Source organism: Tauraco erythrolophus, chromosome 6 (genome assembly GCF_009769465.1).
Source record: "Tauraco erythrolophus isolate bTauEry1 chromosome 6, bTauEry1.pri, whole genome shotgun sequence".
Taxonomy (NCBI): domain Eukaryota; kingdom Metazoa; phylum Chordata; class Aves; order Musophagiformes; family Musophagidae; genus Tauraco; species Tauraco erythrolophus.
In genome coordinates this window covers 4,135,465-4,205,726 of record NC_141470.1, presented here as the reverse complement: position 1 = coordinate 4,205,726, position 70,262 = coordinate 4,135,465, and the positions used below count along the sequence as shown (strand labels likewise).

At 51.2% G+C, this 70,262-nt stretch overlaps 1 protein-coding gene across 2 annotated transcripts; it reads left to right on the top strand.

The window, feature by feature from the left end:
- The first annotated feature begins 32,134 nt into the window (after positions 1-32,134).
- On the top strand, positions 32,135-70,039 carry ALX4 (ALX homeobox 4). 2 transcript variants are annotated; one of them, XM_086613864.1, is made up of 5 exons: positions 32,135-32,534; positions 34,165-34,167; positions 60,558-60,868; positions 67,732-67,860; positions 69,716-70,039. In XM_086613864.1, the coding sequence occupies exons 1-5, from the start codon at positions 32,135-32,137 to the stop codon at positions 70,037-70,039; spliced, it is 1,167 nt and encodes a 388-aa protein (XP_086469990.1). The 2 variants fall into 2 exon arrangements, with proteins under 2 accessions (XP_086469990.1, XP_086469991.1); XM_086613865.1 differs by lacking the exon at positions 34,165-34,167.
- Positions 70,040-70,262: the final 223 nt, after the last annotated feature.

Here is a 70,262-nt window from a genome sequence, read left to right as displayed (position 1 = left end):
TTTTGCTTTAAGAAAACAGCCTCTTTTGCCCGGGACCGTGGTTGGTGGGTGCTTCTCTGTTCCTGTCTCGACCCTCAGCTCTTTTATTACATTTTTCTCTCCTCTCCATTTTACTGGAGTGGGAGACCTGCGTGGGTTTAGTTGCCGGATCGGCCTAACCCACGACAACTACTTAGCTCAAATACTGGTGGTTGAGTAGCTGCAGAGGTCTGGGGCTTGTCTGGGGTGCAAAGGAAGCCTAGGAAGGAGGGTGAGCATCAGTGGGTAGCCCACGCTGAGCTCCACAATGCTGCAGCTTCTCCAGTTTCCAATGGTGTTCCTCTTGGCTGTAACAGAGGAGCTCAAGGCTTTGTGGTGGTATGGACCATAGTGCATGTTCCGGCCCCACTGATCTGGGGCTGAAGCTAAACCTGGCTTTTCTGCTGGTGGAAAGAGTGGAGCTGGGGTGGATATGCTTTGGAGGGCAGGGCTGCCTGCTTCTGCTGCCACGGGAAAGGAAGAAGGGGGGAGGTTGGCACAAACAGCTGGTGCTGGGATCAACATCACTCCTACGGTAAACACATGGTGCAGCTCCTTCGTTAAGTGAAAGTAGAAGTATCTTTGGCTCTCCAAACCTGTGGCACAGGCAAAGGATGTGGCAGCCAAAGCATGTTGCAGGCAGCTGCCGGCTTTGCCCAAGCTCAGAGTCCATCCTGTGCATAACTCTTCCCCACATAACTCTTCCCCACATGTCCTCTAGACGTGGATAGGACTCTGGCTGAGATGAAAGAAAGTCTGAGAAGATGACACTCCTGACCTGATGAAAGCAGGTGTCACAGCAATGGAAGTCTGTGGGGTTTACTGATACATGTTAGAAGTGCCCATTTCTCCTCTCTCATGTCTGCAGCCACACTGCCAGGGCACAGCTCACAAGACTTGTGCACACAGAGCAGAAAACACATCCATAGCTCCAGACGCCTCAGAACTATGCAGCAGTTTGCAGGACTGGGAACCACTGATGACACCAAGGCTCCTTCTCAGTTGGCATCTTGCAGCTGAGCTGATGCTCCTGCCAAGCTATTCCCACGGCCCCTGGCCGTGAAGAGGAAGATCTGAAGAACAATGGGGGTAAATAAATCCAGTGCTCTGGGCTCAAAACTGCAAGATGTAGAGTGCAGCATTCCCACTCTGCTGCATCTCTTCCTCCCTCCAAGGTCTTGGTCAAGTCGCTTCATTTTCCTTGGTTCTCCTGCCATAAGGCAAGGTGAGTAATGCTCACTCCATAAGGGGAGATAGGTGTCAGCAATGACCATCTCTACAGCCCTGCTGCATGTGCTCAGCTGAATCAGACCCAGCAGAAGCTGAGAGCCCAAAATCCAGTAAATAAGACTGTTGTCCTCCGAAAAGGCAACATTTGCCTGTTTTGCACAGCGTCTCCTCCCACTCCATCCCCTTTCTCCAGCCGACTTGTCTGACTGTTTCCCTCGCAGCAGGAGACTGCAGACCCCTTCCAGGGCGATCTGTACAGTAATCAAGTTTTTCTTCCTGACTGCCACTGTCGTTTTCAGGTAGCTGTTGTATCTGACTGTCTGGTGTGGTCATAATCCAGTTAAAGCCTGCCATTGGGTCTGTCTGGTCAGGACTGGCTTTTTCCATATGTATTACTTTTGTAACGTTCAATTTCCTAGTTTATAGCTAGTCATTTGTAGTCCTGTTGGCAACCCTTTCCATTTAGTTTTTGGTTTGACCACCCAGATCAGTACCGTACCATCTGTATTTTATCACCTCACTGTTCATGCCTTTTTCTGGAGGGTCATTTCTGAGGACCCTGAACCATGGTCCCAGAAGGATTCTTGAAGGACACTGCAGGTAACCTTCCTTTATTGTCAAAGGTGTCTATTTAAGCCTCTTCTTTTTCCCTCTTTCCTTTAACTTGTTATTAATCTTTGAGAGGAGCTTCCGTATTGCCCCAAGAGAGTTTGTTTTCATCAGTTAGCCTTTGTAAATGCTTTTTTGGAAATGCAAGTGGTTCAGGTCTGCTAGATTACCTTCCTCCATGTGCTTACTGACTCTTTAAAGATCTCTATTAGATTTTCAGGACTTGCTTTCCCTCTATGAAAGTCACGTGGCTTTTTTTATTATTCTTATTCTTATGGATATTAATTTCCACTGATTTTTGTGGAACTGTATGAAATCTGCCTGGAACATTTCCTAAAGGCTGATGCCACGTTTGCAACATTCAGGGACTTATCTGAGTGTTGGGGTGCCCCTCAGATCAGCAGCCCCATTTGAGTTCATCTCAGACTGCAGAGTAGATGCCAGCTCTGTATCGTCCTCCTCACTTCTGACCCGTCTTCTGATAATCCACTTGACCGAGTGTCTCCACTTCACCCAGTGCAAGAGCTGGATCTAGTGTGAGAACTGCCCACAACCAAACACATGGGTCCTGCTGCACTGAGAAACTGTCATTTTTGGGATCTAAGAATGTAATGTCCTCATGACACTCTCTTAAAGAGTTTGTCCCATCAACATGGAGATGCACAAAATTCCCTCTTATCATTGTGCTTTCATCCTTCGCAGCTTCTTTAATTCCCCTTAGCGTTTCTACGGACACCACCAAAATTTGACAGGCTGATCAATACTACATCATAGCCCCACTAGTATTAATTGTCCCTAATGAGCCTCCCACCTCTCTAGAGTTCTGGTAAACAGAGACTCTGTGGTAGGTGTTGATGTGATTAGCTTGTTTCCCTTATTTGACATCATCCTTTCTGCAATATAGGGGGCCGCCCCCCACAAGCACTATCAGATCTGTCTTCCAAACCCCTGGGTGGTAAATTAATGTTGTCATTCATATTTATCCATGAGTAAGTACTCTGAAATGCAGACAGCTGAGGGGCCCCGAATGTCAGTCTAGACCATAAGCTGCTCGGGGCGGAGATGGCATCTTTACCGTGCGACTTTCCAGGCTTCACCATTTCACCTGGTGAAGGGATTTGGCTGAACCACAACGTTCAAAGTTTAAGTTGTGTAAATTTGTCCAGTTCTCCAGCTTTCACTCAGCCAGCTTCAACAAAAATGCTCATGAACGTCTGGGAGCCGTTTGATGAACTTCTGCTGAATTTGCAGATGGTCACTAAAACATAACCCTAGATATATTTAACAGAGCTTCTGGGTTTGCAGCTAAAAGTTTAAACGTGAGTTCTTTCATCAGAGGCACTCTTAAATCAAACTGGGGTCTCTTAAGGCACCGTTTCTTAGTGATGATTCTGATCCACATGTGAATTTTGCCGTTCAGGTCAACACGCTGTCAAGAGCAGATATTAACATATGTGGTTCTGCATCCGCCTCCCGCGACGCAGTGCTACGCTTTGCTAACTTTCTCCAGACCTGGAAAGACTCTCCTTTGCTTGGAGACAGCCACGGCACAGCGTGGCCAGATCACTTTCAAGTGACTCCTTTATCTTTCCCAATTGTTTTTTCCTAACATCTCCTTTCCTCTAGATGAATATGCTTATACGACGTCAAAGCTTCGAACATGTTGTATTAGTTAACAGAAAAATTCAACAGAGTTAAACTATGCCATAAGCTTCTTTTCTGCCCCTCTTCTCCGCTGAGGAGGGAGAACAAAGGTTCTGCCCCAGGAAGGCAGGAGGTGGAGGAGGAGGAGGAGGGACTGGTGAGGCTGGCTGTGAGGCTGCAGTCCTGCTCTTCCAGCGGATGCACGAGGAGAGATGGAAGGAAGGGAGGGAGGAAGACAAGCAATATCACACCAGCCGTAACAGTGGGTTAGCAGGAAGGCTTCTGCCTGCGAAATTTCTTCATGAAAGCCCAAATTCACTGGAATAAAAAGACAAAACGCCAAAGTTACTTAGATACGAAGTGAGCACTGCTGTTAAACTGTTCCCTCTGGCGTGAAGTGCTATCATTCACAGGCATTTATCTCATTTTCAGAAGGTCCAGGGCCCTTAGAAGAAAAGGGAGAAGATAAGTCACACAGAGACTGTGTGTCTTCCTATGACATTCAGGAGAAAATGTTACCACTTTTGGATTCTGTAGATGGAGGCTAGTGGAGGGCAGGAAGAAGGAGATAGGTATCTTGTAAGAAGAGAAAATAATCCCCTGTGTTTATTTCTGCTGAACATAGGAGCATTGACCGTCGTCTGGTTTTCTAAGCCATGGGGTTAGGAGGGGCCGAAAGCAGTTTGGGGGGAGCGGCTGGTTAAGCAGCAGAACAAACGTGTCGATTCACAGTTCATGCCACGGTGTGTTAAACAGCTCCAAGTAGCTTGGGGACTGCCCGAAACACAGCCCACAGCTGCCTGTCTTGGAACAGTTGGTCTTTTATGGCTGATCACCTACTATGAAACAGAACATTATGGCACGGCCCAAATAAAAAGGCAAGCGATTCATCCACATCCAAGGTTTTAAAAGGATGGGGTTGAGGGGCTGGTTAGGTTTTAAATTATAAGGAACAAACATAAAGCATGAAAGGATCAGGTGGTAGGTTGTGATCAATACTGGGAGGCAGAAGATGTACTAACAATACCCCAGTACCTGTCTCGTCTTCCACTTCTTTCCTTCCTTTCCCTCTGCCATCTCAAGAGTCACAACTCATCTTAAAGGTGGGTCACAAAATTGTCCTGTTGATCTACGTTTGGATATACCACTTCCAGATGTTCCCCTTCATCTGCCTGCTGCCTCCCCATTGTGCACCTGCCTTTCCCCTTACCCTGTAAACAAATTATCTTCCACAAGCCAGGGCGTATTTTCCTCCTGTTTTAACCCATGACCTAAAAGCTCGTGATGGAGATGTAAAAGCTTTTTAATGAAACGATCAGAGGTAAAATGACACAGTAATAATATACCCATCCTACATAACGTGTCTTATCTGCAAAACAATCACCCACATCTTAAGGAAGCTCAAACAGTGGAAAACCCAGCAGATGATAGAAGGTCTGCCCAAAGATGCTGGGCTAAGGTCTGCAGAGACGTCAGCAGGGGAGTAAGGCCCAAAAATGTGGAAAAGAAGAATGACTGCCTCAAATACCAGCAGCTTCTGCCTTTTTCCCTAGCTGCTTCTCCAAAGACCTACAGAGGGGAAGGTCATCCTCCGTCAATGCTGCGTTGGTTGGGTGCTGATGCAAAGAGCTTCCATTCGCCAAATTGGGTGATTTCAGCACTGCTTTACTCGTCCTCAGCTCATCTTCAGAGCCAGACTGGTGACTGCTGGCAGTGCTGCAAGTACAGAACCCCCAGCTAAAACCAGAAGTTTTGCTGTAGGTCGGAGATGTCCATGGTCAGAGTGGAGAGGAATAGTCAAGGTTACTCATTTTCAAGTGCTGGCTTCTGTCCATGTGCTGGAACGCGTCATGGCCACCACTGCAGGGCAGAAAACATGACCGTGGAAATCAACGCAGTGTTTCGAGAACAAAATGTTCCAGTGTGTGTGGCTGGTGATCCCTTGTGCCATAATCTGACTTTGTGGCTTTCTTTAGTCAATCGAGGCTGTAAAAAGTACATCTGTGTTCTCTCATCAAAGGGTAAAGAGGTGGCTTCTTCAGCTCAAATGGAGGTGATTTATGAAATGCCAACATTAAGCAATGCCCCCATTTGGAACCCTACAAGGCTTCAACTTCAAGTGTCCTGTAGGTATATTAACCAGCTCTTATTTAAAATTATTATGGCTCCTATTTTCTCTCCTTATTAGGTCTTCTCTGCAGATAAGGATGATTCGGTGGACAATTTGGTGGGATCCTTCCCACCCATTCCAATTCCTGGTATTTTCCACTCCCTTCTAAAGGGGAGATTTAATATTCATAATAAGAATATCCAGATGGCACTAAGGTAATTAACAGTAAGGGGCAGCATGCTTCAAGACAGGCCAAATTCCAGTTGCCTGAGGTTTGAACAAAAAAAGAAATCTCTTTAGAAATTTAGCCCAAAAATTGTCCATAAATTACTTTTCCCCAATTTCTTGTGAAGCAGTAGGCATTGGCCACCACCCAGTTTCTTCATCACACTAGTTCATCAGATCTAGCACAAGGATTCTACAGTCAGAAACCAGGCAAACAAGTAGAAGCACCTCAGGACCCAGGGAAAAACCAAAGGCTGGCACCCCACTTCGCTCCGATGCTTATCGTTGCCCCTGGGAGGCACGGAGTGTCAGCTCAAGGACTTTCACTGCTGGAGGAATTCAAGATCAGATCTTTGGAGAGATGCAAGAAGGATAATTAACGTCCGCTGAATTTGTTAAGAAATGTTCATAAGGACAAAAGGCACAGAAATCAGAACTGCAGTTAAACCTTTCCCCTTTCTGCTCCGTACCTCATCTCCCAGCCTTCCTTCCTGCTCCCATTCACCTTCTTTATTACAATTATCAGCTTCGCTTTCCAGCCAACGTATCCCCTCCAGGGAAGGTCTTCTGGCCCCTCTTCCCACACCCTCAGTCCCGTGCTCTTCCTGGGTCACCTTCCTTCCCCACAGCTGGCTGCTTCCCATGACACCTTTAATTCCTTCTTCAGTGGAGGGTGTTTGAACAGAAAGTGATGGATTGCAAATCAAGATTCTTTTCTTGGTCGTCGCAAGAAAAAAATGTGTATTTTCATTAAAATATGTCACAATTTTACATTTTGAATGTTTCATAAGAATGTAGAAACTGTCATCTCAGAGCAGCCTGAAGTCCTGGCATCCTCTTGTCCTGGCTCCAAAAGTGACAGATATTTCAGAAGAAGGTGAGCTAAGTGACGTGTCAGATAGAGTCCTCAGGTCTTCAGGTAAAGAAATTGGCCCAGGTACCAAAGCATAGAATCTAACATCTCAATCACAAAAATATCAGTATTAATTATCACAGTAATGCGTTTCCTTGGTGTCCCTTTAATGTACGACAGGAAAAGGAACCACCTAAAACATCAGCGAGTCTGTTGGAACATCAGAAGTTAAAGCAAGACCCTGGTGTTACTCTTCCCTTAGCTTTGGGGTTTAATTGCAGTTGGCTGCTTCAGGTACTTGATCAGGTTACAATCACAGAATCACAGAATGGTTTGGGTTGGAAGGGACCTCAAAGATCATCCAGTTCCAACCCCCCTGCCATGGGCAGGGACACCCTCCACTACACCAGGTTGCTCAAAGCCTCATCCAACCTGGCCTTGAGCACTTCCAGGGATGGGACAGCCACAACTTCTCTGGGCAACCTGTGCCAGCGTTTCAACACCTTCATTGTAAAAAATTTCTTCCTTATATCTAATCGAAAACTATTCTTCTCAAAATTCTTCTTTTGAAATTGAAAAAAAAAAAAAAAGTAAGATTATTAAGTAGATTTTATATACTTGGCCATCTCGAACTGATCTAACTCTGCAGCAGAGATGTTCTGCCAGTGACAGTCCTCATTTTTCCCTGTGGAGCACAGCGTGGAGAGCAGATGCTCTCTGCATGGTAGCGGCAGTGCTTGTTCCAGCAAGGCAGCGCTTCTCCTTTCCAACCGCACCAGGCACAGCTTGGGATGGCCCACTTCAAGGATGGTCCACTTTGGGGATGTCTCGCTTTAGGGATCATAGAATCATAGAATCATGGAATGGTTTGGGTTGGAAGGGACCTCAAAGATCATCTAGTTCAAACCCCCCTGTCATGGGCAGGGATACCCTCCACTACATCAGGTTGCCCAACACCTCATCCAACCTGGCCTTGAACACTTCCAGGGATGGGGCAGCCACAACTTCTCTGGGCAACCTGTGCCAGTGCCTCACTACCCTCAATGTAAAAAATTTCTTCCTTAGATCTAATCTAAATCTCCCCTCTTCCAGTTTAAATCCATTGCCCCTTGTCCTATCACTACATGCCCTTGTAAAAAGTCCCTCTCCAGCTTTCCTGTAGGCCCCCTTTAGGTACTGGAAAGAAGGGATGTCCCACCTCAGTCCCTTCCCGCCGCCTCTGCGCGTGCTCCCTCTGATCACTCGCTCAGAGGAGAAGGACAGATGCTCTACAGCGAGCTGGAGGATTTCATGGCCTCTTTGGGCCATGGCTATCAGTTTCAGAGGCCTTCTCAAGAGGAAAATGCACCGATTTCATGCGGATTCTGGCGAGAAGATATATTTCACAACTCTTTTTCCCAAGAGGCATTAAACCCGTCAGTCATGAAAAACAGAGCCCTGTTGCTGCTACACTGGAGATGCCCTCTGGAGAGGCAGTTTGTTCAGGTTGGAAACAACACGTACACTAGCAGAACACAAACTGCAGCCTCTGCTGGACAATCCTTTCATACTCAAGACTTCCCTCTCCTCTTATTTGCTCACACATGTCTTTACGTTCCTTCCCTTCGGTCACATCAGCAGGGAGTCGCCTCACTTGACATAAGGGGTCAAAAGCTTGGGAGCCTCCTGCACTTTCCCTGTCCAGTCAATGGAGAGAAGCTGGCACCTCTGTAGGGGCAGTGGGCACCCCTTCCCCATGTCCTCCTGTCCCCATGGGGCACGTTCCTCAGGAGGTGATGGGTTGGGTGCTGCTGGCGGCGCTGGTCTCTGCACTGAAGGCAGACACCCAGAATCATAGAATCATAGAATCATAGAATGGGTTGGGTTGGAAGGGACCTTAAAGATCATCTAGTTCCAAGCCCCCTGCCATGGGCAGGGACACCTAGCTCTGGTCAGGATCCTGGCTCAGCAGCAAGTACAGGTAGATGGGATGGAGACAAGGATGCAGTTAAGCAAGGTCCTACGATTCTCAGACCTGAGGGCTTAGACTGGTAGTAGCCCCCACCATTTTTTTTATTCTGCTCTTCATGCCCAGAAAACAAACCTTATTTTGCCCTGGGCTGTTCCTAATTTTGCCAGATGGACTACAGCTAGAGCAAGGCAGTAAAAGACCATCACACTGCACTGAAGACTCTAGCCTATCTACCTGTCCTGGCTCCCTAGGAAGGCCATGTGGATGTGTACAAGACCAGGGAAATAATGTGACTTTCACAGATGAAAGTTTTTCCTCTCCGTTGGGAAGTATTAACCCTTTCCGTCATGCCAGGGCACTCCAGTTACACCCTCATGCCCTGTTTCCACCCGTGGAAGAAGGACCTTTAGCCTTGCCCCACTGTGGTCAATGTGCAGGAGAAGAGGTATTTTCTGCTTTGATGGATGTCAATAGCTGGACCAGGGGAGGGCTGTTACCAACATGAGGAATAAGTCCAATATGGTAAAACCTCAGGAGAAGTTTTGTTTAGAGGTTTGCATCCTAGGTCTGACTAGGTCTGGGCAGACCGTTTAGCTCAGTACTAGCACTGCATAAGTGAGCATTTTTTTTTTAGTTCAGAAGGCAAAGTGAAATTTGGGCCAAGTTAAAATTGATGACTTGGCACCAAGCTAAAAATATTTTAAGTTTTGAGGGAGCAACAGAAAAGCTGCCCGTCTTTTGTTTTATTCCAGCTCCAAATGCTTCCCCCAACTCAAAGCGATTGGGAGCTATTTAATTTATTTTTCTCCCACTTTCATTTTTTAACTGGTGTCTTTTTGTTAAAGCCGCATTACAGTTTTACACTTCTAAAATTATTCATGTAATTGAAAAAAAAAAAAAGGTTTTTTTAAAAAGTCCTATTTTGATATTTTCTGAGTTTTTCCATCCAGCTTTTTCAGCTGAAACAATTTTGATCCTCACAGAACTTCCTTTTCTCTACATTTGAAGAGACAATCCGGGTTCACTCCACTAAAAAACAACACGTGCCCTTTTGTCTGAGACAACAACAGACAATCTCTGTCTGTCCAACAGTTTCCATCTGACGACGGAGACTTTCAGAGGCTGGTTTAGAAGAGCAGGATGACCTCCTGGTGTAAGGTATGTCTGACCTGATACCTCCCGGAGATCCTTGTGCCAGGAGAGCATCAAAGCAACCAGCAACCCCACCAGGAGTAAGCCAACCTGTTGCATCAGTTTAATTCATTGCTGCCTCCAAGGATGGGCACAAGGCATCTGGGAAGAGAGGGGGCAAAGCAAAGATGATGTTTAAACAACTGCCTAGACATATTGGAAATAATCAGGTTTTTTTTTTGCTCCGGTGGATTATACCCACTATGTGTCTCTGTTTGCCCCAGCCTTTTCCTGAGCTGAAGCCGAGGGATTTTTCCATGTCCCCGAGGAGCGTGTTAGAAAAGCAGTGTTTATGTTAAGGGACTTCATTAAAATTACGAGTCAGGCTGTAGTACCCAGAGACTATCAGAGGCTGAGCGGGACGGCGCGAACCAGCCCTTGTTCCTTTGCGTCATTGGCCCAAGCAGCCACCAGGCTGAAACCTAACCCTGGCTGCTTGCCTTCGGGGGAAAAAATAAGAAGGGTAAAATAAACAAGGCCCCTTGTTCAGCTTTCCTGAGCCTAGATGGGAATTGCACGCAATTATACATCAAAACTCAGAACTGACTCTGAGCAGGCTCAGCTCCGCTCCGCTGCGGCTGCGACCATGCGGAGAAAACCCATGCCTGTACCTTGCAACCGCTCTGGCCAGCCACCTCCATCCTGGGCCACGGATCCAGGAAACCCTTAAGTACATGCTTAAATCTACCATTCCTCAGGACAGCACAGATTTGACACCAGCAGGACTTAAAAGCAAGCGTGAGGTTCCAGGCTTTCCTGACCACGCTCGCTTTACCAAGCCTAGGTCTCAGCCGTTCATTATTTTATCCCGATGACAGCTGAGGTTTGGGGTTTTTTGCCTGCAGAGCTCCCTCCCGCCTCGCACTCCCAATCCCCCTGCTCCCCTCTCCATCACGGCAAGCTCAGCCGTGCCGTCCGCCCTTGCGTGCCCACCGCTGCCAATTCATCCCGTTCAGCGAGCTCCGGTAGCCCCGCTCCGGTGGGGATGCCAAGGATGGTGAATAGCCACCCGCCTGCAGCTGAAGACCCCCGAGCATCCTACTGGGGCCGTGTCCCCTCTTCTGCATCCCTCGGCCACTGAGCAAGGAGCCCCAGGCAGGAGCAAGGGCTCTCTGCATATTATGACACAGAGGACCCCAGTGCCATAATATGCAGAGACCCCTTGGTTCACCCCATCAGAGAACCAAGGCTCCTGCTGCCTCCCCAGGCCACCCCACTCGCTGGGCACGGGGCATTCATCCAAGACCTTAAAGCCCTTGCTATCCTAAAGCAGCCTCTTTTCCAGCCTGTCCTCCATTCTTGGGAAAAGATGACTGATTTCCACCTGCCCTGTGAGTTTTAGAATTTCTCCACCTCTCAACAAATCCACTGCACGCAACCATGGGAAGTGTGTCGAACACAAGGGCTCCTGTCCTTGTCTTGTAGTCTCTGCCGTTACTTTATGTGAGTATAAAAAAGTTTTTCAAACATGGGCTTGCAGAATCTAGAGACTGGCTAGATTTTACTTAGATGACCATAAAATTTAAGCTTTAGACGTGGAGCAAATGCTGAAGTAATACAGTTGTCTTTCAGCATTAACTTTCCCTCCTTCCTGATACTGTGTAAGCCAACTAGGAAAGCACTTCTGACCAGACAGGGCTCCACATCTCATCTTCTCTTCTCTTCTCTCCTCTTCTCTTCTCTCCTCTCCTCTTCTCTTCTCTTCTCTTCTCTTCTCTTCTCTTCTCTTCTCTTCTCTTCTCTTCTCTTCTCTTCTCTTCTCTTCTCTTCTCTTCTCTTCTCTTCTCTTCTCTTCTCTTCTCTTCTCTTCTCTTCTCTTCTCTTCTCTTCTCTTCTCTTCTCTTCTCTTCTCTTCTCTTCTCTTCTCTTCTCTCCTCTCCTCTCCTCCTCCTCTCCTCTCCTCTCCTCTCCTCTCCTCTCCTCTCCTCTCCTCTCCTCACAATTCATAGTGATGCCTTTAATTAATAGAAAATGTGCATAGAAGTTTCCTGGGCAGCTGTATGACAGCCACATTAACACCAGATGAGCCCAAAACTGTTTATTGTTATTACAATGAATACCAAAGTGAATTCAGAATGATTGATCGGACACTTATTGTGACTTGACCAAATATATACATATTTAATAATAGGATATTTCAAAAGAAGAGACGTGCTGGCAGAAGAGAAATTCAAATATATTTGCCTCTTTTTTTTTGTTTTGTTTTGTTTAAAAAAAGAACTGATTAGCCGAATTATGTGGCCAGAACTCGAAAGAAACAAAAGCATTTGAACAAAACAAAAGCATTTGCTATGTTGAACACCGCTGCGCTAACCCAAGGTGACACCTACAGAAATAACTTGGAAGTGTCACTTGACAATCAATCAATTCCTTCTGGTCACAAACCCCTTGTTTGGAAAAAAAAAAAAAAAAACAACAAAAAAAAAGTAGCACCAAAGGTATTAATGAAACTAATAGGGCATCTGAAATCCTGCTGAAAGACAGGAGTGCGTCGGGCTGGGGGGAAGGCGGAACTGCAAGCGGAGATTCGGCTCGTCCCCCGGCACGGAGTGCCCCTGCTCCGCGCTCGCCCGGGGAAACAAAAAAAAGCAGGAACCCTTATTGAAAAGATTATCTTTCCCATCAATAATCCCCCTCTAAGAGTTCTTTATTAGTAAACCCCATGGCAAAACCTGACATATTTACAGCTTGCAGTAAACTTTATGTATCTGCAACAATATTAATAATAAAGAGCCGGTGACCACAGCAAATCATTCCGGCCTTCGAAATGATCAAGTGAAAGCTTAATTGTACTGAAAAGAGAGAGCTCTGACAAGTTGGAAATCCTTCCCACACACCCTTTCCAAAAAAAGAGAACTTTACCGAGATGAAAAAAGTGCGTTGGAGGATTGGAAACATAAGAATACATATTTAAAAAAAAAAAAAAGCCCAAGTCTGATATCACAGGCTGAGCTGAGACAGAAACCTGATCTTTTACATGGAATGGGCAACATTTGGGTCTGTTTTATGTGAATTGCTCCAAGCTGTTTTGGTTAGAAATGTATAGATTTTAAGGTAAGGCATACCGTGTAGGCAGTGCAGGTCAGTCCCACTTTTGGAAGACGTTCCCCATTACTTTCCAGCTGACAAAGGTAGGGTCCGAATTTTTCTTTCTTTGCTGAGTAACTTATTTGCTTTAAGGCTGAGCTGGATTTGGCAAGAGGGACACTTGCCTTTTGCTGCCTGATTGCGCTTTTCAACACTCGCTTGTTCCCTCTCTCCCTCCCTCTGAAGAATTATCTCATTTTGGTCACCAACCTGCAGAAATTTTTATTATTTTCCTTGTTTCTTCTGCTATTAAAAAAAAAATAATGTTATTTCTCAATAATTCTACCAACTGGTCTCTGCTGGGGAAAATGGGAAAAGTTATGTTGTTTAGAATAGTATTCTGGAGAGGATAAATCTGAAGAGTTCCAACTGGTTTTATATGCCTTTCATTTCAAACAGAAAAAGAGTCAAGTAGGTTTCGTTTCTTATCAGACAGCATTCACATTTATGCCTTCTTATTATGATTTCTTCGCTAAAAATATGGAACAATATCTTCCCGTTTTGCCAGCCAAAAATACTTCCTTGTCCTTATTTTACTTGACATAATAGTTTGTGAGTATCTTTGTATTCCCTGAAAAAATGTTCATGGTGGGGAAAAGGCAACTGGAAATGCCAAACACAGCATAAAAAATTTTATAAGAATTTTAACATCTTCCAGGATGTTTTCTAAAGAGCCTTTTTCTGCCACGAAAAAAAAATATCAAATTTAGCTCCACTTTTATTGTTTTAATTATTTAAAGCTATATTTTGACAGCATCATATTTCTTACACATGCATGCTAAAACAGGGGGGGGAAATATTGCGATTTATTTTCGAATGGCTGATAGGTCCCGTTTGTTGATTGGAAAATTACCACCGAAAAACATACCAAGAAAGCCACAAAACTCTCTTTAATACGTTACGTATTTACGCTGCGCTTACTTGTCACATTTTGGCTAATAATTAAGCAGCCTTTTAAAAGGAAAACGAAACGCCTTGACCATGATGTTGTAATTACACGCGGCGCGCTCGTTCCCGTTCCAGAAGGACTCCCTGCTTTATTCTGCTCTGAGAATCACACAAGGATGGCTTTTGCTACGCCACGATTTATTTTTTTGTCTTCGGAGGATTTCCCCTCTAGCAGGAGTTTGCATTTGTAGGGCAGCGTGTGTACAAACGGACGTCGCTCCGTCCCCGCGTACGTATATACGTAGATCGATGGGCAGCAGGTATAGCTAAGTTTTACAACGAGGAGAAGAAAATCCTTCAGGAACCCATTCCATTAATTCCCCGCCTTGGAGCCGTACTGGTTTATCATCGGGGCTTGGGCGTTGGACACACAAACTTCCTCCGAGTTTGTCCCTTCAGACTTTTAGCTGGTTTAAACGTGGGGGTTTCTTTCCTGCGAGTGCGGGGTCAGATCTTATTTATTTGGTTGGTTTGTGACATCATTTGTTAATTTCATTAAACCAACCCTTTTTTGTGCTCTACAACATCGATTTAAGTGCGTGGATGTAGTGGGGGGGGGTGGCTGCCGGGTGGCATTTTTTTGCCCGTTGACTATCTTCGTAAAAATAGACAGAGATTTCATAAAAAGGAGGAGGGAATCATTTTGTTTGAAACAAAAATAACGCGAGCAGCAGAGATCTGCTGCCTACTGCCCCCAAGAAATTACTAGAAGAGACTTGAGAAAAAGCATCAGCTATTTTTGCCTTGTGATTCTCTTTAATTTATTTTTATTGCCTATTATTATGTAGGGATACATCTGTCCATAAATAGATTGCGTTACTTGCTTTCCTAATATAGCTCTGCTAATTAAATCAACCTCAGAAAAGAAATATTTTCTTGTCACATCTTCAGCTTCAATTGCCTCAAACTTGGAATTCAAAATTGTTTTCGTTTCTCAGCATACTGGGAAAATTCATATTTTAAAAAGTAAAGTAGCGTTCTCTAAACTTGTCATGATTTTCCTTGAGCCCGTTAAGCTTTCTAATAATCCTGAATTGCTTATTTGGCAATTTTTAAGGATGACACCACTATAAACACAGCTCTTTCTGTATACAAATGTACAGGCACATATATATATAGATAGATATAGATCCTAAAGGCAGGTTATAAACTGCATCAAGTTGGCAGCTGTCGGGAAGGTTATTTGTGGAGCGAGCGCTTTAGCCTAGGGACGTAGTGGGCTCTTAATAATAAGCGAGGGGAAAAAAAAAAAAAAATCATGTTTTCTTTAAATTAAGACTCAAACAGAATTGTTTTAATGAATATCCAGAGCTAGCAGAGGAACTCACAGGCTTCGGTTTGCTCCTGCTCTAACAAAATTTCCTTTGTGGTTTTCCCTGTAAGATCAAAAGGACCCAATTAACTTTTCTATAAGGTAAACAAACGGGGAACCAGAAATATCCCCCCAGAATGATCCGACTGGTGGGGTCCGGCCTTTTATTATTTTCTCAAATTTTTTTTTGGTCCCATTTCCCCCCAGTGCCAGGGCAGGGAGGCGAAGGTGCCCCCCACGCTGGGGTCCATGGGGACCTGAGCGGAGGCTGCCCGGCTGTGGGGTCCAGGGATGGCAGCCGCTGCTCCCCACCATCCGCCTTGCTGCACCTCAGCAAAGTCAGACTGGTTTTAGGGAGCACCAGCTGTACTAATAAATACAAATACCGGAATAAAATCACCTCCCCTGGGAAAAAGAGGCAGCTTTCTGGAGCTCAGCGGTTGTGTTTTAGCTGAAGTGGTCATTTTGTCTTGGAAAGAGCCGCCGAAGCGGCGTGTCCCACAGGTAGGACAGAAGGTTGCTCTTTATTGACAGGATGGTGGAAAAGTGGATGGCTCAGGAAGGCAGGGAGCCGTGTTGATGCCAACGCTTTGCTCCCGAGGTAGCATCAAAATATTGAGGGTTTTTAAAAAAAATAAAATAAAAAAAAATTGATATCTTGCAGTCCCCAAAAGTTTCAGTGGGCACAATGTGTTGCCTTTGGCCACGGCGTCCAAGAGCCCAGCTTTGCACAGCCAAGCAGGTCTTGGGCATCCTTGCAATGGGACAGCATTAATTTATGTTCTTTTGCGATGCCAGAGCTGGAGGTAGGAGCAAAGTCGGTGGTGGTGACCCCAAACTCCTTAGCTCTCAGCTCAGATGCTGCAGTCGCCGGCACCGTGGAAATACCGCAGATAGGCAGGCGGAAAGATGCCAGGATGCCAATGGGAGCCACGTACCTTATCACTGTATAAATACCTCAAAAGACTTCCAGACCTCTGAATAACACAGAGGGACAGAGGGCAGCGGGCAGCAAACCGGAGCCGTACAGAGCAATGGCAGGAAGGAAGGGTTTGGGAGGCTCCCACTCGCCCCGAAGGTGGTTTTCTAAGGGTTTCCCTGGTGCTGCCCCAGGCTCAGGGCTGCACGGATGGTTGGGCAGCACAGGGAGGGCTGAGCCTGGCAAACAAGTCTGCTTTGGAGTGCCCGGAGCAGAGTGTTTGGGGTCTGCAGGGCAAAGCAACCCCACCATCCTCCCGCATCGAGAGCTTTGGGGAGAGGGGGAAGCGGGGCGATGACTGCGTCCGAGTGAATAGATTGCTATTTTGACCCCCAAATGGGTTTCATTACTACCTTTTTTTTTTTTTTTTCTTTTCCCCTATTCCAAGGGGCAGCTAATGGTTTCTTGGGATTTTTTTAGAACAGGCTTTCCTGATCGTGTCACCAGTAAGTGAAATTAAGTCTCTCTCCGCCCGCTCCCAACCCCCACATCTTCCTGCCAGATCCCTTTGGTAGGGAAGGAGAGTTAGCAATATTCACAGATCCCAGTCATTAGGGCTTTCCTGCGCAATTTCTGAAATGCACTAAGAGAAAGGGGTGAGGAGGGGGGTAAAGAAAAACCCCTTTATTGTGCTGAAGCTCATAAATTCACTGCGGGATGATTTATAGCAGCAGAGCGTAGCACCTAACTCAAGTCAATGCAAGAGGTTAATATGAAAGGTTAAGGAACTCGGTTCTGGCTGATTTATGGCTGGTCTGTCGGCTTTTATCCTGACCACAGCTCTGCGACCGTAGCTCGGGACTCTGCAAAGCACAAGAGCGGGCGGTGGTGTTAAAAAAAAAAAATAATGTGTATTTAGACATTATCCCTGACTATAAAATAAAAGACCCCAAAGTGCTTAAATGACCAAGGAGCTTTCGTATCACCGCTGCAAAAGCCAAGTGCCTCCACTTTTTTATTCCCAGGCTCCCAGACCAGAGGGGACTGCTGTGATCATCCTGTATTACACAGGCAATAGTTTTTTTTCCCAGAAGCTGGGTTAATAAAGAGTGTCTTTTCAAAAGTTGCTCAAGTTTAAACCTTCCAAGCACCAGGAAGCCCCTGTGCCACCAGGGCAGGCAGAGATGCCGTCAGTGGCGATGAAATGATATCTTGCTCCAAAAATAAATTTGTTTGACTCCAGCATCCACCCATTGCATCTTCTGATGCATTTTCCCTTGCAGGGTGGAAAAGCCATTGTATGTAGACTTTTCTGTTTACAAGTGTGTGCAGACAGTGATCTCCCAACCTTTTCTCTCCAATGGGATGACTGGATTGTGCTCTATACAGCTTTCCACTACGAGATTTATTCGCTGGCCTTGCCAAAACCCTTTTCAACATCCCCCAGTGCTTGCACAGACAGGGAAGAGCAGAACTGGGGTGCAACACTCAAGTGTCAGCCTTATCAAGCATCGTACAACCTCTGCTCCCAGAAATATGCAGCGTTACTAATGCTGTCACACTGGTAGTGTTTCCATTAAAGCCCATGGAAAAATTTTGCTTTTTCTTCAAAAAGTTCCCTCTTAATTCCACATGCTACGAGTTTTTAATCGGGTGGTATTAAAACAGGCATTGTCAAGAAACACAAGTAGGCAGATTTAACAGAAGTTGACTTTCCCAAGCAGGCTGTATTCCTGTTTGAAGAAGACAAGCAGTTCCTCTTACAAGACCCGTTCCTGCGAAGCCATGTACTGGCAAAAGACTTTTGTCCGTGCTGTTTACCATAACCAGTGCACTATTTAATCCACGACTGAGATCGGGCTACTCTGTCTATAGCTCCCTGAATCTTCTCTTTCAGTCGCAGACTTCACATTGTTTATTCTTGGAGTCTTGTGGATTTGCCCCAGATTTACCTCTGTGTAACTGAGAGCCCAGTCTGGGCAACTGGGAGCAGTTCTGTCTAACCATACATGCTGGAGAAGGGACATAGTGAGGATACTTTTGCAGTAATACTTTGCAGCGATGACCCAAACCCACAAGAAATTCCTGTGCCTGTAAGTCTATCACTTCTTTAGAGAAAATCAGGTTTGTCCTTTGATTTTTTTTTTTTTTTTTTTTTTTTAATAAGAGCATCTGTCTGTCAAAGGTTTGGGGAGCTGAGCTGCGTTAAGGCTTCAGCCCAGTCCCGGCCATGAAGTTTTCCCACTCGGGAAGAAGGAAGGACTGGGAGCTGGAGGCCACCCTCAGGCACTTGGTCTTTATTCCTCTGCCGTGAAGGGTTGGGAGTAACTCAGCTGCCCCAGCCGGAGCACGGTGTCCTGGCAGTGACTGCCAGAGCTCTTGGCCATCCCAGTTTTCACCCGTGCCGTGCAGAAACGCCGCTCCCGTGTTTGCTGTTCCCAAGCTGCTTTTCCCATCGATGCCTCCCAGCATGGCACAGAAAGGTTGTTCGTGCACCAGCTGGGCAGCAGCACAGAGGGGAGGGTGTCACTGTCCGTTTGCAAAGGCTCCCTGCGCCAAGGATACGCTCCCGGTCAAAAATAGCCTTTGGGTTTACGTGCGTTGGCTAAACAAGTCATAAAGCTTTTAACCCGACTTGAAACTCAAATCTCCTGGGGATTTCTAATCAGAGAGAGAGAAAGGTACCCTCATGTGTTGGGGAAAGACATTATTTGTTTCCTAGCTGTGTAACTAAGCTTTTTGTTTTTACTTCGTTTTATTTTTAGTCAATTATGGTTGAATGAGCTCAAATTTTAATATCTGCGTGTTTATGCTACTGGCCTCTGCTCCTGCTGCTTCTGGAGAATAGAGGATATTGGTTTATGGCCCATATGAGGCACAGAAAGAGAGAGAGAGATTGGAAAGAAAGTTAACTTTAACTTCAGACTATTCTTTACCCAATTTCTGGAGAATAACTCATGGGCATATCCCTGCTCTTGGCTCCTAAACGATACGGATAACACTCGAAGGGCTTAAGATGTACAAATATCTTTAAGAGCTAACATGTAAAGATGAAGCACAAGAGAAACTTTGCCAAGTTATTCTAATCTGGGAAGGCACACATTTGTGTAAAAAACTGTAAGTTTTGTACACAACTGGTAAGATGCTTAAATGCTCAATATATAGTATTTCAAGTAAAAAAATATCGTCTCTCCTCTCGCCTTCCCTATCATCAGTTGACATCAATGGTTAAAGGCCTTGGCAGAAAAACTAAATCACAGATAAAAAAAGTAATACAAACAGAAAGCCTAATCCTGCTGCCAAGGAGCTGAACAGCAAAACTTTTATTGACTTCAGCGCAGGCCAGATTGGGCCCAGGCACACAGAAATTAGGACAAGTCACTATCTGCATTGTATGAGCCAATATAATGCAGTCTCAGGAGGTTAGAGAGATTTCCCTTCGGAAACACATCCACCCAAACATTTGAAATACTCGAGTTTTGTATGACTCAGAGAAGGAGACAGTTCTCAAAACTCAACTCCCCTCGCAGACCTGGATGCATGTTTCCTGGACAGCTCCAAAAATCATATATATTTCTCTTTTTAGCAGGTAGAAAAACAAACGTTGAAGTCCGCATGCGCATGTGTACTTTTTCTGGAAAGATGGGCTGGAGAAATAAGTTTTTTGAACACTTGCCAGAACTTTTGCATGTTCTTGCACCCTTCAGCTCAGATATCTCTCTACAGGTCACTGGTTCAATACCTTGAGCAGCCATTGCTGTAAGGAGGCCACACTGCTGTACGTGGTCCTTTGTACTCTTACCCAGAGGAATCTCTCAACAGTTTTAGAAATCAGTACAAAGACCTTGAACTGGCCTCTGGTTCTGTAAGGAGACAACGCAAGAGGTGTATCCTCAGCAGACCTGCAGAGCAACATCACTGCATTGAGTTGTACTGGAGGTTTTTTTCTCCAGCAGATTAATTTAATTTCCAGATAAACTCAGTTCCTAATGACCTTATTTGCAACTCAAAAGACAGGGACATGATCTTGCAGCCTCGATCAAACCCACACCATTTTATTGAGGGGTTTCAAAGGAAGACAGTGTAAAAAGGATCAACTTAGCAAATCCAGGCTAGCTCCTGTTAACGAACCAAGAGAGTGCCTGGCAGCCCGTCATCTGCAGGTATGAAACAGAGGTCAGGACCCAGAGTCCATGAGGACACCACCAAATTGTCCCTGCTGCCTCTTGCAGCAGGTTTCCTGGGCGGTTGCCAAAGCCAGGGCACAGACTCAGCCTGCCAGGCCTGCACCCAGGGTCACACAGAAGTGGTGTCCCTGGAGAGGGGGAGCTGGACACGAGGCAACGGATAGAGTTTCATTTCATCCTTGACCGTGGAAGTAACCAGACTCTTGTTTCCGTGGTATCTGTGAGGTCTCTGTTCATCCGTGCAGTTCAGTGATCTCATCCTCCTGAGGTAAAATAAATTTATGGATTTAAGGCAACGGAAGGTTTTTAAAACAAATCTCTTCTTGTCCCTCAAGAAATCTTAAAAAAAAAAAAAAAAATCGTATTTCAGCTTTCTGTTTTGTTTAAATGGCATCACACAACTCTGTTGCCCTCCCGGAAATATCACCCAAGAGCTGCCTCAAATATGAGCTGGAAGAATGCTGATGCAGTTGAAGTAAATCACGTCGGTCATCCAGAGTGAACTGTTATTCCCATTCTTCTTATAAAAAGAATATTAACCTAGTGCAAAAAAAAAAAAAAAAAAAAAAAAAGAATAATAATACAGAATAAAATGCTGAGTTTCTTGGATCTGGCTGTAAGTCCACTGGGTCAATTTAAGGTTTTTAGTGAATATATTTCCTTTGTGCTGCTTAAGGCCTTGAAGAGGAACTACTATACCTCTTCCAACATTTTGCAGTGCCATGTGTTGTATAAAAAAAAGAAATCAGATGGACGCATCCCTGGACTCTCTCCTCTTGTCCAGGCTGGTTGGGAGTCTTACTGATTCTGACTATTGGAACAGAATCAACCCAAACCCATGCAGCCTTCCTTCTGAACAGCGTTATACTTTTTAAACATCATTAGATTTCTCCTTTTTCGAATCGAGACGAATACGGAGGAGTCAAATGCCTTGTGTGAATCACCGTGATGTCATCAGAGTCATGCTGATTTCTACGAGGTAAGAAACCAGCCTGGGTATTCAACGCACTAAGCCTGCTGTAGACAATTCTGCTGGGAAGAAAGATGGGAAAACACAGAAAAGGTAAAAAGGTGTGTCTTAACCCCTCTAGGAACAGCAGGTTCCACGGGGTCACAGATGCATTTCTTAAAATGAGTCCAAAAATCCCCAATACTATTCACTGAGCAGATGTTCTCCAGTTAACAGCAAAGACATGTTTGATCCATACTGTTTTGCCAGCATATTTAACAGCCTTGCCCTATAGAGTTGTAGGTTGCTCAACTAAATTTCTGTTCAAGAGAAGGGCGAAAAGAAAGCGAAGGACCAGCTTCAACGTGTAAAACTAGTGTTATCCTCGTTGAAATCACTCATCAACACTGAAGTCAATAGAGCAACTAACTTAAAGCAAGAAAAAATCTGACATTTTCCAACCTCCTTCTGGCTGCAAATACAGTTTTGATAATTATTGACATGGAGCTAAGAGCTGTTCCCATTCCTGTGAGCAGAGAGCTTGCTGGTGGGCAGCTCACCATCACCATGAGCCTACTGCTTCCAGTAAAGCGGGCACCTCGTGTGACACATGTGTGACTAGGATTAATTCAAACGGAAATAATCACATTAGCTCAAAAATGGAGATCAGAAAGCTGTGTTGACCCTTACAGGCAGTGACACCTTCACTCCGATCAGAGTGCTTAGGACCAAGTCTTGATGTTTGTTTCTTATCACTGGAAAAAACAGAGGCCAACTGGAAGACACTGTGGGCATGAGTAGTATATTTTAGCCCTCTGTGATTTGGGGTTTTTTTTGTCTTTAATTGCTTGATACGACAGGATGCAATGCAGAAGTCCACTCAGATGGCATGGAAATTTCAGAGAGTCACAGACAGCCCGAAGTCCCTTTTAGGAGAAGTAAGACTCATTCCTAGTAAGGTGCTGTGAACACTTATCGACAAATCTGTCATTTACATCAAAATATGAGAATCCGTGTGAGATGATAGATCCCTCCACTTCTGCAAGCCGTGAACCAAGTATTAGATACCACTTGCCAAATGAACCTAATGTCATAAACCAAACATCACGGTGGAGGCTGAATCTACAGAGTAATTTTGTCCCTAGAAACCTCAGTGTTGGACGTGAACTCAAAAGCGAGGTTGGCCTGACCACAAGAAGAGATTGAAATCACCCCTGTGCCACCATGGCAGAGCCAATTGGTGACGATTCAGTGCCCTTGACCCAGGTCAGTGAATCTTTCTGATTTCCCTGCTGAAAAGTGGAAAGATGTGGATACCACGTATAAGTACTCCGAGACTAGAGAAACCATGTGGAAAGGGGAGCACTGGTTAAGCTGGTTGAGCCTTCAGAGATCAGTGGAGTTTGTCCTAAGTGAGTGTGTGAAGACACCAATGCTTCATTGCAACATCACGGTGGCAATATGGTCAGTCTCTGAATCTGCTTGGGATCTAGAGCGATCCAGGGAGAAAAGGAGACCTGGAAAATCCAGATCTAGCCACAACTGGCCGTGCTGGCACGTGCTCTGGGTGTGCAGATCTCCAGGCTGAGCCACGCACGTGCTCAGGGCGAGCCCAGGACTCTTCTCTCATTATTAGCAACCTGGTTACGTAGCGCTGCTGCTCTCAGCACATTTTTGTTAACCACATCTGAACCAAGTCGAACTCAAGGGTACTTCTGGGTAAGCCATCTGAAGTTTAAATGGCATCTGGGTAAACACTCACCGCTGCATGGGGTTTAGTCTTCTGCTCTCACCAGAGACACGTCTTGGAGCGTGCACGTTGGTTAGGAAACGCCCGTGGCTCGTCTGGGTGTACCACCATCTGTCCACATGGTTTTGTCCTTTCCCAGTGGTGAGCATGGGCTTAGTGCTGGTGCATGTGGAGGACTGGTGGCTCCACAGAGAAGCAGGTGCTCTGAAAGCTTTAAATAGCTCTGCCACGTACTTCAGACATGACTGGCAGCACTCCTAGCATTCCGTCCTGCATTATTTAGACAAGAAGCCTCAGCCTTTAACTTCCAAGCTTGGCTGTTTCAACCTGGAGCCTCCATACGTCTCAATCCTTTGGAGCATCCCACCACTGAGCCTTGCTTAACACAGGTATGGCTCCCTGGGGTGCTGTTCAAACGCGCCAAGGGAGGAGGCCATAATGAGAACCCATGGCAGGACATCAGTAATTCAAGCCAGGATTTGAACCCAGGCCTTGGCAGACGTCTAGGAGAATTTTGCCCAAGCGTGCTTGTTTTCCTCCTTTCTTTTTCCAAGTGTTTGTTTCCCAGTTTGCACTAAATTTTATTGAAAACATCAGGCTAATAGCAACGGGGAGAGTGGTTGAGTCGATTTTGCCTCTTTTTTCCCTTTTCTTTCTGGAATGCAGCCATCAAAATAAACATTAAATACAAAATGCTGGGGCTTGAGTTATTACTTGTGAGGGTGCTGGGAGGGAAATTTATAGCAACATTACTGTGTTTTGCTAGAAATCTCTTAATGCACCAAAGTGGAGAGGTGTGTGTGTTTTTTATTAAAATGTTACACTCTATAAATCTGAGCAGCAGGGAGGACACAGGTGGCCCTGGGGCTCAGCTGACCGGACTGTCATTTCTAACTTGGGGCAGGTCCGTCTGTCCTCCCACCCCATCCCAACACCAGTGCAGCCACGGGCTGTCTCCATCCCTGGCTGTGATGCCCATGAAGGCTCTGCATTTGTTTCATTGCTCTTACTGTCGTCGCTGTTGGGTTTAGTCCTTCTTTTTTGTCCTTCCAGTCTTTAAGCCACCAAAGATAACAAGTCACACTGAGTCATCCTGCCCCGATAGCGGGATTCCTAACGATGTTAGGATGCTTCTCCTTTTTGGAACTTTCTCAGTGACTTTCTCTCGTGTCCTGGCTGCAGTTGTGTCCTGATGAGAAGGTTTCGTGGGTGGATGACCTCTAAAAGCTGAGGATGGCTGCTGGGCAGAGGGGTCTCGCTGTGGCTGGGCATGATTGTTGGCCATGCAATTTGGAGACTGGGTTTTTCATCACCAGGGTTTCTGACTCAATAGTCTAAATCACAGTGACCTGGTTTCTGTCTGACCAGCTGCAGCTTTTACTGGCTCCAGGGGAAGCTGAAGAAGCTCAGGGCCTGAAGAAATCCATCCACTTGTGTCCCTATGTCTGGCCATAGATAAGGTACTTCTTCCTGAAACTCAGGGGATGGCTGAGCCGCTCACCTGGGAGGATGGCTGGTGCTGCCGAGCCGCTCACTGAAGAGAGGGGCAGAGATCCACAGGACTCCCGGGCTCTTTCCCAGCTCCCAGCAGATAACAGATTTTGTAGTTGAGTGTGACTTCGGGCAATCAATTGTTTTACACTTAGTTTCTCTGCCTTAAAAAAAAAAAGGAGTGCTTCTCCCAGTGTGAAACTTTACAATAAATAAATGGCATCCTCATGGGATGTACATCCAGGCAACCCCTCAGCCCGCTCCACTGCTTGCAAAATTTCTTGGATAAGAAAAATTTCTTTCTATAAGAAAAAGCAAGTCTGGGCCATCCTGTGGAGCGAATCTGCGAACCCCGTGAATCGATTCCCCCTTAATTAAGTATGGCTCTGACACAATCAGGCTTGATCGGATTTTTTATGGGAGCTCAAAAAAAAAAAAAAAAAAAAGTAAGGAAACGCAGCATTCCTGGAAGGCTTCAAAAAATAAACAAGCAAACGAGTAACAGAAAAGAAAAGGTCACGGCTGTGGTCCAGGAGATTCGAAGAGGGACATTAAGCCCCTGCTTGGCCGAGAGACCTGACAGTGCCGGAAAGTCGAGCCCGTCGGGGAGCTCCGGCGGGGCCGGACGGCCCGAGAGCCGGGGCGGTGGGTGCCCGCGGCGGGGCCGCTGATAACGGGGTGGAGAGGGGGCGGCGGGGCGGCAGTCAGACTGCGGAGTGTTCCCCGAGCATGTTATTTGCAAATCCCCCTTGTCCTGCTCTTCTCCGTTTTCCGGACATTTCTGGAGGGGACTTTTCCACGGCTTGCCTGAACTCTCTTCCCCCCTCCAAAAAATAAACACGTTCCCCTTCCCGTACCCCTCCCCGAATGAATGTGAATTTGGCGCAAATCACACGGAAAATAAGTTTGTGCATGGTGCACTGAGCGCCCAAGACGTTGCTGTGATATCTGTTAAGCGGGACGCGATTATAATCAGAAAAAAAAAATCATAACGGTTATTTATTCTTAGCAGGGGAACAGGAGTTCCTTTATTTGAGGAGATCTGTTCTTGTTTGGTTTAGCGATGGTTTTGCGGAGCTGCTTGGAGATTACAACGAGAAAAGTAGATTTTTTTACGAACGAGCCGGGGTGCAAATACCTCTCAGAGCGTGAGGCAAGGAGAGGAACAAACGAAATTCAGCGGCCGAGCGGTGATGGGGACGAGGCTGAGCCGGCATCTCCATCACGCCGGCCCGGGGGCTCGGGGGGGTCTGCCGCCGCCTCTCCGAGGCCTGGGGTCACCCTGAGCGCCTCATATTTATAATTAAAAATATCCACGCTTCCCTGGGAGCGCTTTTCATCCGCGCTCGGCAGCAGGCACCAGCTGCTCTTCACCGAGAGATGCTGGAGGTGGGTCGCCGGGCTGGGGCACAGGCGTTCCCCGGGGGCCGGGCGGCGGAGCCGGCTCTCAGCACCAGGCGGGACGGGCAGGGGGAGAGTTCTCCTTCCCTCGGCCTCCCCCCCACCCCCCCAGCCGCCGCCGCGGGCTGTCCCGACTCTGCTCTGCTCGGAAAGGTCAGGGGGAGCCGCTCTCGCCGCGCTGACAGGTGCACCAGCTGCCACTGGATGTCTTCGCCTCGGACCCCCTCCTTCCCGGCCTCTTTGTTTCGTGCGCGGGGCAAAGAGGACATTCCCAGAAATGCTTCCCCCGCGGCGCCGGGGTCTGCCCTTGGCGTGTCCCCGGGACCAGAGCCCAACGCCGGGCCCTTGGGGCGGTGGGTCGTGCCGGAGCCCAGACCCCCGGGATAACGGCGCATCCCTCGGGCTCCGCTGCCCCGCCGAGACCCCCTGTCCGCCGCCTCCCTCAGCTCCCCCCGGGCTCTGCCGTGCACCCTCCCGGGGAGCCACCGGCAGAAGCCCCGGGGCCACCGCGGCCGCTAGCCCGCAGTGCCGCCCGGAGAGCCTGCGAGACGCTCTGCCTTCCCTGCGCCGGGGCTTGTGATTGAAGCAAAAAATAGCCCCTGACTTCAGAGAGAGGTCTGGCAAGGTCACCCGCAAACGGAAAGTGTCGAGGAAATTAATAGCAAGTGGATTTTCCGCGCAGGGAGGAATTTACAGAGAGCCACTGAAAATTTCAGCCCTGGGATGGCATATTAGATACGGGCATCCCCCCTGGATCGTGTTCGGGGTACTTGGAAGCGGGGCGAAGTGCGCGGCAGGGTTTTAACCGGGCCCGGCGCGATCGCCTAAGCCCAGGCGAGGATTCGAGAGAGGCCAGTGGCCTGAGCCCCCCCCTCGCCTCGCTCAGCCCGGGCCGGGGCACCCGCACTGGCCGGGTGCGCCCGGTGGGACCCCAGGCGGAGCGGGGCGCGGGGCGCGGAGCTCACGTCGTGGCGTCATCGGGTCCCCGCAGTGATTTTTCGGTTCCATGTTTTTCTGGGGTCGGTGGGGAGAGGACGTGAGCGAGGGGGTCTGGTTGTTGGGGGGCATCCCGGGCTCCGCTGCCGGCCCTTCTCCGGCCGCGGGGGCTGCGCGCAGAAGCGGGTGAATAAATGCCCTCCGCTGCTTGAAGCGAGCGCGGGGCTTCCTGGAAAAGGAAAAAAAAAAAAAAAAAAGAAAGAAAATAAAAAGAAAAATATATTACAAGGGAAAAAAAAAAAGGGGGGGGGGGGAAGGGAAAAAAAAATAAAAAAAGGTTGGCTAGAAAGCGTGAACGAAGCCCCTGCGGCCCGGAGTGGTCCGCCGAGCCGGACCGGCGTCTGGAGGCGGGGGGGGTCCCCAGGGCCATGCGAGCGGAGGTGGCCGTGGCAGCTCTGACCCCCTCCTTCCCCAGGGAGCGGGCCGAGGGGCCCCCGCCTCGCCCCCTCCTCCCCGAGCGGGCACCGCGCATCCCGAACACCGGCCGCGGAGGGCAACCTGCCGTCGGGCTCGTTCCGCACCCGGCTTCCGAGGGAGCAAGCAGGTGCTCGTTTTGGTGAAAACGCTCACATATATAGACACACGTGGCCGTGCACACCTACGGACCGGCGTGGAGCAGAATTTTGCCCGCACAAGCCCGGAGGGGCCGGGGCCAGCTTTGCCCGCCTCAGAGCCTCCTCCTTCGCTTTCCCTGGGAAGGAGAGGAGCAAGTCGGCCTCAGTTCTCTCCAAGCCCCTTCGTGGCGCGAGGAACCTGTTGTAATAACAACCGGCATTGCGTATATATTGCATAGATATTTATCCCCGAGGGAAGGCACCGGGGGCAGGAGAGCAAAGCCCCCGCCCCGGCGCAGCTCAGGTCCCATCCCGGAGCCCAGCGGGCCACAGGTACCGGCGGGACTGTCGCTAGGCAAGCTCCGCTCCCCAAATAAAGATGTAACCCTCTTCCTGCTGGAAAAAAAAAAAAAAAAAAAAGTTTGGGGCGATTAGCACGAATACTTTTTTTCCCCTCTATCCATCCAAGCAGTGGTGTTATAAATAGGTCGCCCTCAGATCTCGGTCCGGTACAAAAGGAGCCCACATCTCTGAAGTGACCGCACGAACCAAACCAGTGGGGAAACAAATTGGAGGCAGTTTCCAAGAGCGGGGCTCTGCCAGAGAGCCGGGAGGGAACGGTGTGAAAGATTCCCCCCTCTCTCCATCCCGTCCCCAGTGAAATGACCCCACTCTCTGAACGGAGATATTTACTCTCCCACCTCCCGGAGGGAGCGGGGAGGACCTGGGGAGCCGGCCCCGGCACCCCGGAGCCCGGCTGTACCTCGCCCCAGCCGCCCCTCCGCCGCGCCGGCTGCAGCCACCGGCATCAGCCCCGAGCCGGCCCCGAGCGGCAGGAGCCCCAGGAGGACGGTGGAGCCTTGCGGGGGACACGGCGGGTTTCTCCCGGCGGTGGCTGGGAAAGCGGAGAAGCTCATTCCTGCCTCTTCCCGCCGGCCCCCTACGAGAGCCGGGCTCGTCCCCGCCGCCCTCCCGGCTCCCCGCAGCCCCGCGCTGCCGCTCCCGGTGTGCAGGGACCAGCGGGCACCTCTGCCTTTTCCTTGGACGTGACACCAGCCCGAGTGTTTAAATCGCACGGGAATAAAGTTTTTATTTTCTCGCAGAGAGCGAGATGCGAGATCCGCCCGCTATCGCCTGCGCCTGGCACAGGGTCCTCACCCGGCAGCGATGCTCGCTCCTGCCCCGGTGGAAAGGAAACGGGTCCTCGAAAACAAGCCAGGCAGGACTGCCCTGGCCTTGCTCCCTTCTCCCGGGGGTGTCGCCGGGAGGGCACCTGGGCGATTCACCCAGCAGCGACTCGCTCGGTGGGAGCTGCCGGCCCCAGCCGCGGGACGAGCTGTCTCTCACCCGGGCTCCCGCAGCCCTCCGTGGGAAGGGACCCTCGGGAGTGACCCCTTCCAGAACCAGCGGCGGCTGTGCCTGAAAACGATCTCGATATAAAAGCACGTGTGCTCAGGGAATTGGCAACCGGTTGCTGCGGAGCGCAGACCTTTTCGGCCGCTCTCTTCGCCCTTCCCTTTCGGACGCACTCGGTGCAGAGACAGGGCAGGATCGGGCTCACTCGGAGTAAAAATGGTGAGATCGGGTTTCAAGTAGTTGCGTGTCCCTTTCTGCCCCTTCTCTGCCCATCCGCGCTCCCGCAAGCGGGGATGTCCCCTTTCTCCGGAGCCGGCAGCCCTCCCGGCGGGGATGCGGGGGGACCGGGAGGGCAGAGCCCCCACCGTCGGGCGGCCACGGCCGCCCCGGCAGCTCCGCGACAGGCAGCCCCATCGCCTCGTTTAACGGGGAGGGAGGCTGCAGGCTCCCTGGTTGCTTTCATGGTTCACAAAGCTCCTTCCCCATCCAACGGGGGCCGAGGGAATTAATCCCCCCCCACCTTTCAAACTCGCTAAGAGGACTTCGTGCAAAACCCAGCCCAGCCAAACGAAAACCGTCCAGAAATGCGATCCCCCGGTTATTGCCCCCTACCCCCCGCCAGATCGCCAGGTATTTGCGAGCACCTTTTCCCCCGGTAACGATTCCCGAATTAACCTCCCGCTTCCAGGGACACAAATTGGCCATTAGAGAGAGGGTTTTATTGCGGTCCTTTCCGCGGGGCTGCGGATTAGCCCTGATTGGGAACTAATGGACTTTTCGTTACAGTTTAATGCAAAAGAGGGGCTGGCGGAGCTCTCCGACTGAGGAAGACCCCGGGCAGCCCTCCTTCGGCTCGGTCAAGCCGGAGTGCCTCTGTGAGCCCCTGCACCGCAGCACTTCTGAAAAAAAAAAAAACACACAAAAACCCAACTCAAAAAAATAATCTCCTGCCCGATCCCGGTATCTCTGCCTTTAGTTTTTGTTCTTGCTGTTATTTAACTTTGCCGAACAGAAATCCCGAGGCCGAGTATAAAGCCGCAGCGTCGAGGACTGCCCTCACACCGTTTCTTTCAGGCTGTTTCTTCGTTGGCCGAAAGAATTGCTCGGGTTGTAACCGGCTGGAAAACTCGTATTTAACGCGTTCACATGCTTAAGTCTTGCCCTCCGTGAGCGCGGCGGCGAGTCCGCTGCGGCGGAGTCGGGGATGCGGGAGCCGGAACGCTGCCGGTACCCGGGTACCGGTCTCCCCTTGCAGCCCCGAAGTGGTTTTTAGAAAGATTCTCATGGTTTGCTTTTTATTAAGCCGTGGACAAGGGAGAGAGAGGGGGCTGCGGTGGGGTGGGGGAGTTTGGGAGGGGGGAGAGAGAGAAACAGCGAGGAAAGAATTAAGCAAAGTAATAAAGAGAATAAGGAAGGCAAATCCGCTGAAAGCTTTCTTGGACCAGAAAGCTGAGCGAGCCCAGCGCTGAGTCTGAGGGAGACTCGCAAAATGGTTTGAAATTTAGTAAATGATTCCGTCTCTGGCTGTTTTAACGACGACCTCGCTAGAAATCCCTTCTGCATCTGAGGGGCGAGGGGCGGGGGGGCTGCTCTTGTCAGATCCAAGCTAAATGAAAGCGGCGGTGCTGGTTTTGCTCCTGAAGCAAAGCCCTGGGGGGGGGGGGGGGGGGGCCGGCGGCCACGGCACCCCCCCAACCCCCACCCCGAGCAGTCTCCCCTGGGGGCTGCACCCTCGCCCCGCTCACCCCCGAACAGCATCCCACTCGCCCCCTCCGCACCCAGATACACATACATAGATGAAAGCCCCCAATCTTTCCCCCCCTACACCTCTGCACGGGGGGGAGGAAGCCGAAGGGATAAGGGAGGACACATGGGCCGGATCCCGGGGGCACCCCGCTGGGAGCCCAGAGCCGCCGCCGTTGCCCCCACTCCCCTCCCGCAGCCGGCTCCGCCGCGGCCCGCGCTCCCGAAGGGGTTAAGCGGCTTCCTTTCTTCCCTTTCATTTCTTCCTTTCTTTTTTTCTTTTTTTTTTTCCTTTTTTTTCCTTTTTTTTTTTTTTTTGACTAAAGAACTGTGGATGTAGTTTGCGTAATATCTTTATTACTGAAAACTTCAAGGTAAGCGAGCAATAGAAACCAGATGTGGGGATGGGAGGAAGGCAGGGTAAGAGTAAGTGTATAAGGGGTAGTAGGAGTTAACCGGGGGAGGAGGGGAATCAGGTTGAATGGCGGGGTGGGGGGGAGGACGGAGACGGGCGGAAGGTGAGTATTGATTTATTTTTAAGCCCTTTTTGGGTTGCAATTGACCCTTCGAACCAAAAAGGGCTCCTGCCAGCCTCTGCCCCTTTGCAAGTTCACCTCTGGCAGTCCCAGAAGCCGGGTTCGATTTTTGGGTGCTCGGCGCCCCAGTTTAAAATCCCTCCCTGCTGCCCTCCCGCTTTTGATGCAGTTGTTTTACACCTGGAGAGAGCACGTTCTTGGAGGTAAATAAACCACGAGGATCAGAAACGTGCGGCGAGGAGCCGCGGAGAGTTTGCCCGGCGATGCGCTGGGCAAGCACGGCATCGCCGTGCCGGGACAGCTGCCGGCCCCGATGGGGTTAAGGGGGGGGAAGGCTTAAAGGCATATAGCTGCGGGGGAAATCCGTATTGCCTTTAATACAGAGGAGGGGGCCGCGGGGGCGGGGGTCCCCGCAGCTGGGGGCAGAGAGCAGACGAGAGGGCCGGAGCGAACCGAGAGTGTCACGACCATTAAAGAGTCCCGCCTGTGCGGGTCCCACATCCATCCCTTCGTGGAGTTCATGTCATCTGTTCGATTTGCTCTTTTTTTTAAATCAGAAAAACTTTCAGGGTTGTTTTATTTTTTTTTTTAACGCGAAAGATGTGACCTCCACTCCCCTCTGCCTCCACACACCCCCCTTCCTCAGCCCCCTCCCCTCCACTGTCATCATCTACATATTAATTGGGGGAGAGGTCTTTTTTTTTCTCTCTCTCTCTTTGTTTTTTTTTTCTTTTTTTCTTTTTTTCTTTTTTTTTTTTTCCTATGCGTGCGGGGGAAAGTGCGGAGAGGAGCCTCTTTAGTGCGTAGATAGTTTGGAGAGAGAGACGGAGGGCAAATGTGTGTGTGTGCGTGAGAGAGAGAGGGGGGGAGAGGGAGGGAGGGAAAGCAAAAGACCCCTTTTACTGTGCGAGATCTTAAGGGGGTTTGGAGATCTGGTCAGCTTTCGAGAACATCTGAATCCTCTTAGAGCTCCCTGGCCCAGCTGTGAGTGTGTATGCGAGAGGGAGAGAGAAAGAGAGGTTCCTGGTGCCCCTCCAAGCGCATTAAGGACACTCGGGCCTTTTAATTTTAGGAATGAATGCTGATACTTGTGTTTCTTATTGTGATCCGGCTGCCATGGATTCCTACTACAACGCAGCCTCCCAGGGCACAGAAGGCTCCTCGCCTTTTAGGGCATTTCAAGCAAGTGACAAGTTCAGCCCTACTTTCCTGGCCAGCAAAGGACAAGGCTTTGGTGACAGCAGCACTAAGTGCCGGAGCCGCTACAGCCAGCAGGAATGCCAGTCCCTGGATGGCAGCGGGCAGGCTCCGGGCTCCGCCGGGGCTCCGGCCGCTTTTAACAAATACCCTCCGCAGCAGCAGCAGCCGCCGCACCTCTACATGCAGCGAGGCCCCTGCAAAACCCCCCCGGAGAACAACCTCAAGCTGCAAGAGAGCAGCGGCCACAACGGAGCTCTGCAGGTCTCCTGTTACGGTGAGTCCTCGGCGGGGCGCGGGGGGCGGGGGGGGGGGGGGAAGCACCGGGGACGAAACCGGAGAGAGACGCCCGGGGCTGGAAAGGGCTTCCGAGGGTGGGGTGTGCGTGTTGGGGGTGCTGCTCGGCAGGACAAGTCCTCCAGGGGTCAAGGAGACCTTGGTGGGAGCCGAGCAGCGCTACCGGCCGCGGAGCGCAGCGCACCCGCGGAGACCCCCCGGCCGCGGTGCGGGGCTGGGGACCGCCGTGCCGCCCGAGTGTCTTTATTCCCAGGCGGGTCTGGAGCCGCGTTTCCCACCCCCCCCTCGTCCCGCTTTGCGGTGATTTTCATCGTCGTTGCTGAGCGGAGCCGATGCGCTCCCGGAAAACGCTTTTTTTTTTTTTTTTTTTTTTTCTTTTGGCAACGCAGGGAAATCCGAAGTGAACGGGGAGAGAAACAGAAAGAGAAAGGAAGAGCGGGCTGCGCAAAACATTCCCTACAGGGACCCCCTTCCAGAGGGAGGATTTCTGGAAAATATCACCGAAATCTTCGCTTTCCGCTGTAACGGTCTTTCCCACTTTCCTGTCTCTCACTTTCTCCTCTAATCGCCACTCCCCTAATTGATTTCTGCCCGGCTGCAGATAACCCGCTCGCATCCTCTGCGAGGGTCATTAGCGGTAATTAAGACACTCCCTGGCGCTCGGCAGGACAACCTGGAACGCGGTCGCTTCTCTTGTTGTTTCTGAGCGTAGGTTGAAAAGGCAAAGCGCTTCTTCTCGGGTTTTCCGCTATTTCGAGGTAATTAGGAAGTCGGGGGAAGAAAAAAAATAATAAAAAAAACCCACGACAAACAAACAAAAAAACCTCCAAACAATAACAACAACAACAAAAAACACAACCAAACAGCCTGACCTCCACAACTATATTTTTTCCCAAGAAGGGAAAGTGGAAATGAAATCTCTTTTATTTTCCCTCCCGGTGCTCTCCGCGCGGACAAATCCCCGGCCTGAATTCAGCGCTCTGCCGCGGACAGGAGATGGCCGCGTCCCCATCCTTAGTGCACTGGTCCACCGCGACCTCGCCGGGCAGGGCCAGGACCTCCGGGGTGTTCCTAAGACGGGCGCTGGCTTCGGAATAGGGGCGAAAGGGAGCCGGGAGAGGCCCGGGTCGGGCCGGCGATCCCTCTTCCTACGACTCAGGCTCTCGCCGTCGTTTTGGGTACTTTTTTTCCCCTCTATACTTTCTCTTTCTCCCTCCAACCTTCCCATTCCCCCGTCTCTAGGCTTAAAAGGAGGCAGAGGCGCCTTCTCCCTGCTCCTCTCCCAAACCTCGGCGTGCCGGGCCGCGTTCAGGCGCCGTCCATCACCCGCTGCGTGCAGCCAGGGGGTCCCCCCACCCCTCTCCGGATCCAGGTCCAGGGGCCCTGGTGCTCTCAGCATCGGTGTCTCCCCTCCCGGAGAAAGGGCACGGAGTCCTCGCCAGGCAGCCGTGCCCGGGAGCGGCGGGCAGAGCCCTGATGCCCTGCGCCCGGCCGCGCTCCGTCGGGCCGGGTAGGGGTCGGTCCCGTCCCCCATTTCGGGCCACGCTCTTCTCCTGCCCCAGCCGCACGGCTCCTGCCTTCATCCGGGAGGCACATCCCGTCTCCCGCAGTAGGTACCACCCGTCTCCCGTGGTAGGTGCCCGCGGGGCTGGGCAGCGGCACGGATGGCTCTGGCTGGGGCGTCCTTTTCCCCCTTGTTCTGGCCGGGGTTTCGGCTGGGGTTTTCTCTTTCTCCTCCATTCCCTTGCTTCCCCTGCCCCTTCCCCGCGGGCGAACAACCCCACGCGGGCACCAAGACCCGCCGCGCATCCGCGGAGGCCTTCTGGGGCTAAATCGCGGCCCACGGGGAAGGGCGCGGTGGGGCCGGGGAGCCCCGCGGGGATGGATGCTCGACCCCGGCCAGAAGAGACCCGTTCTCCGCTCCCGCCTGGCGAAGTGGGAGCGCAGGGCAGCGCCCGGCGCCGTCCCGGTCCGCGGCGGCGGTGCCTTCCCGGCCGCCCTGCCATCCTCTCCCCGCTGACCGGCTCTCTTGTTTCTGTAGGTTGCAAAGGCCAGGGCGACGGCTTAGCCTGCGATGACACATTACAACCCCCCCTCCCCAGCCCGGTACAGCCACACGAATTTATCACCCTCCTTAACACCGCCTGGGTCCCCCCCCCGATTTATTTTCCAGCGGGTTCCGGGCTTGGCTTCAGTAGGAACCCCGCGTCGGCGGCGGGTGTCCCGGCCAGAACCCGCTCTCGTTGCGAGCCCAGTGTGATGTGACTGGGGACGATGTGATAAGAGACACATGGATTCGCCAGGATAATTAATAGCAATAATAATAATTGATAACGATTGAAGAGAGGCACTCGTTAATAATAGCCAGGTCGGGGGTTCGCAGAGCGACTGCAGCACCCGTAGGCGCTTCTCCCAAACCCACCGCGCCGGGCACGGGCGTTGTGTCCCGGGAACGGCCGCTCCCGGCTAAAAGGACCAGGATCGGGAAAACACCGAGCCCGGGTAAATACGCTCGGCGTGGGTGAGAGCGGGGGAAGAGGGATTCATCCTCTTTCTCCGCAGCCGACAAAGCGGTTAACACGCGGACGGGATGTAAAGCGATGGAGAGAGCTGCAGCGGGGTTTTGCTCGGGAAATCGGGAAGCAGGCGGCTGTCCCGCTCTGCCGCCCACCGAGCCTCCGCGGCCGCTCCGGTGCCCGTGCTGCCGTGCGCGTTTTGCAGGCGGAGGAAGGAGCGCGGCGGCGGTTTGGAGGATGCTGGGGTGGTGGGAGGCCGTGCCCGTAAATCCCTCAATTTCAAAAACAACACCACCCCCTCCCCGCAAAAAAAAAAAAAAAAAAAAAAGAAAAAAAAAAGGAGAAAAAAAAAAAGCGAGGCAGATAAACCGGGAGGCTCTCCCGCCGTGCAATGCCGAGGCGGCCGGTTTCCCCGCCGCTCCCGGAGCTGCGACCGCTCGCGGGTCTCCGCACTACCCGGGGGACGCCGCTCCCCGCACCCGGCCCTCGCCTCCGCCTTTCCCCTCCTCGCTTGTAGATCCCCCGGCGGAGCCCAGCGCGGAGCGGCCGGGCAAAATGTGGCGGGGCCCGGGCCGGCGAGGGGCACGGCTGGCACCCCCCGAGCAGGAGGGAGCGGGTGTGCCACCCCCTCCTCTTTTTTTTTTTTTTTTTTTTAATTATTTTAATTCTTTAGTAAACAAGTCATATCAAGTTATAAAAAGCCCGTGCCTGCCATCTATTGCTCTCGGCTTTTATTTCTAGATCTAAGCCTTTCCATCGCATTGTATGGATAAATAAAGGCCCCGGAGGGCCGCGGCCCTAAATACACGGAGGACGCGAGCGGCAGTCGTCGAACGTTTCCAGCTTTGCTCCAACCGGGCTTCCCGCGGTCCCCTCGGAGCGACGATTGTCGGTCTGGCCCTGGGTAGGGGGGGGTGTCCCTGCAGGGGGTCCCCCTGCCCGCACGCTGCCGGCGGCCTCGCACGGCTTCCCTGCTGTAAAAAGCGGGGTGCGGGTTATTCCGCAGACCGGCACCGGCAATTAAAGCCAAAACCTTAAATAAAAGCCTTCAGACCAGGATATATATCTTGGCTTAGGAAGGGAAAAAGCTTTCGAATGATTTACGTGCTGTAGTAATCTGACTCGCTATTTCTACTGCTTGGAGCTGAAGTAAGTTGTATGTCTTGAAACATATGTATGCCCATGCCCGTATACACACACAAATGCGTATATTGCTGTCTAGAAATACGGGCTGGGGAAAAAAAAAAAAAATCCTTTGGGGAGTGAAGGCGAATGTGATGGGGATGTTTGCTCAAAGGAGACAGGAGAAGGGAAACGGGCTTTCTCTGACAGAGGAAATTCTTTTAAGTGCCGGGTTATGCAAATAACGATCATTTCTTTTATTTAGCGAGCAAATGAAAAGCGCAGCCCAAAGTGCGTTATTAATAGAAGTGCAGAAAGCGGCTGCCGTAGGAATCAGAGGCTCGCTGCGTGCTTTTTTAAATTGACACTTTTAATGCATTTCTCCTCCTCCTCCTCCTCCTCCTCCTCCCCCCCCTAATGTAATGTAAACTGCAGGCACGGCAGGAACGAGCTCGCTGGCGGTCCCCACCTCCGCCTCCCGGGAGAAGCCGCTCGCTGCCAGGCGCTCGGGGCTCCCGCCGATATTCCAGGGTTTTGCGGAGCTCGCCGTGCGCCGGGGAGGACCGGTGGCATCTGCCCAGTTCCCCCGCTTCCAGCCGCAGCCCCGATGCCGGGGCGGGAGGGGGCACCCGGGGCCGTGTGCTCTCCCCGGGACTCTCGCAGGGCTCCCCGACATCGGGCGATGTCGAGCCTCCCCCCATCACCCCATCCCGGGGTTTGGGGCTGTTACGGCCCCTCCTGGGCCTCCGCCCGCTCCGGTGCGCATCTCCGTGGGAACCGCTCCGCCACCGGCCCGGTGGAGGGCGGAGGGGGGGGGGGGTGGGTGGGGTGGCGACCGCTGCCCCTCGTCCTGCCGCGGGGTGCAGCGGGCTTTGGGGGGGAGGGTGGGGATCCCGGGCTGCGACGGCCGCCCCTGTCCTGTCCTCGCTTCCCTCCCCCTTTCAGCTTTGTCCTGGGCCCTCGGCTCCCGCCCGGGCTCCTTCCCGCGGATAAAAGCGGCGGCGGGGAGGCAGGCGGGGGGTGCGCAGGCTTCCCCGCACCTCTTCCCGCCGGGATGCGGGGAGGGGGGGGGGGAAGATGCCGCTGCCCTGATCCCCGCGGGGGACAACGGGAGAGTATAAAGGGGAGAAGGATGCGACAGGGAGGGGCTGCTGGAGAAGCTAGGGAAGGGGGGGACGGGAGCTTCGCGGGCAGCAGGGAAAAGCTCCAGCGGGGAAGGGAGCTGGAGGGGAGCCGGGCGGCAGAGCCGGCCCCTTCCCGGGTGCTGCAGGGCCGGCTGCCCGGCCGCCGGCTCCCGGCGTGCTGCTGACGCCGCCCTGGCAATCGCCCTCTCTTTTCCACAATAGGGCGACCAGATCTGCCATTCAAGGGCTCCGGCACCCTCCCAGGGAGGGGAGGGAGCTCTCGCCAGGAGTTTGGCTAAGCCTCTTGTTTGAACAGACACACTCGGAGGTGCGGGATCTCCTCCGCGGAAACCTGCGGGATTTCCTCCGGGAGCAGGACGCGAAGGTAGGGCTCAACGCTCCTCGCCCCGGCTGCGCAGGAAGATTTATTCGCGGCTCTTTCCAAAGAATTTTTTTTTTTTTTTTTTTTTTTTTTCGCTTCCCTTGACTTGGACGGTAGATCTGGCTGGAGACTTTTATAGGATTCCTGACCCGAGCTGTTTACAACACTCATGTGTCAAAGGACCGGGAGCCTCCCTCCCCCTGTATTCCTGCCGCTCCCTCCTTGCAGGAAGATTTCTTTTCGCACTAGAGCTGTTTATTTTCGACTTGTCCGCTGCTGGTTGGGATTAACTCCGCTTTACCCCTCCACTTCTGCAGCGCACGCTTGTAACCCCAGCAGGACTTTAGCAGTAGCGAGAAGGGTGCTGGAAAAGAGAGAGAGTCTTAAAACTTTTACTAGTCTTAATTGTTTTGAAAGCAACACAGTGCGAAGCAGACGAGAAAAATACTGATGGGGAGAGAGATTTGGAGATGCTAACCGAGTGCGCCTTTTCCTAAGGGTTTGGTGTAGGAGTCCTATTAACAATATACGCTGATGCCAGATAGCGCAAATGAGCTGCGTGTGTGTTATCTGGAGCTGCAGGCTGTTTATTTTGTGCTGCCTTTGGAGTGTACTTGCGGTGTGGTTGCATGACTAACTGGTTGGAGTGATTCACTGGCTGCTTTCTGGGTGACTGCTCCAAACAAGTTGTGAATCAGGAGAGGTTTCTTTGGCTGCGGTTTCTAACCTCCCAAGTTAAATGCGCTCAGGGTTTAAGGGGAGCTAATGTGCAGACTTCAGTCCCTCAGATCTTGAAGATTTATTCCTTTTCCAAGCCCTTCGTTCAAAGCCGTGATGAGTTTCCCTTGCAAGAGGGAGGTGGTGTCTGGGAGGCTCAGAGCCAAGCTCTGCTGCTAAAGGACATCTCCAGCCACAGCCCTGTCCATGCGGTGGCCCTGCTTCCTGGCTTTTTTAGCCACTTTTGCTCCCTGGAGTCCTCAAATCTCGTTCAGGGCTTTGGAGTAGCTGCAACAATTCTCAGGTGAAAGGTGTGACGCGTCCCGTGGCAGTAAGAGACTTTTCTTCCCATTTTGCGGTCGGAAAAACTGAGACTGGGAACCTGGGAGGTGGCTTGTGCAAGGTCAAGCTGTCACCATTCAGTGGCATCAGTGCGACCTTCCCAGGGCCGTGGCTCCGGTTGAAAGAGGCTCTCGGAGGGCTGGAGAAGGAGCCCACTGGCCGTGTATGGAAAGCTCATGGAGTAGAGCTCCTGTGTTTGATTTTGGAAGGGATTGAATTTGGGTTTCGTGACGGCCAGGTCCTTATTCGGTAGCAACTGGCGCGTTCTCACGTGCTCAGGTCTCTCAGTACATAAAATAAGCTCAACCTGTCAATCCCCACGAATGGTCTCATCTTTAAAAAGCAACTCATCGGCGTGGGCAACCTATATTGGCCAAAGCAAGATATAGGTTGGTCACTGCTTTTCAGAAAATGGTGAGAAATCCCTGCCCCCAAAGTCACGTGTTTCTGGGGTATTACTCCTACACACTTCAGAAAAATTAAAAAAATCTCATCTCAATTGTTAATCAGCTAGGAAAGCATGTCTAATGCCTTCACGTAGGTACATTTTCAAAAGGAAAAGAGAAATAGTTCTGGATTAGGAGAAGCCTGAGCTGTAACACAGCTAATACAGGACCCCTGTGACTTGAGAATAATTTACTAAGAGATGGATGGGAACATTTCATATGAGTAAAACGTCAGAGTAATTTACCATAGTTACATGTCTCTCAGCTGTCTCAACTTGCAAACGAAAGCTTGTAAGTAAACGAGGAAAGGTGCTTACATTTATTAAATAAATGACCCCCCCTTTATTTTCTGCGTAAGTTCAGATGAATCGATGCTATTATACCCACTGGTGATTCTGCTTGGTCGTGTTTTCATTCACACTTGCACATCATCTTCATATTTTGACTGTCACATAAGTTAGGCTTGATGTGAAAGCGTGATGGTGATCACCATGATACTTCTAGGGGCATTTTTTGATCAAAGAGGGATGGGTCAGTGAGGAACAGGGGAGAGGAATGGAGGGAGGAAGGAATGGAGGTGATGAATGAGAAGAGGTAGGGGAAGAAGAAGAGAAGAGATCTCGAAGGGGTGATAAGCAGTGGCAGACTCACCACTATTGCAAAAGGTGGTCTGCAACGAATTTTATGGGCTATGCAAGTACGAATCCACCAGCATCAAATTCTTTATCTCTCCGTTGAGAATAGCTGTGATTCAACATTTAGTAGCTGCTATCTTCAGGTCCCAGCAGGATTTAGTCATGACACGCTGGTATGTCAGGAGCTATGATCTGTCTTTATCTGCACTGGTTGAAGACCATTGCATCGCCTAACTCAGCAGTTAAATGCCAATTTAAATCTGACTTTTTTTTTTTTTTTTTGGTGAAGGTGCCGTTTGAGGGTTTATCGCGATGCAGTTAATCTGCTTGCTGGAAACAGATGGGTGAATCAGTATTATTTCTAAATATATGCTTTATTAGCAAGAACTGCGTTCATTAGCTGTCAGGCAAGTGGGTTTTTAGCTGATGATCGAGTCTGAAAGAGAAGCTCGTTTAGTCACTGATAGACATGCTGGATGAAAACTCTTTTGTTCAGCAAAAGCTTGAAAACACTATGAAACCAAAGAGGGAGAGTCAACAGAAAGTCGAGGCCCATCAGAGAAGTGCTATCAACATGAAATAAGGAACCTGAGGAAGAGACAGAGCAAACATTTTGGGCAGACTATTTGGGGGAAATAAAAGAAACTTGTCTCAGAACGACTCCTATCTGATTGCCGCTGTGTTTAGGGAGATGGTGCTTTGTGTGTGAACACTGCTGCATAAAACAAGTATGGTGGGTCTCATCAGTTCCTCCCTGTAGTAGAAACTGCCTCCTCAGGACTCAGGATGTTGGCTGACCGCTTCCATCGGGAGCGGTAACACTGGTGTCGGGCTAGGATGCAGTTTCCAAAGAGGGAAACAGGGAAGTGTATAATAATTCTTTTGATGCAAGAGGGATCAGATAGCAAAGGTGCTTGCAGACATCTAACCTATTCAGGAGCAGTGGAAAGCGAAAAGAATTCACACCGGAATCAAATCAAAATAAAACAAAGTTGTAAACCGATGCACAGGGAAAGAGGGTAATATCAGGATTTTTCCCAGAAAGGGTCGAAAATAATGAGAGAACAGCTCTGTGCTGGGACAGTGCCCAGAGAGATCAGAAGGCCCAGCTGCAAGACCCTGACTCGGTGAGGTGCTGGGGAACGTGTGTGACGCAGGCCAGAAGATGTTTCACAAAACAGGGGAAATAGGAAAATATTATTCAGCCTGAAACTTAATAGGAGGCCAGAGCCACGGCAAGGTTTCTGAAATAGAAAACCATCTCAGAAAGGAAACCAAAGGCTCACCAAGGTACCAGCCTGCTGGACATGGAGTTGGCCTCAGGCTGTTGGGTCTGCCAGGCTGGGCTTGGGTCACTCGTAGAACTGGCCATTCCATAGAATCACAGAATCATAGAATGGTTTGGGTTGGAAGGGACCTCAAAGACCATCCAGTTCCAACCCCCCTGCCACGGGCAGGGACACCCTCCACTACACCACGTTGCTCAAAGCCTCATCCAGCCTGGCCTTGAACACTTCCAGGGATGGGGCAGCCACAGCTTCTCTGGGCAACCTGTGCCAGTGCCTCACCATCCTCAGAGGGAAAAATTTCTTCCTTATATCCAATCTAAATCTCCCCTCTTCCAGTTTAAAGCCATTTCCCCTTGTCCCATCACTATGCACCCTTGTAAAAAGTCCCTCTCCAGCTTTCTTGTAGGCTCTTTAGGTGCTGGAAGGCTGCAATAAGATCACCCCGGAGCCTTCTCTTCTCCAGGCTGAATGACCCCAACTCTCTCAGCCTGTCTCCATAGCAGAGGTGCTCCAGACCTCAGATCATCTTCACGGCCTCCTCTGGACTTGCTCCAACAGCTCCGTGTCCTTCTTGTGCTGGGGACCCCCGAGCTGAACACAGCACCACAGGGGGGGTCTCACAAGAGCAGAGCAGAGGGGCAGAACCCCCTCCCTTGACCTGCTGGCCACTCTTCTTTTGATGCAGCCCAGGATACGGTTTCCAGTGTGTGCCCTGTAACGCAAGCACAGGGAGGCGCACAGCACCAGGTTTTTCCAGTCCTGGCAATGCCACTGGAGAAAGGACCTCATGAGAGACTGAGGCATGCCCTTTCCCACCGCGTGGCTGGCTGGAAATAGGGGCCAGGCGGAGCCTTGCTCTGCAGCACTTGTTCGCAAAGAAGAGCCTGAGGTCAAACGCTGGGGCAGGGGTGTGCTCCGTAGCCTGGACTGTGGTGCTGGTCTCTGGTTCAGGAGGCTGTGAGACCTTCTGGAGCATCGTGTGGTTCTTTCCAGCCCTCCCCTGGGATAGTGCATGCCCAGACCTCATCCTGGAGTCGAGTCAGGAGCACAGCTGTGGCAAGGACCCATACCTGAGAGCTGAGAAGCACTGTGTTATAGACATAACCTGGCTTATCAAGATTTGGTCTGAACCTTCGTAAGCAGATTGGAGCCAGATATCAGTCTGAGCTAGACAGGACACAGCCAAGTGCTAGAAGGCAAGAAGAAGAAGAGACTCACCTAAATTGGCAGAGGACCTGCAGACATTTTGTGTTCCTCATGTCTCCGGATGCCAGTGAGGACTTCCAAGATAAATAGCCGATGGACCAATTGCTAGACACTTAGGCAGATCGTGCAGGAGGCCAGAAACACTCTGTGAAGCTGTGGGATTTATGGCGGAGCTTAAATATTGCATTTCAGCCCTCAAACAGAAGTTGGAAAGCTGCTACTGGAAGAGTGGGAAGCTGGTGGCTTTATATAAAGCTGCTACTGGAAGAGTGGGAAGCTGGTGGCTTTATATAGTGTAAGGTCCTGTGTTAGAGAGAAGAATGTTTCCATCCAGCTCATACCACTTCAAGATATTAGAAAAAGGGACTTAAGTAGGACAGAAAGCAACGGGGGGGTTGGCTGCAACATCAAACATGAGTTTGCATCAAGCAGCGGCTTGGTTAAGTGCAGCACTGATGGGAGAAGAAACGTGCACAGAGAGGGTTGTTATAAATGTGTGGCTAATTAGGACAGAGCCTCATAAAAACCTACTGAAAGGCCCAAACTCAACTCAGGAGATGGGGGGACCTGAAAGTGCACATGTAACGCTGGGTAATCCCAGTTTTAAGTGAAATGGGCTGGATGTTAAGTTGGTGTTCAGAGAACCCCACTCTTCTCTTATAGCCTTTAATTACTTTGCTTTTGGGGAAAGTCTGGGTTTTTTGGGCTGATTGTACTGGAAATCCCCTGCGCCTTGGCCTTGGTGGCAAAAAATGGAGTTCTTGGTTCAACAACCTATTTGCCTCCGTTCTGCAGCAGTCCTCTTCAGAGGGAGGGCTATGGGGGAAGCCGAGCCCCAAGAGAGGGTTTATTGCCTGTGTAATTTATAGGCATCACAGATGCTCGTTCAGGTACTGCTGATTGGTACTAGACAGAGAGGGAGATGATGGGACATCCAAAACGGAGCTGCCCCAGGGATACAAAAGAAGGCAGGGACTGGGGAAAGTGTCCTTGCTGGGGAGAAGTGCCTGCGGGAAACTGGACCGACGGGATGCAGGAAAACGCTCAGCACAGCCAAGGTGAGGGATGAAGTAACGCTCAGCGTGTACATCACCGTGGTTGGTGAGCACCAGGGCTTTCAACCTGCGGCGTTTTCCTTTAAAGACGCGGCTCATGTGAAAGAAAGAGGTTTGGGCAATCTGTTTGTGGCCCTCGAGCTGTCTCTTTGAGCTTGTAGCCAGCTCCTGGACCTCATCTGTTGACCTGGTTAGAAAAAAAAGGCCAGCAAGAGCTTTGCTGTGTAATATGTTAATCAAAGGGTGCTTATGCCTTACCATTAATAGATAATATCTGGGATGTGCCTTAGTAGGTTCATTTTGGTTTCCACTGTGGGCACCTGGTGGTGAAGACAGCTTTCGTGTTAGGACAAGTCCACAGCAAAGTGTAGTGAGGGTCTCCCACCCTCTCTGTAAGGCAACCCTCACCGAGAGACCAACAGAGCAGGTACTGTATGGCCAGCTATCCAATCCCTCCGTTACAGCTGAGGGTATCCTGGCATACAGTAAACCCTTCGATAGGAACTGATAATGTTTTATAAGCAGGCTGGCATGAGCTCGAAGCTGCCAATCTGAAACTGAGCCCAGAGTGAGGGGACCTGTTGAAAAGAGGTGTGACATGCACTATGGGCAAAGGCTCAGCCAGGGGTGATGGGGCAGCGCTTCCCTCTCCTATGAAGACAGGCTGAGAGAGTTGGGGTCGTTCAGCCTGGAGAAGAGAAGGCTCCGGGGTGATCTTATAGCAGCCTTCCAGTACCTAAAGGGGCTACAGGAAAGCTGGAGAGGGGCTTTTTACAAGGGCGTGTAGTGACAGGACAAGGGGCAATGGCTTTAAACTGAAAGAGGGCAGATTTAGGTTAGATCTAGGGAAGAAATTTTTCACTCTGAGGGTGGTGAGGCACTGGCACAGGTTGTCCAAAGTAGTTCTGGCTGCCCCATCCCCGGAAGTGTTCAAGACCAGGTTGGACGAGGCTTTGAGCAATCTGGTGTAGCGGAGGGTGTCCCCGCCCATGGCAGGAGGTTTGGAACTAGATGGTCTTTGAGGTCTCTTCCAACCCAAACCATTCTATGATCCTATGAAGGAAGGGAGCCAGGCATTGCCAGCCTGCCTGGCCTTGTGGGACACTGGTCTCGCTGCTGGAGGTTCAGCTAAGGACTTGCCAGTGTTACAAAAGCTCCGCACGCTCCTTGAGAGAAGGGCAAGCTACCTCGGTGGTCGGAGGAGATCAGCTGGACATTTTCAGAGCTGAAGCAGCTTCTGCTGAATGCAGCAGGGAATGCCTCTGGGGTGGGGATGGCACCGACACAAGACCAAAGTCACCAAAGTGACTCATTAGGCTGCCCAGGGAGGCGGTCGAGTCCCCATCCCTGAATGAGTTTAAGAACAGGGTGGATGAACTACTTAGAGATATGGTTTAACGGGAGATTAGGGACGGTTGGACTGGATGATCTCTAAGGTCTTTTCCAACCTAGAAATCTATGAATCTGTGAAAGTCTAGTTCTGCCAAAGCCTTGTTCAAATGCCTTTTTTCAGGGGCAGACACCTCCCTCAGCAGGGCAGCAAGAAAAGATTGAGACTGCACCCTTTTTCTCTCCTTTTTTTTTTTTGGGGGGGGGTCTGCAGGAACGAAAATGCTCCTGCGTAGGTTTGCTAGAGCGGAGATCAAGGAGCTCAAAGCGTCCCTCAAAAAGGCTCCTGGCATCAAAACAAGGTGCAATTGGAAAAAAATCCTCATTTGTCAACTGTGTCTGCTTTGGAGTATAGGCTGTCTTCAGAGTAGCAGGGCAAAGCTCTCTGGTCATAGTGAGAAAGCTTGGAATTTAAAGATGAAATGTTGTATAGGAGATGGTGAAATAAAACAATGGGTGATGAGCATTCATGAGAGCTCATTGTACCCAAAACACTCAAAAAGGAGGTTCTGAAGTTTCATTATAATGTCAAAACCATTAGACATCTTGAGGTTGCAAAACCCTTAGTCAAGCCAAGAGACAACTGGTTTTGAGGAAAATGCAGACAGATGATGGAAAATTCCTACAGGAAATGTGATGCATTTCTTTCATGAGTCGTATTTCAAAAGTGGGTCCCCAAAGATGTGAAGAAACCCTACTGAGCAGTGTCTCCTGGGGACTTTACTGAGACTCATTGCTGTTGATGTTGTTGGGCCTTTGCCTGAGATGGAATCTGCCAGACAATATTTGTTGGTAGCTATGGATTTCTTTAGAAAATGACCTGAAGCTTACCCAAAAAGGAACCAAGAGGCTGTGATTGCAACCAAGCTTCTAAGGGACAAATTTTTCACCATATTTGGAGACCTAGACACGAAGACTGTGCAACAAGGCAGAGGCTTTGGGGCCAAAGTATTTTGACAGGTTTGTCAGATGCTAGTAAACGCATCTGGGATGCTAGTAAATGTCCATCTGGGACGCTGGGAGGTACCCAGCATCCTATGGATGGTGGCGAGGGGAAGCTTGGCTGGTGCTGGGTCACAGCATTGAGCCAACTGCATGGTGCTTGGTCTAGGTGCCTCCATTTACACTGCCTGGTCTCCCAGTGCTGTTCCTCAAGGCCTTGGTATCTGCCTGCTTCATGTTGGCATCTGAGAGACCTTAGTGTGTTTTGCACGGCACCGGAAACCTATGAGTGGACAACTGAATCACTCTCCAGATACTTTATAAGAGAATGACAAAAGGACCAGGACTGATCCAGTCCTGTGTCTGTTCTGTTGATTTTAATTGCTTTCAGAGAAGTAGAAAGGGAAAGTGCAGTCTGACCCCAGTTCTCCTTTTCAGACATTAGCCAGCAAACACACACACTGGTCTGGCCTATCTGGACTCTGCATAAACCAAGTGGAATGACTTGTTTTTTTTCTAGAGAAAAACAAATATGAGTATCACCTCAGGCAACATGCACGTTCTCTGATGTAGACTTCTGTGTAGAAACCTGGCTGATGCCACATCCCATGGAGATGGAGAGATTAGGAGCACAAAGCAGATAAACCACGGTGTGTGGCAGTGACCACATAAGTGCATTAACACATAAGTGGCCAGTGGGTCCTGGCCCAGAAGGAGTTATGAAGGGAACTGGGTGGATCTTGAAAGCCAAGAATACAGCTGGGGATGTTGAGTCTGACAGAAATTAGTTCCCTACTGGGGAAAAAATAGGGATTGGCCTGGTTTAGCCCACGGATTTCATTAAAACCCAAAACTTTGCTGAGAACTCCTTGTCAGGGGTCAAAAGGAAAGGGACCAGCAACTGAAAGCCAGCAGTGGCATCCCAGTGGGAGCAGAGTCAGCCCGAGGTGACCCTATGCAAGCGGCCCAACGGGAAAACCCAATATGAATCTGTAAATAGCCATACTGGTTGCTCTGACACTTCCTCCCTGCACGTCTGAGATGAAGCAGGTCCAGGGGGCTGGGCTGTGCTGGCAGGAGGCTGAGCAGGGGGTGGTTTTGCAGGGGTGCCCGGCGGTGGTGAGCGAAGCAGTTGGCTTTTGCTCAGCCCCGTGCCAGAAGTACTGACACAGCAGGGCGAGCATGGGCAAGCCGATGAAACCAGCAGATGAAGGTGCTGAAGACTGCTTGAAGCACACCCGAGGGCGGGCTAGATACGCCCAGAGCAGGGGGCAGAGGTAAGCAGGAGACCTGGCAGTGGATAGCAGCATCACACCATGGTTGAACCCAGCACGGCTGTCCTTGCCCGCCCCTTGCCCTGTCATGTCCTGCGCAAAGGGATGTCTCACCAGGCCACCCCTTTCTCAAGCAGGCAGCTCTGCTCCACCCAGCTCTCCTGGCAGAGCTTTCTCCTGGGGGTAAGGCTCATTAAATAAGGAGATGACAAACTGGCTTCCAGGCTGTCCCCAACTGGTAATAATCTACAGAGATTCTTAGTGTAGCATCTGGACATCACAATCCATCTACTGACAGGAGATGGAGCACCAAAGTTTTCTTTTCTGCTTATGTCAGATCATGCTCTTGACAAAGTTACACACATGTATTCCCCATCCCTCTCGGCTTTATAACGGAGTTACTTACAGGGGAAGGTTATCTAGTCCAGTAAGTACCACAGAGTGAAGCAAATTGGACGGTGCAGCAGTGATGCTATCCCTGTTTATAAGCCTCAGCATCATCAGCTGTAGGAGGCTTCAACGGGGAAGAACGGTGTGATTTAAGCCAATTCAAGAAGCTGCATCTTTGCTTTGGAAAACAGAGGGCACGAGCTGCGGATACGCAGAGGGTCCCTAATTCCAGGCAAGCCCCCCCAGTACTGGCAGGCGCAGCGCAGGGGCTCTTAGACCCCTTCTTTGGGATGGAGAGCTTCCACAGATTCCTCTAGCACTACAACCTTGGCCTTAAAACCCCGGCTTGTTGGAAGCTACAGCCTCGTAACTGTGTTCACTGAAGGAGTTTGGAGCCCCATTATCCACGTCCGACTGTATATCTTCTCCTGAGAGCCTCATGAACAAAACAAATTGCGGCAGAAATCACCCATTCCTGCCCAGGCATGTTTGCCTCTCGTGAAGTCTGCAAAATCATGACCCAAACATATGGTGAGATAGTAAATCCGAGAAGACAGTGTGTGGGAAGCCTTGTCTGCGATGAGAAGGAAGGAGAAAGGAAGGAGAAAGGAACCCACCGCAGCCCCCACCAGCTGTCCTTGCAGATGCTCTGAGCCCAAGAGCTGAGGATGCTTTGGCAACCAAATCTCTAGTTGTGGCACCAGCGTGAGCATCTTTAGGCAGAGGCCTTCTGAGCTGGGGGGAAGCCCATGTGTAGATCAGAAATCGCCCAAAACAAAGGCTCCCCTAAGGGAGTGTTTTGGGAGACAAGGGCGGTAGGAGGAACAAACCCCCCCTTGCGTTGCGTTTGCAAGTTGCCTATGAGCAAGGTATGACTTTTCAAGGTCTGTCTGGGACCCAGGATGGTGGTTGGGTTGGTGTTTGTGAGTAATCTTTGGTCAGCAGATTGCCCTTGTGTGTCAACTGGTGCAAGAAGTAGGTGAGAAAGGTGATCTGTGCTGGTGAGTGGAAGGCAGGTATGCTGTGGCCACATGGGATAAGAGTCTTTTCTGTTCCCTGGTTGGACGAGCATCACCGGCAGAAGTAGGTTTCTGGGGCAAGTGCTCCTTTTCACAAGTTTCTAAAGAGGATTTCTGTAAATATTGCTAATGTTTACTTGACATTTGCAGTCACTCATGTCAATATGATCCCATCCTGGAATGTTAACTGGAAACAAACAGAAAAGTGGGCGTGAGCTCAGCTGATGTGGATACAATTTTTAATTTAGGCTGATTTTCATGGTCATCATCTTTCATGTAATCATCCAGTTCTGCTGAGAATTAGTGGTGCTCCAGGAGCTTCACTGTTTCCAAGATTGATTATTTTTTTTGTTCTCTGTTAGGAAGCGTGTTACCAAAGCCACTGTTGTTTGTGTCTACTGTCTGACACTTCCTACCAAAATCCTGCCTCCAGTCGCTTCTAACTTAATCAAAACTTAACGATTTGGCCTAAAAGCTCCCACAGCAGTTGTTTGCCTCTGGCTGTTTTTATAATACTATTTCTTTTAAAGTTCATCCCAATCAATTAAGCCGTTTCCAAGAACGCAGCTAAAACGAAGCACATTTTTGTTTTCTTCATGTCAGGAAAAACTGACAATGTCTTTTTTTCAAAAGTTCTGGTGCACCGTACTGTGGAGCAAGAAAGTCGGACTCATAGTGAAGCTGGGCTTTGGGAAGGAAACGTGCTTCATGCCTTTCTTCTGAAAAATTGTCCAAGAACAAGCCTTAAGGAGCTTTGGTTCTCACTCACTCAGCAGTGACAGCGTCGATTTTCACACCTAAATGCGCTGCAGATTTCCCATGTTTTGGGGTTGTTGCCAGCCAGGTCTTTCTTTTTGCAGTGGCCATTTACCCCAGCAGATGGTCCAGCCTTCCTTGGACTCAGGCAAAGTAGAGGAGCACATAGAATCATGGAATGGTTTGGGTTGGAAGGGACCTCAAAGACCATCTAGTTCCAACCCCCCTGCCATGGGCAGGGACACCCTCCACTACACCAGGTTGCTCAAAGCCTCGTGTAGGCTGTCCCTGCCCATGGCAGGCGGGTTGGAACTAGATGGTGTAACTACACACACAAGAAAAGCTGTATCTGGGGAAGCAGCAGAAATCTGGGATAAGAAATCTGGACGTGACAGAATGGTCTGAAGACTGGGGAGTGTGTCGGACTGAACGGGGGCTTAGGACTGAGCGGCAAAGACACAAAGGTATTGTGTTGTTCAGGGCATCTGAGAAGCATAACGAGGCCAAGAGGACCTTCATCTCCAAGGTGCAAAAATATTAGATGATGCTAATTACTTTTTAAAACTCAGGCTCAGGTTTCTCAGAGCAGTTTTTCTGTGCTCAGTGGCTCTCTGTCTCGGTTTGCCATCCGTACAACGTGAGCAACAGCCGTGCTTCATCTCACCAGGCTGGTTGTGCCTCGGGCATCTCTGTGTGACTCTACTACGGCTCGGTGAATGCTGTGGGAAACCCAGAGGACACTGCTGGACGGGGTGTGGATGCTGTGCAGTCAGTTAGGATTGCCTTCACGCGCTGGAGGATGAGAAGAAAACAGAGAACTTGTTCATTAGCAGTAGGGATGCGGTATATAAGACCCGAAGTCCCAGGAAGCAAGAAATATTTTAGAAAATAAAGAGGAAAGTCACAAAAGCCATTCGTTCAGTGCTCTCACTGCTCATCATCCTGTGTCCTGTAGATGTATTTGATTCTGGCATTGGGTGTAATGGTGGTGCTGAGCACCACGGGTCACCTCCAGCTTGCAGGGACATCTGCAGTCCATCAGTGCCAGTGGAGCCACACTAGCTCCGGGCACCATCTGCAGCTGCAACAGCATCAGGGGCAAATGTCCTCTCTGGTCCTGTCTGTACCCAGAAAAACTTGGTCCCAGAGTGGCTTTATAAAGGGACTCAGTGCTGCAGGTGATGATGGGAGATACACATCTTGGCCTGGTTTGGTCACCACCAAACGCAGTGGCCAGACTCTGGCAACTTCAGCAGTCAGGGTTGAGCAGCTGGAGAGCACACGTTGGGTGGGTGGATGTGGCAGGAGCGCAACTCAGCGGGCACCGACTGTCTTGGGGGGGAGAAGTCAGCCACAGAGGTGGAGAAGGTGGTAAAGGTCAAATTCTCTTGACTCATGCAAGCCTGCTTCCCTCTTCTTTCCCCCTGGTGACAATCAAACATGCGGCAAGGAGTCCTCACGTGCAATGAAATCCCCCTTCTCAGGCCTCGAGGTGTGTAGTGCTCCGAGTTACTTGACTCAGAGTTTACCCTTTGAGTAATTCACAACTCCCCTTCTGCAAGAAGGAGCACGCTGCTGTGGATGCTTTCCTTGTTCAGTACTACCTAATGGATTTTTTTTGTTTTAGTAACTGGCATTTGCCCTGCATCTTGCTATTCTCAACTCAAAATGAAAAAGCCAAATTCCTGGCTGTGAATACTATTCATTATTCATTTACCAGTGACATCTTAGACGCATCCATCCCATTTCCTCTGAGTGCCTCATCATCCATAAACCTTTGCCTTGCTGCTTCTGTAAATCATTTTCACCCCTTTCCTTTGTGAACCGTGTGCTTGGGCTCTTGCACAAACATCTCATCAGACTAATTGGCCAAGTGATGTAGTATCGTTTTTATTCCTTGATAAGCTGGCAGAACTTCACCACGAGGGAATTATTGAACTGCACATATTTTATTTTTTTTTTTTTTTATGAAGAAAGCATTGCACTTAAACTGTGAAGTAAGGAAAGTTTCCCAGTATTTTCCCAAGCTCAGCAGCTTGCATCAGTGGTTGGTATAGTTCAAAAGACTTAGATTATCCTGGCTCCCACGGAGAACGTGCACCTTCTCTCTGCTGTGATAAGAGGGATGTGGAGGAAACCCTCCAGAGATAAAAGTGCACTAAGCTGCAGGTTAGATTTTGGTGCTGAAGAGAAGTAGGGGAGAGTTTCAAATATCTTTTCCTTCCTCCCCATGGCCCCAACAGAAAGAAATGCAAGGTGTGAGAGCAGAGCACCCACAGTTGGTGGTGGGCTCCCATCGGAGGCTGGAGCGGTGCTCACAGTTCCCCACCTTGGTGGCTGCTTTTCATGGCAGATGCCAGCAGTGGACACAGAGCCGGAGCCAGGCTAGGGAAAGGGAGGATTAGCTGCTGCAGAGACCAGAGGGATCCTACAGAGGCCAAGAGTTTATTAAACTTCAGTTTAACCAGAGCTGAAATATGTTCCTGTAACACCGGGCAGCAGAGGTTAATGGAGACCTTTTAGTAGATGTTTTATGATGCTCTTTGGGGATACATATAAGAAGACTGGGGCATTCTAAGTAATTTAAATAAATGTTTAGACTGTATAAGGGGCAATTGGAGTTCCCAGGCAGGTCAGTCTTAGATGGAGTTTTCTTTCTCTGCCCTTTCTCCCCAAAGATGGACTGCGGTCCATGGCCAGGCCATGTAGTGCAGCTGTGTCCTCCAATACTTTGAAACAGCTCTCCTGGTCAGTGAGACTTCGAGGCTGCCGTTCACCCCAGATGCTGCATGGGGACCAAGGACAACTGCCCCTGGCTAGCAGGGGTGGCCAGTGCCCTCAGACCCCGTCGGGACTCCAGCCTTCCCTCCGTCCCTTGGCACCGGCATCTCCTCGGTAGGGAAATCCCATGGGGGTGCAGCACCACCCCCATCTCTTGACCCCATGGCAGGGAGATTTTTTGCAGCGGATGACCTGAGCAACGGAGCGAGGAAGGGTGCAGAGGTTGGGGGAAACAACCTGCCCTCTGGCAGGTTTGCTGTTAGTTGTTTTGTCTTCGTTCTTGGTTGGCAAGTTCCCAGTTTGGTTGTGCTGCTTCTTGCTTCAGATTGTGGTTTTGCTGCCCTCTTTCTCTCTGCCAGGAAAAGCTGATGCCAGCCTGTCACCCAGCCCCAGTGACTGTGAATCAGTGGGTTTGGTAGCCAGAAACCTTATTTCTTTCTGGAATACTTCTAAAAGCCTACTTTTCTCAGGAACATTAGCAATTCCCAGACCTGGCCGGCCTTGAGTTTTGCAAAGTGCAGTCCGAATGGGAACGAGTTTTAGCTGTGATTCCAAGAACGGGCAGGTTTGGGGAAAGCTGAATGTTTTTCTTCCCTTGCCCAGGCCTTGCTTTACTAATCAGCTGTATAAAACTGAAGAACAGCAGCACTATTTACTTAACGAACCTGGCCCAAACTTCGGCCCAATGTTCGAACTCAACCCTTTCTGTGGTTCAGTGAGTTTCAGCCAACTTTGGGTGTTTTCTGGTTTTGCTTCAGCTTTCCCATCACTACTGCTTTCCAATTTCCAAGCAGAAACTGCAGCACCCAAATCCCCGTGAGATGCATTGTACTCGGGCAGCAACGGGGCTGCCGCAGCATCTCATCCAGACTCATAGAGTGCCCAGCTCTTCTCCACGGGGGCACCTAAACTGGGCAGGATGAGAAGCAGCGTGGGAGCTGTGCTGGGTGGATTTGTTGAGCCTTGTCTGATTGCCCATCTGAAGTACAGAACGCTTCACTTTAAGCACACGGGTAGTCCAGGGACCCTCTCTGGCCAGTGCCTACAAGCCTTTGAAGATGACAGAATCACTGAATCACAGAGTGTTAGGGATTGGAAGGGACCTCAAAGGATCATCTAGTCCAATCTATCCAAGATCATCTGTCGCTAATTTGAAACAGGACTCCCTACCACAGAGGCAGCTGAGCTCTTGCTCAGCTCGTGACAAAATGGCTCTAATCCTCCTCCTCCTGCTCCTCTGCTCTGACGGTTATTCCAGGCTGCAGCTCCGGTCCCGTTACCAGGAGCACGAAGCAGGCAACTGGAAGTCACCTCTGGGAGGCAGCTGAACTTCAGCAATGCATCGCTGCCTCCACTGTGAAGAGGTTGCTTTTGCAAAGCAGACAGACTGAAGAACGCAGAGAGAGACAGACAGACTGACCAACCCACTGATGGTGTGAACACCGGCCGGGCAGGCACAGGTGCATAGGATGGGGTGAATCACCCTCGGAGCTGGCAGGAGGGAATTAAACTGTGCCGTAGCTGGACATCAGAGCAAGGTTCACCTCCTTTCTCAGGTGCTTTGGCTTCACCAGCCCTCTCCACCAGCTGGAAGGAGCGTGCCCCTGCTCTCCTCTAGCTGGATGGATGGTTTGTATCTGGTGGTGCCTCGCTTGGTGTGCGGTTAACGTGGAAGGCAACACGCGTTGAGAGCGTGGAAGGTTGCACCGGTGCCTCGTGGCATCCCTCTCGCCCCGACTGAGCAGATGTCCTGCTCACTCAGTGCTTGGATGGGAATTGTAGAGGAAATTGTCCGGGGTATGTTGTGGGGAAGTGGAAGGCGCTAACTGGTTGCAGGGGAAAGCTCTGGAGGAGATGACAGCTTCCAGTGAAGAGCCCCACTTTGTCTTGCAGTGCTCAGGCAAGGGATTTCTTCAGATCCTCATGATGGCCAAAGGGCTGAGGTTAAGATGAATACATAAATCTGCATCCGCTGGGGAGGCTTATGCTCTTCCTTTCAGAGTGAGAGCTAAGCCCTGCATCACCCTCATCCATCACTCACATCTGACCAACCCTCGATGCTTCTGCCGGCACTGCCAGCAGCCCCAGAGCTCCCCAGCCCTTACCTTTCCCTGACTTTATAACGCCTCGGAGCAGGGAAGGGATGGAATCCTGGCTACCTTAAACACTACCCTCATATAACTCTGCTGGACATAATTTCCTAACAGGGGAGGAGCAACCTTGCTATATCTAGATTTTTCTAAAGGAAACACAATCCTGAGAGAACCGGGTGGTCCTAAAATAAGGCAGACGGGCAGATGGGGCAGATGCTGCCCCAGATGCTGCTGGACAGTTAGTGACCTTCAGCTTGGATGGGAGCAGGACAGAGGGCTCACGTTGGGTCAGGGCATGCAGAACCCCAAGCTGCCTATGGTGCTTGTCTGTGGAGAACGAAAGGTTTCAGCAAACAGCTGCCTGTTCTGCCTTTCCTTTGTGTAAACGTGAGTCTACAACTGAGACAATCCCATTCAATACTTCCTCCTATATTAGTAATGCTGATTTTTTTTTTATTTCGTTATGAACTCCCACGTTTTGTCTTATTCAGCACTGAACCAGGTCTTCAGAGCAGTAAGGTGCTCACATCTGGTTCTGAGGGACTTGAGAAAAGTCAAAGTCCTCAGATGACCATGACCATGGCAAGGCAATGCAGGATTGCTTTGGAAGGAGGAGATTACTTATCCAAAAGGTATCAAATTCAGAGCTAAAGGGAAACTGAAAGCCCTTCCAAGCCCTGTTCTGATCCTTGCCTGCCTTATCTATCTTCCATGTCAGATATACCAGTTCAGAGGTACCAGGTGCCTCTTGGTTCACATGCACTGTTGCAGGCAGAGGCACAAGTAGGACATAGAAGAACCCCACAATTATTTCCCAGCTGTTTGTGACATGCCTACAGTGGGAAATAAGAGAGACATTTAAAAATGCAGTAGCTTACCCTTCTCAACTGTCATACCTTCAAGCAAGACTTTGCACGTCGCCCAGCGTGCTGAAAACCCAGAGCTGCCCACCCTCAGCCCTAAGCCTGGAGTTGCCTGTGTGGGGTCTGCTGAGGGTCTGGCTGCCACTGAGCTGCACAGAGGTGACTGTCACCTCTCTCCATTGTCACCTAAAAAGCCATCTTGGGGCTGATGCTGGCACGGCAACGCACATCTGAAGACCTTTAGGTGTCAGAGAGGACAGAGCCAGGTCACTTAAGAAATTCATGGGTTCCTCAGAGGGAGCCAAGGTCCCCAACCACAGAATATTTGGCATAAATAATAATCTCCTTTCACATTCAGTAGTGAAGAAGCCAACAAAGCAGTTTCATTTTCTCCCCGTGGAGGCAACGGCAGTACAGTTTCTTGCTCTTTCTCTTGTCTTATATCACATTCTGGGAGCCAGCAAGTGAGTTGCAATTACAGAAGGTTGCCAAAAGCATATTTGTGCCTTAAAAATCTGCTTTTGAAGGAAAAAAAAAAATCCTTTTCCTGCTGTTCAAATGAACATGCCACATGAAGGAGGACTTGGGGCATAAACTGTGCGTTTTTGCTCTAGCCACAGCTTCTATGCCGAGCTTTCAGATTTTATTTGTTTATATAAAAGCCAGTTTTGTTAGTGTCCTTTAAATAACATGAAAGAGGAGCAGGCAGCACATGCTGCATTTGGACAGATGGTGCTGAGCTCTCCCCAAGTAGCCACAGGGTGTGTGAATTCAGCTAATCAGACAATAAAGCAATGTGTGCCCTCAAAAACAGATGTTTGTATAGGGAAAAAAAAAAAAGCTAGTGCAGGGAAAAAAGCAAGAGGAACAGCAACTTCCACAAACAAATAACATGCTCGTGGCCACACCAGCCAGGCACAAGAGGGTCTAGGTGGTTTCGACTCCCAGGGCAGCATCTCCGAGGCACACAGAGTGGAGACAGAGCCAGTGACTTACGTTACGCGCTGGCTGCGGGGCCAGCAAAAGTACTGGGGACCCACCGGTGCTGTATGGCACCTTTGGCATTGTCCCCAGACCACCTATCAGGAATAGAAGGAGGTTTTGAGATATTTTTCCACTCCAGGCCTTAGTGTTGCTCCTGCTATATGCTCTGCTCAGAAAAGTAAGTCACTTCTTGTAGAGAGGGGCTCTAGGTATGGTCAGGAGGAGCACAGTAGAAACACACACTCCTTGCCTCCTTTCATCCTTCTGCAAATAGGATTTCTGTAGGAATTTGCATCTGTTTCACGATGTCCCTCCATTGCTGTAGAACCTCAGGAGATGTTCTGCAGCAGCACCAGCAGCTTTGGTCGGGCTCAGCAGAGATGATCGGTGTCCATGCAGTTGAGCACATTCATCCCAGTGAGAAGCCGATGAGTGTCATGAGCAGAAGAGCTGCCTGGAGCATATTCCAGCTTTCCTTCAGGTTCTGCTGGATGAACCAAACAAGCTCCCTGGCTGGGATAAATGGACAGGTGTGCTTTCACACCGGAACCAGCTCTGCTTTATGCAAACTCAGGGGAACTGCCCATAGGCTGGACACAAGGAGATGTGTTCATCCTCATCCAGAGTTGAAATGGAGATGCTCCAACCAGTTCCTGCTTAGCTTCCAGAATGATGCCAATGGCTTGTGTCTTATGTAGACTTCTATCACCTGCAATTGAGAGGAATGCTGCCCAGTTTTACACCTCAGTTGGGCCCAAGAGGGAAGGTATGATTAAGTATCTGATCATTGCTAATAAAATCAGCGATGCCAGAGTCAGTAGCTAAATTCTGGGACTTCTCACCATCTTTAAACTCTTCTCTACATCTGCAGACTGTAAGTGAGCTGACTCCCTGAACGGGGATAAACCTCAAGATTTGGGCCTTTGTATGTCTAAAATCCAGAGGCTCCGTTTTATCCTGTCTAACCCAAAACGTGGATTTTTTTTAAACGATAGCCCTGTGCCGACTTCTCGGCTGCAAAGACAGACAGGAGGCAGAAGGCTGCAACAGACAACTTGGGAACAAGTATAATGGCTTCAGCATGTGTTAAGGCAAGATCACAAGGACTGGATAAGGTTACTGGGGCCGGCCAAGTCCTGGAGGTGTGCTGGCTGGGCTGTGGTGCAAATCTTCCTTGGTAAGAAGTGTAGAACACACTGCCCAAACTCTATCTAGGCAAAATTTTAGCACTGGTATTTAAGCAAGAGTTGAGAAAATGACAGTATGAGCCAGAAGCGGATTTAAAAAACCTTCTTAAACATCTGCACCAGAGGTTTTGTGTTGTGTTTTTTTTTTTTTTTTAAAAAAAAAGCATCGTTGCTATGAAAAGTGGAAGTCAGACCACGGCTGTGCAGGCAGGAGGTGGCACCATGACATGGCCAGCATAGGGTGGGCAGGGGAGAAAAGCCCTGTGCCCACGCCTGGGTGGGAAGGCAGAGGGCCCCATGGCCACTTACTGTGGGAGCAGAGAGGCTGCCAGAGCAGTACATTGGCAATGCCAAGACCCTGCAAGCTTCTGTGCCCAAAACCTGGAGAAAACAGCCCTGTGCTGCCCTTGACCTTGGGTTTTGCTGGCTGTGTAGCTGTCTCCCAGCCTCTTAGGCTGTAGGGCTGCAAGCACAGGACCTGTGTGAAGGAGTCTATCATGAAGGAATGAGTCGTGGTTTGTCGTGTGTGATGTGCTGTGCAAAGGAGACCTAGATGTCAAGCTGGACTTGAAGCTGTGTGCTTGAAACATCCTGCTCTCCCTCGCCACGTGGGTGCACCAAACTGGCATTGCGCTCAATTAAATTTCATGGTTAAGATTGTCCATAGAGAAGGTTTTACTTCATCACCCTCCCAAAACAGCACATTTCAGGAGAAAAAAACAGGTACGAGCTGTGAATCCCAATGTCGTGACAGTGTGGCTGAAATGCCCATTCCCTCTAGCAAGGGTGTTGGCAGAGCAGCGTGCTGTCTGGACATCTCTGAGGCTCACCGCATGGCCACGCGTGCGGTGTGGTCTGTGTTTCCTTCACCCCATTCCTCCTCCGTGGAGTTCCCAGGACAGACACAGTCAGATCAGAAAGGTATTTCCCCCCCAGGTGAACTGGGAATGCAGCCAGCCCTGCTGCCCGAAAAGGAGCAACGTGATGATGGGGGCCCATGTACCCGGCTGTCCTGGGCTGTCCCTGCCCACGGGCAACTGATGTAGGGTGGCTCAGAGAAGGTCTTGGAAGTGCCAATGATCTAGCAGGCAGCCAAGGCACTGGGAGAGCAGAGTATCAGTGTGGGAAGCCAGAAAATATCCTCCTTCTACTGCCATGAGTGCAAGGATGGAGTCGTAAGCAGTGAAGGAGGCATCAAGCAGACCTGTCAGGCTCGTAAGGGTGCCATGATGCTCACATAAACTCCTTGTCATGGAGTTGTGGCTGCCCCATCCCTGGAAGTGTTCAAGGCCAGGCTGGACGAGGCTTTGGGCAACCTGGTGTAGTGGAGGGTGTCCCTGCCCATGGCAGGGGGGTTGGAACTAGATGATCTTTGAGATCCCTTCCAACCCAAACCATTCCATGCTTCTGTGCAGCTCAAGGTCTCTGTAGGTTTGATTAGAACCAGACACCCCAAACTTTCCACTGAAACTTCGAGGCCATCTCCAGTTACAGGAAGTCTGGGCATATCCATATGCAGATGTATGCAATTTGTTTCACTTCAGCAGTTAGCATGACCATTCCGAGGTCAGGGAGCCTGTTCCTAAGAGAATGAGAGTCACTCCTCTGGACACTCAGCCAAGAGTGGTTGCACGCCATCCCCTACCTATGCCACCGTCCTTGCTCGCCACCTCCTGCCCTCCATCCTGCCATCGTTGTCCCTCTCTGACACTCATAGGCTCTTGTAGCCAGTTGCTGCAGACTTTCTGGAACTGTTTTGTTATCATTAGTTTTGAAAATAATAAATATTATGACCATAGTGTAGGATTTACCCAGGCTGTGGGACAGGGCACCGTCCAAGGGACCTGTCCACCTGCATCCCCGAGGAATGGTGGAGCAGCTCAGCCCATCGTAGACCCAGTCCCACAGAATCACAGAATGTTAGGGATTGGAAGGGATCTCAAAGGATCATCTAGTCCCGGTGCCCAGGGAGTATAAATCTTGACAAAGTGTTTCTCAGGATCAAAGCAAAGAGAGTTGAGATCCATGACATTAGGCTTTGCTGAGCATTACACGGAGCTCCTCAAAAGCCCCAGGGAACAGTATTAGAGAAGGCAATAAATCTGCAAACACAGATGGCTCCTGCATCTCCAGAGCCTTCATCCCAGTCCTGCCCTCAACTCCTCTGTACTCACAGGGCAGTTTTTTTCTCAACTCCCTTTCACAGCTCATCGTCCCAAACTTAAACCTGGGCCTGAGCTACATTTCATCCTCCTGTTTTCATCCCAGTAACACCAACGCAAAGAAAAACGCACACCTTTTCACAAGCCCTCTCGTGGGCTTTTGGCTGTAAAGCTGTTCACAGAAGGGCTAAACTATAAATACACGGTGAGTTAGGTGGTGGGATGTTGTAATGAGGGATGGAAAAAATGGGGATTTCCAAAGACATGGGCTAAGATGCCTGAGCTGGAATTAACGACCCTGGCTATGACTTCGATTAGATCTAAGGAAGAAATTTTTCACTCTGAGGGTGGTGAGGCACTGGCACAGGTTGCCCAGAGAAGTTGTAGATGCCCCATCCCTGGCAGTGTTCAAGGCCAGGTTGGATGAGGCTTTGAGCAACCTGGTGTAGTGGAGGGTGTCCCTGCCCATGGCAGGGGAGTTGGAACTAGATGATCTTTGAGGTCCCTTCCAACCCAAACCATTCCATGAATCTGTGATTCTATGACACTGCAGAGGGAAATCTCCCAGTGGGGACATCACTAGATGGTGGAGCTGCTTCCCAGAAAGACTGATCCAGGACTAAGAACATTTAAAAACAGGCTAATGTGACTTTTTTTTTTTTAAAAAAAAAAAGATTAGCCATTTGGCATGATCTTGGCTTGGTAAGGCGAGCATGGATAAGAAGTACTGCTGTACCTTCTCCTTCCCAGACCTTTAGGAGCTGAGCATAGTGGCTCATGGTTAAACCCTGCAGTGGGGGATCCACCAGGATCTCGCTGGCAGTGGTCTTGCTAATGAAGGGGACGCCATCGTTGCTGGAGGCAGGAGGTGGGCAGGAGAGGATGTCCCAGCACCTTCTGCTGACACACCACCATTGACCGAGGATGCACAAGCAGAAAACGGATCCACCGAGCCCCGCACATGGCTGCTGGGTGCCGCTGCTTTCCTACCGTGTGATATTCAGTAGGGGAGCATGGATGGGCTGGTGATTAAGGACTGTCCTTGGAGGCCTGGGTTTGGGTCCCTCTGTCGTCAGAGACCCCTCCTGTGGCCAGGACCAAGGAATGTTGTGCTCTGTGGGGTTCAGTCCCACCGCCCGCGGTGGGAGGGTGAAGGAGGGTCTTGCTGGGGTGCAATTAACGCACCATGGCTGCTTTAATTGGTCAAACCAATTAATTGGTAGAAAGTTTTACATCTGTTTCCTTTTTTTTCTCTCTCTCTCTCTCTTCCCCTTCCCACCCTGCTCAAACCTGCCCCCCTCTGCCCTTCCTACCTTCCCAATCCAACAGGTAAGGAGAGCAGTTTGGGAGAGGCCGACTTGCAGCCGAGCTCCGACCCTTCGGGAATGGACAGCAGCTACCTCAGCGTGAAGGAGGCCGGGGTGAAAGTGGCCCAGGACAGGGCCAGCACGGACCTCCCCAGCCCCATGGACAAGGCCGACTCGGAGAGCAACAAGGGCAAAAAGCGGAGGAACCGCACCACCTTCACCAGTTACCAGCTGGAGGAGCTGGAGAAGGTCTTCCAAAAGACCCACTACCCAGACGTCTATGCCAGGGAGCAACTGGCCATGAGGACAGACCTCACCGAGGCTCGTGTCCAGGTAACAAGGAGTGTCCACAGCGATGGGATGGGATGGGATGGGATGGGGAGGTACATCTAGTACCAAACACACTAGTGTTTGGGCTGGTGTCTTGAGCTGCAGCGTTGCCAGAGAGGCCTCTTGTCCTTGAGCTGGTGGGGCAGCAGGCAGGTAACCCTCACCGTCACCCAACACAAAGCTATTCCAAAACCAATTTCCTTCAGGAGACTCAGCTGGGGACACAGGTTCGTTAATGTGAGTGGGAGCAAGATTTCCCACAGTATGGGCTCTTTCTAGCACAACAGTGATGCGGAGGAGACCAGAGACCATGAGGTGGTACAGGAGAGGCAGCTCTTGCTGCCTGCCCAGCTAAGCAGGTGCTGAGACTGCAGGGATCCTGGTGATCTGGAGCAAAAACATGCTCCTGGCATCTTGAGAGGAGCAGGAGAGTCCAACAGCTGTGCTGCCGTCACACTGCCTCCACCCATGTAGGTGCCACCTCCCGTGAACCGGCTCCCCTGAAGCAACCTGAGGGTGCAGAAGAGCCAAACTCCAACCTGGAGGAGTGACAGATTCTCTGAATGTTGCTCTTTCCTTTGAGCCAAGGTCAAACCGAAGGCCTGGCAGAGCTCAGCAGCGTTCGCAAAAAGGGGTACCATGGCTTGGAGCAGGCATCCGCAGCTCACGCCTTGATGGCCACCAAAGGTCCCGCTGAAGCTTAGGCTCTCCTTCTCCAGTCTGCAGGCATTTATCAGCTCACCACCCCCAGAACCTGCATTAGCATCGAGAATAGCTGGTGTATGGAGCCATCCCATTGTCCTCTTGTACCAGCAAGACTCCCAGGTCCCAGGCAGCCTGGCTTGCCCTCTGCTCTAACCTTTACAAGCAGTTGAAGTAGCCAGGCCGGCATCCGCAGAACTCCATTTTTCTCTGTACATTTACTTCCAGTTCCAACTAGCTGTAGGATAGTTCTCATCTGCTTGCCTAAATCGGTTTGCAGGACTCGGTGCTCTTCTTGGAATCATAGAATGGTTTGGGTGGGAAGGGATCTCAAAGATCATCTAGTTCCAACCCCCCTGCCATGGGCAGGGACACCCTCCACTACACCAGATTGCCCAAAGCCTCATCCAACCTGGCCTTGAACACTTCCAAGGATGGGGCAGCCACAACTCCTCTGGGCAACCTGTGCCAGGGCCTCATCACCCTCAATGGAAAAAATTTCTTCCTTAAATCTAATTGAAATCTGCCCTTTTTCAGTTTAAAGCCATTGCCCCTTGTCCTGTCACTACACGCCCTTGTCCAAAGCCCCTCTCCAGCTTTCCTGTAGCCCCTTTAGGTACTGGAAGGCTGCTACAAGATCACCCTGGAGTCTTCCCTTCTCCAGGCTGAACAGCCCCAACTCTCTCAGCCTGTCTCCATAGCAGAGGTGCTTCAGCCCTCGGATCATCATCGTGGCCCTCCTCTGGACACGCTCCAGCAGTTCCATGTCCTTCCTGTGTTGGGGACTCCCTCACGACCGCCAGCTCGCACCTCGCGCTTGGGATGACGATGACGAGGCTCATGTAACAATGTGGCTAAAGGACCTGTCCGTGCAGCCTGGCCACTTGGGTGCTCACCCCGAAGTGAAAGGGGGGGAAAGCACTTGCATCCCACTCATTCCCACGTCCCGTCCCAGCTCTTCTGCGGATGGCACAGGGCTGCGCTTCCCACGAGGAAGGCTTTCGGGGCCGGGGCCTTAGTGAATCACCCCAGTGCGTGTCTCCAGCTCTGGGTTGTGTTCCAGCTTGTTTAGGCATGGATTTGGTCTCCCACCCCTCTGGGCAGCTCTGTTCTGCAGGGGCATCCCCATGCCAGCGCTGCAGCACCGAGGGCCGTCGGCTCAGCACCCAAGAGCTGGCACGGGCACGGGGCAGCAGCCCCGGAGAATGATGGCAAAGCAAACACCTGCTGCAAGGACCAAGGACCCAACCAGGGCCACCGCCCAGGGTGAAAATCACAAAAAAGCCATGAGCCCCTTACTTCTTTCCTCTACAAGCTCAACATCCCTCTTCCAAGGAACATATGGTCCTCTAAGGGATGGCGAGCGTCCTGGGATAATTTCATGGAGACCAGCTTCAGCTGCCTGCCAGGCTGGCCCAAGCAAAGCAGAGCAGTGGGAAGGCGAGGTGCCCCGCAGGTTTGAGGTGTGACGCTCCCTCCCACAGCTGAGACAGCTTTTTGGCTGGAGGTTGTCCCCTCCGGTCAGGTTCTGCTCCCTGGGGAGCACATCCAGCTGCCGCGCTGCAGGCAGGAGCAGATGTGGAGCCCAGACAGGCAAGTGGCAGCTCTGTTGTTGTTTTTTGCTTTTTTTTTTTTTTTTTCCCCATCCCTTTCCCAAGCTCGTGCATCATTAATGAATAGCTGCCAGAGATCTCGGTGGCTGGAGAAGACCTCATGCCAGCAGCGGGCATTGGGTGGGCAGTGGCATCCTGCAGCCTGGCCCCTCTCCTGCTCCAGTTCTCTGCCTGCCTTCGTTTCCAGCCCTCAGTGCTGGTGTCTGACCATGTCAAAGCTGGTTCCCCCTGCGATGCAACGCAACATTTTCCATGCCTGTCCCCACGACCCGGCCACTTGTTGCCAAGTACTGCAAGAGCTGTGCGTAAGCCCCGCGCAGAGCCAGAGCCACCCAGCCAGGAGAGGCTCAGGAAGAAACCTGCAAGGGTGAACAGCGGGCACTGTTTGTAGGTCCTACACAGCGTGCATATCCCATTCCTTTCTCCTCCTCCTCCACGTCTGGGGCTGCAGAACCCCAGGACGAGCTCCTGCTCGCTACCAGCAACCACCTGAGTTTCTTCCAGTCCAGCCAGGGCTGCAGCAGTTGCCCGAGGTGGTGGCACTAGAGGAACGTGGTAGCCACACACGCGTGTTCACACCTGGCTCCTTCCCTTTGCAAGCAGGCACACACGTGTGCATCCCCAAGCCCGTACCAGCTGTTCAGCTCTCTGGGTCTATGAGTATCTCTGCCTCCCGGGCTGCCCTGCGGCAGAGGAGAAGGAGATGGGGCTGGAAGGAGGCTTTGCAGCCAGGGAATATAACCCCTCAGCCAGCCCCCCTCGGAGCCAGCCTTATGATTGCCGGGACCGTTAATGAAATGTTTTCGGCGGTGACCCTGTGATGTGGTGGGGGCATGAAAGTGAGAGGGAAATGTCAAACTCCGCTGTAGCAAAATCACTGCCTCGGAAAAGAAGAAGAAAAAAAAAAAAAAAAAGAGAGAGAAGAAAAAAAAGCAAAGCAAAGCAAGAAGTAATATATCTTGATCCCTTTTCCCCCATAAAACCCTGGGAGGCTGGTGGAAGGAGCGGAAAGACTGAGCTAAGCCTGCAGGAAATTAAACATGAAATGAAAACAAGCTCAAGTTATTCAATTCTCTCATCCCAGGCTCCAATTTCCCATTCCAGGCCACTGATAAAATGGTGTCCAGTTTCAGCGCTCAAGGATGAATTCTGGCTCTGTTCTTGCGGGGCTGGAAAGCAAAGGGCTGGCGGCCACCTCCTGGAATCAGGGAGTCATCCTGGCCCGTAGCGGAGGGATGGGGGGTCCTGGAGACGGACGGACAGACGCGCAGACAGAGGCTGAGCGGAGGGAGGAGGGCAGCGGGGCCAGGGTGGGGACAGGGACGGGCAGAACGGCCGCTGCGAGGCTGCCAGGGAGGCTTGAAGGTGGTGGGCAGCTCTCGCCCGCTGCCAGGCACCGGGATGGGTAGGAGAGAGGGGAAAAATCACCATTTTTTCTTTAACTTGGAGGAAGGATGAACGCAGCGCCGCGGTCCCCAACCATCCAGCCATGGCCAGAGGGGCCAGGGTGAGGGCACTTGGGGGTTGGTGGCTGGGGCAGAGCGGCAGTGCCAGGGCAAGCAGGAGCCTCCTGCTTGCTTTGTCTCCGGCCGTTCCCAGCCTCTCCAGCACGTCAGCTGTGTATGCGTATGGATTTAGGTACCAGCACATGGGCGAATGTTTATGGAGACGTGAAACATTTTCTGTTCTGTAGGTTTTTATAGGGCTGATTTTGTACAGCAGGGTTTATCAAAGCGTTGTTGGCAGGAGTCAGATACACGACATCACCCTGTGCTCCCGCTCCCATCATTAACTCCGAGATGCAGCTGCTTATCCCTGCGGAAAGCATCCCACCCACCCACCCTGACCCCAGCGGCCACGCTGCACCGAGTGCTGCAGCCTTCCCTGCCGCATCCCCGTCCCGTAGCAGCCTTTCTCCACTAAAGGTGACAGGCAATGAAGGGAAAATGGACTTTTGCTGGTTTGTAGAGTTGCTGTTTAAAAGCAGGTGTCTTCTAAGCCTGAGGAAGCCAGGAAATACTCAGGATTAGTTGGTTTTTGTGCTGATGGCTTTGCATTATACGTTGCCTTGCCTGCCCTGTTTTCCCTGGAGCAACCTGACTGCAAGATACCAAGTGGTCTAAAAGGACTTGGACCAGAGGAGAAAGGAGAACTTTAAAAGCCTTGTTGCAAGCGTTTCAGAGCAGCAGCTCACTGCCAGCCCTTGGAGCATCTCCAGTGCCCTTGGCACCAGTGCTTGGACCCAGGACACTCCTCCTTTCATCCTACTGCGACGGTTTGTCGCAGCTTCGCGGCCCCTCCAGCCACGTGGGGAACTGCAATTTGGGAACTTAGTTTAAACCATTTTGCTCTGCCAGCGCCAGTTCAATTCGACGCATAAAACGAGGAGCAGCAGAGAAAAAAAAAAAACCCGTGCCAGAGACAAACCCCGTGCCGAAGGCTTCGGAGGTCACGCTGCGGAGCCGGGCACCACTGCGGGAGCCTGCACTCAGCTGCCCCACTCCCAGGTGGGCATGCCAGGCGGGATGCCAAGGCTGGTTTTCCTGCACGGCAGCGCCGGTGCCTTTGCCAGGCGGGGGGATGGCCGCATATGCCTGGCATATGTTGGCCCCGGTGCCGCGCACAGCCAGCTCTCCGCTCCCTACCTGCTCCCCACCCCTCTGTGCACAGCGGGGGCCTCCTCCGCCCCGGGAACCGGGTCACCACCGCTAACTTTGAATCTGCAGATCAAAGCGGCGTGATGTGGGCCAGCCCTGGGACTGGCCTGCAGCTGGGCTGGAGCGGCCGTGCCAAGAAGAGGTAGGAGAAAAAGCAGACGGATGCCTCGGGCATCAAACCTGCTCCAGTAGGACGCTCTTCATGTGCAGCGTTAGGAGAACGTTAGGACCTTTCTGCTGGTGCTTTTTGCACCCGCTGAAAATCCTCATCGGGTTTTCAATTTGGAGTGGGGGGGTAAATGCCAGGGTGCTGCTTTGGGTAGGGTTAGTCTGGCTGGCTCGTGGATGGCCTACGCCAGCGGTATTGCCAGCTGTGCAGGGTAATAGATGCTGTACCACCCACAGCCCGCACCCAGCAGACCACCGCAGCTGCCCACTCGTACCACTGCCGGGCAGCTGGCGTGGCGGGGAGGGTGAAACTGAAGCAGGAGATCCTGAAAACGACTCTTCCAGCTCAAGAAGGTCAGCTCAGACCAAAAACTACAGCCCCTCGGACCCGTCTCTCCCTGTAGTAGCTTCTAGCTGCCCCAAAAACCAACCCATCCCTGGTGCCGGGCACCTGGCTCGCCCGCTACCCTTCAAAAGCGTGAGCTGGCGAAACCGAAACCGGCATCTGGTTTCCGTGGCTGCCCGGGAAGGTGCCCCACAGGCAGGCGGTAGCGGTGGCCCCCCCCACCCCCTGCTCCACGAGTCACCGTGCAAAACTTGAAGCAGAACCGAGCGGCTCTCAGGCTGCTCCTTTCATGCGCTGACGTGACCCGCTCAACCCAGCCCCTGGTGATCGCCTGCATCTCGCCCTGCCTTCAAAGCACCTCCTGATTGATGTGTTTCCCTGACTCACCAGCTTCAAGAGGCTTTGAAGACACTGGGCACGGCTCTGATCTCTCCTAGGCTGATGCAAATCAGGAGCAACGGTGCTGACAGCAGTGCAATAATCCACACTGATGTCAAGCCAGTAAAAATAAGAGCAGAACCAGAGTTTTGGTCTTTCCTCTGCCTTGAAGGGAGCTGAGCAGCACTGTGAAGCTGCAAACCCTGCAAAGAAAAGTCGGCGTAAAGCAAAGGACATGGAACTCTGCAGCGGGCGCTCGTCCTTTCCTGCAGCTAAGAAGGGAAGGGGTGTTACGCATTTTATTTTGTTTTTAACAGTTAAGATGTAGAGTTCAGTGAGAAGTGCAAGCTTCCAGCCACTGGCACCACAGAATCATAGAACGGGTTGGGTTGGAAGGAACCTCAAAGATCATCCAGTTCCAACCCCCCTGCCATGGGCAGGGACACCCTCCACTACACCAGGTTGCTCAAAGCCTCATCCAACCTGGCCTTGAACATTTCCAGGGATGGGGCAGCCACAACTTCCCTGGGCAGCCTGTGCCAGTGCCTCAGCACCTTCAATGCCATCATAGCCACCCTCACCACCATCGTAGCCAGGATCAGGCCTGGGGAAAGCCCCGGCGCTGATGGTTTCAGCCTGGTAGCAGGATGTATTCACACCTGAGACTGGCTGACGGCACGAGATGCACGGGCAGCACCGGGGTAGCGCTGATTCAGGGGCGCGAGGAAGATGATGGCTTATCCCAGGGCAAACCGTGCCACGGGAGGTGAGGGCTGCGAACGACCCCAGACAGGCAGGACACCAAAAAGTGGGCATCACCTTTTGCCCCCAGCCCGGAGCGCTGGCTGCCTCCAGCCCCCCTTCCCTGGAGATTCCCCGTCCTCACGCCACGCATAGCCACCCACCCAGCAAAGCCCTATGTTCCAGTGGGCTCCCCGGGGCTCCTGGCCACCACTGCTCCCCCCCGCCGTTCACAGCCCCCTGTGTCACCCTCTCCCCCAGGTGTGGTTTCAGAACCGGCGAGCCAAATGGCGCAAGCGGGAGCGGTTCGGCCAGATGCAGCAGGTCCGGACCCACTTCTCCACCGCCTACGAGCTGCCCCTGCTCACCCGTGCGGAGAACTACGCCCAGGTGAGCGTGTCCCCCTCCCCACTCCGTCTGTCCCCGTGCCTGCTGGACACACTGCCTCTGCTCCCAGTCCCCCTCCCAGGTGATGTTTCGCTTTGTGGGTTCATCCACCTGCCTGAGGCAAAGCTGCGAGAAAGTCTGGACTGGGGTTATATTACTGAAGGGCCAGGAATTATTTAGATGGATGACCCGAAGGCTATTTAAGGCCTTAAAACCAGTAGTTCCCAGGAAGGCTTCCTGTTGCTATGCCCAAGGTTTCCATGCCCCTTCTTTAAGAGGTTGGACAAAAGCATTTTTTCATCCAGTTCCAACCCCCCTGCCATGGGCAGGGACACCCTCCACTACACCAGGTTGCCCAAAGCCTCATCCAACCTGGCCTTGAACACTTCCAGGGATGGGGCAGCCACAGCTTCTCTGGGCAACCTGCTCCAGTGCATCACCACCCTCAGTGTAAAAAATTTCTTCCTTAGATCTAATCTAAATCTCCCCTCTTTCAGCTTAAAGCCATTGTCCCTTGTCCTATCACTACGTGTCCTTGTAAAAAGTCCCTCTCCAGCTTTCTTGTAGCCCCTTCAGGTACTGGAAGGCTGCTATAAGATCACCCTGGAGCCTTCTCCAGGCTTTCCCAACACTGCCTTCACCCTCTGCCAGGGCCGACGGGTGCTCACTAGCGCGACACCCAGGCTGTGCCCCTGCCAAGCACTCCCTCCGTCCCACCACCTCCTCTCCCTGCCACCCACGCTTTGCTGGAGGGTGCACTTTTGCAGGCGTGATGCTCTGAACCTGACTTGTCCTCACAGATCTGCTGGGAGTCCTCCCCCGCACCGCCCCCCCCCAGTGCCCACCAAAGCTCCCCCGCAGCCAAACCGAGAGCGTTTGACCTCTCTCCTGCTTGGCGTGTTCCCCCGAGCTGAACAAGAAGCCCTTATGAAACAGCTGAGCGATGCCAAAGCAGCTTTTCAAGCAGAGGACACTCTCAGCAGCCTTTTCAGCACTCCCTTCTCTCGCCTTTGTAACTTACACCGCTCCCCCCCCACCCCCGGCTCCATCCCGCCCTCCTCGCCCAGCCCTAGAGATCAAAAAAAAAAAAAAAAACCCCAAAAAGCAATTTGCAGGAGGTAAGAGAGCAGAGAGAGCCCAAGGGCGAGCGGCGCAGCGGGATGAAGGGCCCTTTGCTCTCTTGATCCAGCTCAGCTGCTCACCTCCTCCTCGTTTTCACCCGGCGTGCCCGTCCCTCTCACCGTGGCACACCTACTCCCGCTGGCAAATCCTGAGCATCCTGCCCAGCTCTCTGCTGCAATGGCATTTAACGAGTGATGGCAACGGGCAACGAGCAGCGCTCGGGAGAGCGGCAGGGAAACCGCTCGTGCTGGGGGCTGCGGGCAGCGGCGCTCCGACGGGCACATCCAGAAGGTTCTCACCCAGGCAAAACCACCCCCAGCTGGGGCAGGAGGATGGATGGGTGGTGTTCCAGCATCCCTTTCTGCCTCTTCCCTCTATAGCGGGCGGTGGTGGGGGCCGGACACTCTTTCTCCCCTTCACCCTGCTGCAGTCATAGAATCATAGAATGGTTAGGGCTGGAAGGGACCTTCAAAGGTCATCTAGTCCAACCCCCCTGCAAGGAACAGGGATATCTCCAACTAGATCAGGTTGCTCAGGGCCTCGTCCAACCTGGCCTTGAACGTCTCCAGGGATGGAGCATCCACCACCTCTCTGGGCAACCTGTTCCAGTGTTCTACAACTCTCATGGTAAAAAATTTTTTCCTAATATCCAACCTGAATCTACCTCCCTCTATTTTAAAACCATTACCCCTTGTCCTATCAGTCAGCAGCTCTGACGCTTCTTTTCCCACCCCAGATCCAGAACCCTTCTTGGATCAGCAACAACGGTGCCGCCTCCCCCGTGCCCGCCTGCGTTGTCCCCTGCGAGCCCGTGCCCTCCTGCATGTCCCCCCACGCCCACCCTCACGCGGCCGGCGGCGTCTCCGAGTTCCTCGGCGTCTCCGGCCCCGGCGGCCACGTGGGACAGACTCACATGGGTGGGCTCTTCGGCACGGCCGGGATGAGCCCCGGCCTCAACGGCTACGAGCTGAACAGCGAGCCGGACCGCAAGACCTCCAGCATCGCTGCCCTGAGGATGAAGGCGAAGGAGCACAGCGCCGCGATCTCCTGGGCGACATGACACGGCTGCGGCCGCGGAGAGAGCGCACGGGGACAGCCGGGAGAAAAAAAAACAAACCAAAAAAAATCCATCCGCTTGGACTCCAGACAGCAGTTGCCTCCTCGGGGATCTGAACGCAGCACTTTGAGCTACCCCTAGGTACATAAAGTACGTACGTTATCCTAAGTGGAGTGTTTCCAGCGTGAACGCGGCAGCTCCCGGCTTGCTGGGATCCGGCGGGGAG

Coding starts and splice junctions, on each gene's coding strand:
- ALX4 (XM_086613864.1), top strand. CDS start 32,135: ATGAATGCTGATACTTGTGTTTCTTATTGTGATCCGGCTGCCATGGAT. Junction 60,869..67,731: donor TCACCGAGGCTCGTGTCCAG/GTAACAAGGAGT, acceptor CCTCTCCCCCAG/GTGTGGTTTCAGAACCGGCG. Junction 67,861..69,715: donor GTGCGGAGAACTACGCCCAG/GTGAGCGTGTCC, acceptor TTCCCACCCCAG/ATCCAGAACCCTTCTTGGAT.